At 47.2% G+C, this 60,948-nt stretch overlaps 1 protein-coding gene across 9 annotated transcripts; it reads right to left on the bottom strand.

The window, feature by feature from the left end:
* Nucleotides 1-7,315: 7,315 nt before the first annotated feature.
* Nucleotides 7,316-24,549, bottom strand: CCDC188 (coiled-coil domain containing 188). Of its 9 annotated transcripts, none has more exons than XM_074292505.1 (13): nt 24,463-24,549; nt 24,280-24,322; nt 21,538-21,706; nt 17,677-17,796; nt 17,359-17,457; nt 16,644-16,700; nt 13,050-13,139; nt 12,458-12,522; nt 12,082-12,139; nt 10,765-10,814; nt 9,740-9,862; nt 8,611-8,828; nt 7,316-7,464 (listed from the first exon to the last, which is right to left on the bottom strand). In XM_074292505.1, the coding sequence occupies exons 2-12, from the start codon at nt 24,315-24,317 to the stop codon at nt 8,633-8,635; spliced, it is 1,065 nt and encodes a 354-aa protein (XP_074148606.1). In that variant the 5' UTR covers nt 24,318-24,322; nt 24,463-24,549; the 3' UTR covers nt 7,316-7,464; nt 8,611-8,632. The 9 variants fall into 9 exon arrangements, with proteins under 9 accessions (XP_074148606.1, XP_074148635.1, XP_074148615.1 ...); XM_074292534.1 differs by having other exon boundaries at nt 13,050-13,109; XM_074292514.1 differs by having other exon boundaries at nt 24,280-24,325; nt 24,463-24,537.
* Nucleotides 24,550-60,948: the final 36,399 nt, after the last annotated feature.

Here is a 60,948-nt window from a genome sequence, read left to right as displayed (position 1 = left end):
GTTATTCATTGTGAACCATAATTGCCTCTTTTGGCCTAAATTGTACTTTTTTTGCTACTTTTTTTTTTTTTTTTGCTGCTTTTCCCATAATTATTTTTTATGTAGGCGTTCATTAAAAATAAAGCTTTGTTGCTTTTCTAGAACTACAAAATCTAATGTTTTGAAGGGAACCAAGAGGTCTCTGAGTCTAACAGACATCTGAATAAGAATCTCTGTGATATAATAGAGAAGTAATTATCCAACTTGGATTTTAAGATTTCTGGTGAAAAAGAACTTGCTGCCTTGTAGCCAGCCCCACTTTGGAGTAATATAAATTGTCTGGAAGCTTTTCCTGACATCTAGCCTTAATTTGCCTCCTGAAAGCTTCCATCTCTCTCAGTTCTCCCTCCAGGGCCAAGTAGAACAAGGCTAATCCTTTTTCCAGTTGCTTAAATATTTAAAGTCGCCTATCACATCCCTCCAGGTTAAATATCTTCTGAGTTTTATTTGGCATGAGCATCCTGGCTCTGTGGGCTCTCCAGCTTTTTAATAAACCGTCGTCCCTAAAACTGGACACAGTGTTCTTGATTCGGTCTGTCCAGGACAGAGGAAGGGGGGATCACACTTTCTGGATGCAGGCCAAGTAGTTAAGGGGTCTGTGACTTGGGGTATCAGCTCCTTCAAGGCTATTCTGTATTCTCTTTTCCCCCGTTTGTGATGATCATCCAGTCTGGAGTCTCACCTCTGACACTAATTAAATGTGTGGCCATCGATGAGCCATTTAACTGTTTTTGAACCAGGTTTCCTTCTCTATCTAGAACTTGGAGCAGATAATTTCTGTGGTTCAGCATATCTGGTTGGGGATGAGTCATTTGTCAGAACATTCACTCCTGCATTGAGCTGGATGTGGCGACTTTGTGATCTTCATCCATTTGTCCTGATTCTGTTCTTTATAGTGGCAGGGGATGACTGGTGCCGGGATTGGCGTTAACCCCTCTGGGAGTGAGGAAGACCTGGTTCAAGTCTCATCTCTGACCGATTCTGGCTGTAACTGCACGGGTCATTGAAGTCCTCAAGCCTTCCCCATCTTGACCTCTGTGCAGTATCTGACATCACTGACTGACCCTCTATTTGAGTAGTTTCTCCTTCCTGATCCCTCATCCTCTGTCTCCTTGAGTAAGTTTTTTCTTACAAAAACTTAACTAGTTTGAGCTTTGGGTTAGGATTATTTTCTCAAGGAATAGAAGAGTCAGGATAGGATTCTCAGAACAAACCCAGTGGATGTCATCGAGAATGATTCTATCCCATGGCTAACCCAGACTGATTAACCATGGGGTAAACAAAGGTATGAACTCATTTAAGACAAAGTCCAAAGCCTGGAAAAAACAATGGTAAACAATAATTGGGGCTATTGTTTCAGTGTCCTTTGGGAAACAAGGAGGAAGGAAGCCTGTGAGCATCATGATTGGGAAGGAAGGAGGGAGTACGTACAGTGTGTCCTATTCCTCAGCGCAAAGTCTTGAATTTCTAGGAGACTGGGAACTTTGATTTTTTTTGCCCCAAAGAATGTTGACCAGAACTCTGTGGGCCAATAAAGTCAACATACCCAGGTTCTCTTTGGCCACAAATGAAAGTGGTTTACAGAACAATGAATCTTAAAGCTTTCCAGGTCACCTTTAAGTGGGTAGCTCAGTATCTAGACTTTCCCGGCCATGTTACGTGGCTAGCCATCCCTCTTGGGGTAAATGACTGTTCACCATTTTTGTTGGAGGACTGGGGTAACAATAGTCTTTGAATTTCTAGAACTGGGCACAGTTCCTGTGTATAAGTACTTAAAATGCTTATGGAAGCGTCTTATTTCATAAATTAAAATTAAAATTTAAAAATTCTTATGGACTAATTATGTCAGTTTATGGTCACTATCACGACATTCCCCTCATTTTCTATGGTTCCCTTTCATCCACGACCCAAACCGGAGTGGGGAGCTGGGGAGTGGGGGTTGGTCTCCCAGCATGGAGTCCTTTCCTAGCTCTGGCCTCTTTAGAAGGGCCTGGGCTTTCTCAGTATTACTAATCCTGGCAGCTGGATGGAGAGATCCTCTGAGACCCTCTTTCCTCCCTGCCCCCATCCCCACCCCCGCAGTAGCCCCTGCACTTTGGAGCTTAGGAAACTGAGCTCATGATTGAGGAAATTAGATCCCCAGATGTTTATCCTTGATTGTCCAAGCCTGGTTCAGAGGACTTTCCTTCTGACTCTGGCCCAAAGCCTCTCAAACAAGTTCATTTTTCCTTAAAAAAAAAAGCCATGAGTTTAATCTAGAAACATGAAGATTTTAATATGTAAAGAAAAATATAAGGTTGTGTTTGAAATTATAAACTGTTAATATTCACATTTTAAAGTGCCCAGAGGGCAGGTCTAAAAGTAGAGATGGACTGGGTTCAAATTCTGTCTCTGACACATGCTTGCTGGATGACTGAGGATGTCCCAGGATCTTTTAGTGCCCCAGGAAGGAGTTTTCTCACCGACAAAATGACATTGGTGAGACCCTTGTCCAAGGACTCAGAAAGCCCGGGTGCTAGGACACTCCTAGCTGTATCCTACATCTACACTGCTCTTCCCCAGCTCTTGGTCTCAAGCTTCAAGACTCAGTTAAGTTCCTACCTTCAAGAAGTCAATCCATAAACATTTATGAAACACTTATGATACAAAGGCAAACCCCATCTCTGACCTTAAAGAACTCACACTCTACAATGAGCAAATGATAACTTCCAAATAGAATTGGAAATAATCTCAAAGAAATCACTAGCATGGAGGATGATGGGGAAAAGGCTTCTTGTAGGTGGTAAGATCTTGGCGGGGACTAAGGGAACTGGGGAAATCAGGAAGCTGAGATGAGGCAGAGGAGGCTGGCCTCTGTCCCAGGACATGGTTTTGTTGGAGGCTAGGCCCCTGTTTCTCAGGGTAAAAGGTGAGGCATCTGATGTAAATTTGGAAAGGCAAGAAAGGTTTGTAGGGCACCGGGCTGCTGAGTGCTTTAAAAGCCAAAGGACAGATTTGATATTTGGACCTGGAGGTGATAAGGAACCAAAGGAGTTTGATGGAGATTGCATGATGATCAAAGCTGCTCTTTGGGAGAATCACTCGGACCCTAGTGGAAGATAGGCTGGGGATGGGGAGAGCCAAGCCTGAGAACCAGCAGGGGCTATTCCAGTACTCCGGGCTTTGTGGTGAGGGTCTGCAGCAGTATAGGGAGAGATGTCCTAGAGCTTTGGCAATGGTCTGGATATGGGCAGTGAGACACAGGTTGGAGTGAGTGCGGGGAGGATGTTTGCCATGGGACTTGAATTGGAGCCATTGGAAAGGTTGGAAGATATTCAAGACTGAAAGTTGGGAGAGGGGTTGGGACTGGACAATCAATCTGTGAATGATGTTCAGAAGGAAGACAATTGAGTGCATGGGAGTAGAGATCAGCCAGTGAAATGGGGAGGAAGGAGGCAGAGGGCCCAGGACTGAGTCCAGTGGGACATTGGCCATTGCCTCCATTGCCTTTTGCAGGTTTTCTCCCTCAAGGAGTGGAAGCTCTTTGAGGAGGGCGATTTCCCCCCCCCCCTTTATATCCCCAGCACTTAGCTCAGTGCCTGGCTACATTGTTCATCCTGTACATTGTTAGTTGTTTGACTGTAACAGAGTTTGGGGTTTTCTTGGCAGAGATTTTGGACTGGTTTATTTCCTTTTGCAGCTCATTTTAGAGATGGAACTGAGGCAAGCAGTGTTAAATGATTTGTCCAGGGGTCCCCCAGCTAGTGTCTGAGGCTGAATTTGAACTCAATTCTTCCTCATTCCAGGGGGAGAAGTGTCTCTGCTCATCCACCCAACTGCCTCAAGCAGGTCTAAGCATCTGATCCACAGTAAATCTTAATACTTGTTGACTAACTCCCCCATCCCTCCCCAGCCATTCCACTCAAGTCCTCTTGTAACAAATACAATTAAGAATCAGTCCACATCTTGGCTACCTTGTTCATCTGGTACATTGTTCAGTTGTTTGACTGTAAGAGAGTTTGGGGTTTTCTTGGCAGAGATTTTGGACTGGTTTATTTCCTTTTGCAGCTCATTTTAGAGATGGAACTGAGGCAAGCAGTGTTAAATGATTTGTCCAGGGGTCCCCCAGCTAGTGTCTGAGGCTGAATTTGAACTCAATTCTTCCTCATTCCAGGGGGAGAAGTCTCTCTGCTCATCCACCCAACTGCCTCAAGCAGGTCTAAGCATCTGATCCACAGTAAATCTTAATACTTGTTGACTGAGTACTAACTCCCCCATCCCTCCCCAGCCATCCCACTCAAGTCCTCTTGTAGCAAATACAAGCAAGCAGAGTCAGTCCACATCTTGGCCATGTCTGAGAACCTGTGTCTACTCCCCTCCTTGAGAGCTGGGAGCAAGCCTGGTCCTCAAGCGTGAGCATCCCCTGAGCGGCCCCAGGGGCCCGCGTGGGGGTGGGGGCGGTGAAAGATCTCTAAATAACCTCTTTGACAGTGATGGCATCGCCAAGCCAGCAGCTGTGGCCCAGACCAGAGCGGAAATAGCTGGGGGCTGAGTTGGGAGAAGTCTGTCCCTTGGGGAGGGGCGGGGGGGAGCTGAGAGAGCCAAGGCAGCTGGCTTTGCTGAGGGATCTGAGGTTTCCAAGGGAGCTTTCCCAGAGATCCGGCCTCAGCAATGACAGCTAGAGGCAACAGCTGCACGAGCCGACGGGGGCCACCTCCCTATGTCCTGGCTGTATTGGCCTGGCCTTCCCCATCCCCCTCGTCCCCATTCAGAGACCCCAAATAGTGTCGGATTACAAGGTGGTCTGGGAAAGGGGGAAGGGCCCCTCCACTTTGGGCCAGACTGAGCAAATTCCGGGAGGCCCTCCCTTGCCCGGGACCGTTGCCTCCCTCCCCCAGCTCTCTCCACCCCCACACCAGGGGCCCATGCACATCCCTTTAATGCTCTTTCCAGCCCCTTTTGGCCGGACTCCTGTAGGTACAGCCCCAGGAGCCTTTGTAACTATAGTAAACCAACAGCTGGGGCCCAGGCAACATGCTGAGCCTGTGAGTGTAAGAGAGATGGGGGAGCTTTCTGGGGGCCAGACTGCAGCACCGAAGCCCTTAAGCTTCCTAGATCCTCCCCCCCTCCCCGTGCTGCTGTTATTATTCCCATTGGAAAAAAATTGCCTTCCTTTCTCACGCCAGTATGAACACTGTACAAGGTTTAATACTCTATAGATGCCTAGAGAAATAAAATTGTTTATCAACAGCAGAGCCCAGTAGGGAAGCTGGCCCCCCAGGAGAAGCTTGGTGGAGAGGGATGGGAACCCCAGGTGCTCCCGAGGAGGGAAAGGGGAGGGGATGAGAGCAGTGGCCCCTGGGAACTGAGGGGGGTCTGGAAGCCTTTTGTCAAGCCTGGAGGCTGGGAGGTCATCCTGTGTGTAAATATGCTTGCTTTGTTTATGGGTGTGACTACGAGTTTGTGTCCATGAGTGAGTGTGACATGCATGTATGTCTTTGAGAGTCAGTGTGTGAGATTGGGTGTATCTATGAGTGTGACTTTGGGAGAGTGTTTTGTGTAACTGAGCATGTGTATATGTATATGTGTGTGTGTGTGTGTGTGTGTGTGTGTGTGTGTGTGTGTGTGTGTGAGAGCGAGATTGTGTGTGTTCCCAAGAGCACCAGTGTAAGGAGACACCTTGGATTTAAAGAGCAGATTTTCCTGCCTTGAGAAAGAATGGGTGACAAATCGATTTCCTCTTTTCCCCTCGCCTAGGCCGCCATCTGTCAGACTGTGTAACCTCCGTGACATGTGCTCACACACGCACACACTCACGTATTATGGAGGCTGGGTTGAATTTCTCCTGGTTGATCTTAGCCAACCGAGCTCTGATGTCGTCCTCTACATGGGCCTTCTCCCCCTCTCTACATCTCTACAGAAATTTCCCTCATTTTAGCTTCACAGTCTCTGTTACTGTCTCTGAATGATCCCTCTACTCAAATCAAGGAAGCAAGATTTGCCCTCTGAAGATCTGGGTCAAACCCAAGATCCTTACTTGGAAACATCACAGTTCGGAGACTCTGGGAGTCACTTCTTTGTTTCCTCAACTATAAAATGGGTCTAATGATGGGAGCCCTGCTAACTTGGTCTTCTAAGAGGCTGCTTTGCTCCCTTCCTTTTATCCTCTGGGAGCAGTGAGGACCCAGGGACTCCTCTGTTCTTTTCACAATGTGTCCTTTCTGGCCCTGGGCAGAGATGGGGGGAATCAGTAAGCTTGGGATTGCTAGCACCAGGACCTTCGGGAAAATCAGTGCTTCTGGTCAGGGGCAGCAGAAATGAACTGATCTTAGCAGCCATCCCTTCCTGTCTCCAAGTACCCACAGGGGGGGAAGACAGCTGTGATGGGGCAGGTCCTGTTCCAGAGAGAAGTTCCATGTACCCCCTTTCCTTGAGCAGAAATTCTAGAGGAAAGTTCCATGCACCCCCTTTCCTTGAGCAGAAATTCTAGAGGAAAGTTCCATGCACCCCCTTTCCTTGAGCAGAAATTCTAGAGGAAAGTTCCATGCACCCCCTTTCCTTGAGCAGAAATTCTAGAGGAAAGTTCCATGCACCCCCTTTCCTTGAGCAGAAATTCTAGAGGAAAGTTCCATGCACCCCCTTTCCTTGAGTAAAAATTCTATTTCCAAGGTGGGTGGCTGGGTAGATCTTGGGCATGGAAGTCATATAGACCACAGGCCCAGGCCTCCAGAGGGAGAACAGTGTCCAGCTTCTAATCAGAAAGAGATGCTCATGTTCTAATATGAATTCTTTCGTCCCAAGGCCTTGTTCCCCCACTGTCTCTTTTCTCTAGCAGATTTCTGAAAAGCCCAGGCTTCCCCCACTCTCTACCCCGCATCCCCACTCTGACACCGATTCACTCTGGGACCCTCAGCGTCATTTCTGCATTTTGAGCCTCAGCCTCAATCTCTGTAAACAAGGAGACTGATCTCAACAATCCCCAAGACTTAGCACTTTTTTGAAACATGGAAACAAAGGCCCAGAAGGAGGATAGGGGCTTTTCTGGGCTCACACAACAAAGAGGAAGGCAGGTTTTGTGACTCCTAAAAACGTTTGAGATGGCTGCCTCTTTAAGCCACCTCCTCCCCTCTTCCCCCTACCCCTTTGGCCATTCACCTCACAGGCTTCTTTTTTCTGGGGTGACTCCTCTGGGGGATTGAGTCAGAAAGGAGGGGAGGGTCTGAGCACTTGAGGAGAAGTGGGGGAGGAACGGGGACTTGGTGGCTATTTCCAAGGAGAAACACAAACATACATCATCTCAAATATCAGAAATCTCTCCGTGATGCTTTCCAGGGCCCAGCCCTCCAAAAGAATAGGATGAATGGGGCTGGGAGTCCGCATCTGGTTCCCATCAATTGCAGAGAAAAAGAAGGCAGCCTGGAGAGTGGACTCGTGTTCTCTTCTTCCCTGGAAGAGTGAGTCAGCTTTGTATCCTCTCTGACCCAGGGCCATTTTTTTGCTCACCCCAGCCAATTCTGGCCCAGCCTGCCCCTCTCTGGACCTGGCCAGAGGCTAAAAGCCAGGTACCCCTTGAAAAATCATCTTATCTACTGCCCCTATTTTATTGAGGAGACTGAGGAAGAGCAGGGAAGGGGGACTAGGTGACCTTGTAGAAGGTGACCCAGAAAACAATGTTATTTGTCTTTCCATTAATAATAGTTTGATATCATTTGTACAAACTTACATTCTCTTCTTCCAGTTATTAAATACTTTCCTCAGAATTTCCCTAACTATGAGGCATGTAGTAGAGGAAACTGAGGCACAAAGGAGAAAGGGAGAGAAAGACACATAGAGAGAAACAAGAGACAGAAACAGACAAACACAGAGAAATACAGAGAGATGGAGGGAGGTAGGAAAGGAATAAGGGGGGAGAGAAAGATAAAGAGACAGAGGCAGACAGAGATGGGAGAGAGACAGAGACAAAGACAGAGACACACAGACAGAGACAGAGAAATGAGAAAGACAGAGACAAAGTGCTGAGAGACAGACACACAGTGAGACACAAGACACAGATTTTTTCCCATCTGGGTCTCAAGTTTTGCTGCCATTTCAGAGGAGAGTCTGGCTCCCACTTTGCCTCATTCACAGAGCTGTGGCAAGATAAAATGTCACCACAGAAAGTGGAGGATGGGTTAGAAATGATGTCCTTAGAAAACTTAGGGTTCTAGGGACTTGGGTGGGGGGAGGAGAATCTTGCAGGCAGTGTTTGCTATAGAAGGAACAGGGCTGAATTTAGACTTCTGTGAACTGGAATCGAACCCTAGATCTGACTTAATACCCATGTGGATCTTGGCAAATTTATTTGGCGCCTCTGTGCCTCAGTTTATGCATCTATAAAGTGAGGAGGTTAGACAAGAAGCCTCTTGAGTCTTACATGGCTCTAAATGAAGGATTTCATGGTTAAGATCCTGCTCAATCATGACAACCCTGAATTTCGGCCCTCAAGGGCAAGACTCAGAGGCCTGTTCCTGTTGGGACTTCTCTGGCAGGGCTGGTCAGATATGGGCATGCTCATGAGAAGCCATCAGCTTCATGTCTGGGGGCATAACTCACCTCCCTGCCTGAAGCTCTGGGCCTAAAATGGCAGGAAGTCGTCCACTTCCACCCTGAGGAAGGGGTTGAACCAGGTCCGGATTCGCCAGACAGTCCTCTGGCCAATGATTGGGGGAAGAAGGCACTCATAGGGGCTGGGGTTCACTATATACATATAAAACAGGACGCTGAAGATGAACAGGCATAAACCCGCCTTGCTGAAGATGGTCCAGGATTTCCTGAGGGGATAGGAGGGAAGAGGAGAAGAGATGAAGTCGGAGGGAGCGCCTCCCTGACACTGCTCTGCTGGGCAGGGTGCCCTACTCTGGGGCAGAAAGCACGGGATTTGGACAAGAATCTCAGCTCGGTCACTCCTTCCTTATGGGATCTTGGCCGAGCTGCTAAGCTCTCCAAGCTTTGGGTTCCTGGATGCTACCTAAAATGAGAGATGCCAACTAGACACCTGAGGTTTCTCCCAACTTTGACATATTATGTCTAGTGTTTACATTCCTTGTTCTAGGAGCTCTTTCAGCTCACATTATTTTTTGTTCTGAGATTTCTTCTAACATTCTGTGTTCTGAGGCTTCTCCCACCACTATTCTTCTTTTTTTTTTTTCCCCCTGCCTTGAGGCTGGGGTTAAGTGACTTGCCCAGGGTCACACAGCTAGGAAGTGTTAAGTGTCTGAGCCCAGATTTGAACTCGGGTCCTCCTGCTGAATTCAGGGCTGGTGCTCTATCCATTACACTCCCCCCCACTATTCTATGATCTTATTTATTTGAGGGGCTTGGGGGAAAACCAACTGAATTGCCAAAAAGTTAATTTCAACCCTCAGTCCTCAATGCTTCTAGGTACAGTAGAGATTTGAGCCAGGAGTTTTGGTCCTAAAGAGATCGAGAATTAGTCCACAGATTATGTTCCCAGAAGCCACCATCTACGGCTTACAATGCTTCCATCATTGAACATTTTAACTTTAGCATTTCAGAGAGCACCTGGCCCAGTCAAGGAATCCTTTCTGAAATGTTCATGGGGGTATAGGGGAGGTGGGAATCAAGCCTCTGCTTGAATCACTCCTGTGACAAGCAGCTCACTACTTCTAGAGACAGAAAACTCTATTTTATTATTGGAGAACTCTAATCATTAGTTTAATACCTTTTAACTTCCAGTTGGTGTTCTTGTTTCTGCCCTGTAGAGCCCAGCAGCAAAAGGCAAATCTTTTTTTCATTTAACAGTCTCTTAAATACAGGAAAGCAGCTACCAAGCCATCTCCTTGCGCTAAAATTGCCAAATTGCTTAAGTTGATTCTTATACAATGTGGTCTTTGGGCCCTTTACCCATTTCAGTTGCTCTTCTCTGTTCACTTTCCACTTTATCAATATCCTCCCTTAAAATGTGGTGCCCACAACTGTCAGAACCCATCTTAGTTGCTCTTTTCTGGACACTTTCCAGTTTATTAATATTCTCCCTAAAATGTGGCACCCAGAACTGCCTGAACTTCTCCAGAGACGACCTGACAGGGTAGAAGACCATAGGATCATCTCCTCTTTATTCCCGGACAGGGTAGAAGATCATAGGATCATCTCCTCTTTATTCCCGGACGCTGCCTCTTGCTACAACCTAAGATCTCATTGGCTTTCTTGGTTGCTATACTATATAACTTTGAAGTTCACTGAGACCATCAGATCTTTTTCAGGCAAACTTGTGAAGTTGATTTTTAAAAACCCTCAAACCCAAACCCTCAAAAGCATGATCATATTTTTATCCCTTTGAATGTCCTTTTATTAGATTTAACTCAATATCCTAGCCTGCCAGAATCTTTATTTGGCTCTTAATTTAGTACATTAACCATCCCCTACCCCCCCTAATATTCAGCAAATTTCATCTACTATCCTATCCAAGTCACTCATAAGAATGTTAAGCAACAGAGACCAAGGATAGATTCCACTGGTGACATTTACCCACCCACCCCCAATTGGGGTCCTGCTCTCCCCCACCCCTGCCATTGATAATTTGTGGGTCTCATTGAGCACAACTATGACCAATGAAGTCAAGGCTTGTTGTCTTTCTCCAGGGAATGGAAGGTGCCTTGATATGATGTGCTGACCCAAACCACCCTTGAATGTTCTTTTCCTTGGGAATGAGTTTCCCATGGAATATAATGGGAAAACTTCACCTACCTGGTCCAACAGTTGTCTTCTTCTTTTATACAGGGTGGTGGCTCCGGTGGCTAGGGCAGAAAGAGACATGGAGGAGCTTACTGGGAGCTGGGAAATGGAAGGGACCTCCAATTCCCCCTCCTCCATTGTAACATTAAGTGATGGAGGATCCCAGGATTATGTATTTAGAATTGGAAGGGCTTTATAGACCAAACTTATTTTATGGGAAACTTGGACTCAGAGAAATAATGGCCCTTTGGTTCTAACCTTGACTTCCCAGTTGACCATCGTGTCTGTGTGCATATAAAATGCTCCTTTACACACTGACAGCCCATGTGCTCATTACAAAGCACGCTTACAAAAATTGGTTCCCTATGGGGACAACATCCAAGTAGAAGAAGTATATTTCTCATTAAAAGCCAAGGTTGTGAAAGGACACTGAGCCCAAAGTCAGCTTCACTTCCTAACTTGGAAATTGACTTCAGTAACGGTCTTGGGCAGACGAGAGTTTAAAGGATTAGGGGATATTGGGCAAATCACTTAAGCAGTCTGGGACTCAGGGACCTCAGACCATAGACATAAAACACAGCAGAGCTTAGAGATCACCCAGCCTAGTGATGCTCAACTTGGATGAGTTGTGTGTGTGTGTGTGTGTGTGTGTGTGTGTGTGTGTGTGTGTGGAATCTGAGAAGCCATGTGTGAACCAAGCATTGTCATTTCAATTTTATCTAGAACCAACAAAACTTGTGCTATGAATTCAGCTGTGTGTGTGTGTGTGTGTGTGTGTGTGTGTGTGTGTGTGTGTGTGTGTGTGTGTGGTTCATGAAGCTTTCTGGCATTAAAATGGCCAGAAATTTCAGGATTTCCTACTTGAAAAGATTGGGAAGTAATGCCCAAACTTTTCCCCTTCTCCCAGCTTTTTTTTTTTGCTCAGTCATTTCATTCAAATTTAACTCTGTAAATTTTCTTGACAAAGATACTGAAGTGATATGTCATTTCCTTCTCCAGCTCATGCTATAGATGAGAAAACTGAGGCAGAGAAGGTTAAGTGACTTGCCCAGGATCACACAACTAGTGTCTGACGCTGGATTTGAATCCAAATCTTCCCGATTGCAGACCCATTGCTCTACCCATCAGAAAGCCACCTAGCTGCCCAGAATTTTACTGATGGAAAAAATGGAAGTCTAGAGGGAAACATTATCCAAGATCATGCAGTGAATTAGGGACAAGACAGGGCTGGTCTGCTCTTTTTCCTGAGCCCACCTGCCTCATGTGGAAAATATTTGGCTCCCACTGACTAACTTGATGGGAGCAGGAAGGAAAGGAAAATATGCTCACCTTCTTTTCTGGCATAGCCAAGCCTCTCCTGGTCACATTTTGGCCCTGGGCCTTGTCCCTGCGCAAATCCAAGATAGCAGAGACTGTTCCAGAAGCCCTGGGAAATCCAGTTTTCCATGGGCATAATTCTGCTCTCCCTGGATGTGTGATCGGGGGAGGGAGAGGGTGTCCTGGGATGAAGGTGGCAAGGATGTCTTTTTGGCTGGACCCTCCTTCCCACTTCCTCCACTCTCTGAATCTTATTGGGGTGGGGGTGGGGGGTTAGCTGAGACAGAGCAGCTCCTGCTCTGTGGGAGGGGGGCAGCAGGAGGGAAGGGGGCAGTTCTGGCAGGGCTCATGGCTACTCTCGGTCGGGGTCCTATTTGCCTATATTCACCGAAGAATTTCCATTCGAATGTCTTCTACCTCATCTAACACAGTTCGGATATCCTTTTTGAGATTCTGAAACCAGAACAGGGGAAAGAGCCTCTGTATTTTCTCAGTCTCCTCCTGCCCCACCCCTTCCCTGCTGCTGGGTGTGGACCCTCTCTACTTCTTCCCCCAGTCTATGTGTCCTCATCCACTCCTCCCAGGCCCATTCCCAGTCCTGCCTCTTTCTCCATTCTACTGCCCTCTGCTGGCTGGCTGCCCCATCTTTTGCATCCTCACATCCTCCCAGCTCAGTTTCCTCTTCCATTCCCTCAGCCCACTCTCATCTGGTCCCTCAGCACGTCCCTCTGCCCTAAACACTTGGGATATCTGGGTGGGGGGCGCTCTTCTGAGCTGCTGGGTCTCTGGGGAAATGAGCTTGGAATGAGCTGCCTCTTCTGGAAGGGGGAAGAGCTCTCCCGCTCCTTGGGTCTGAGCAGCCTCTTAGCCTTCTCTGCCTCTGCTTCTGCCCTAGCCTAGCTAGGGGGCTCCCCAGAGGTCTGGCTGTGACCAATAACCCCTCCTCTCCCACTTCCCACCCGGGAGACCCATCAGCCTACCAGAAGACCTTCAGCCTGGTCAGTCAAGGACATGTGAACTTCACTCATGCCATCCCACACCTGTGCAAGGAGGAACAGCAGACCTGGCTGCTGTCATGGAGTCATGGAGTTGATCCAATTCTTCATACTTTTTCCACCACCCACTCCACCCACCACGATGGGCTCTGCCCTGGGTCGTCACTTGTTTGTCCACAGAAAGCCTGCAGAAAAGGTGTCCTAGACACTCCTCCGGGAATCAGAAGGGCGAGGTATGACTTGGCTCTGACAAGGCAAAAGTCCCTTGACAGATATCGCCAAGTCTTAAAGTTGCCTCATCTATAAAATGGGGACGAATACCTACCTCACAGAGCTGTTCTACAATTGAATGTTATCCTCTCCATCACTAATACCAGCGGTTTCCTATTCTCTCGTTCTCAGAGAAATGACAAAAGGGCTCTCAACTTCAAATGAGCAATCGCTCAGTCATTTTTCTGTCACATCCAGCTCTTCATGACCTCATTTGGGGTTTTCTTGGCAAAGACCTTGAAGTGCTTTGCCATTTCCTTTTCCTTTTACAGATGAAGAAACTGAGGCAGATGGGATAAAGTGAGTTGCCCAGGGTCACACAGCTAGTAAGTGTTTGAAATTTTTTTTTTTTTACTAGGAAATGTTAAGTGTCTGAGGCCAGTTTTGAATGCAGGTCCTCCTGACTTCAGGGCAGGTGCTCTCCCGCTGAGCCACCCAGCTGCCCCATGTGACTCTTTTTCAACATCCTTTTCCTCATAGGTAAAAGGAGTACTAGTTGCTCTTTAAGGTTCCTTCCAGCCTCTGATATCCTGTGATTCTATAAGACTTCAAGACAAGGGGAACGGCGAATTTTCCTTGGGTGGGGATTAGGATGGCCCCAAGCTAGGGAATGGTGATACAGGATTCCACTTGGCCACAGTCTTAAGGAGCCCCCTCAGGCCAACAACTGCTTCCCTTTCTATCCATCACCACCATCGTCATCACCACCACCACCATCACATATGGATTATTTTGCATCCGATCTGTGGCAGAGCTCGTCAAGCTCTTATTGGTCTGATCATCAGCCACAGTCTGGCACACAGCAATTCGACTAACATAGTGATGCCATTTTGGTCCTCTTCAAGAATGAAGGACAATAATCATCTAACCAACCAACCAACCAATGAACTGCCTCCATCACCATGGTCACAGCACCACCACCATCATCATCATCATCATCATCACCACCACCATCATCCTCCTCCTCCATTCATGGAGTGCTTGTCACGCTGTTAATTTTTACAATTATTATCTCATTGAATCTTTACAATAACCATAGGAAGCAAGTGCTACTATTCTCAGTACGGTTAAGTGACATGCCCAAGGTCTCTCAGCTAGTAAGTATCTGAAGCTGCATTTGAACTTAGGTCTTCATGATTTCTATCCACTGTACCACTTAGCTGTCCCTTTGACAAAATACTTCCTCCATGAGAAGTGATGCAAGAGTTATTCTTCCAATTTTACAGATGAAGCAACTAAAGTCAAGAGAATCATAGGATCTCAGAGCTTCCCAGCAGTTCAGAGGTCAACAGGCCAATTGGTACCCAAACTAAAGGTCAAGTGACTTGATCAGGAAGATACTCCAATCAATGATGGAGACTGAACCAAGACTTTCTGACTACCCAGCCTCTGTTCAAATTCCCACTATGCTAAGGCTATCTTCTAGAAAGAATACACACATACATACTTACATCCATGCATACTATACATTTACAAATAGATAGAATTTGATCCTTATTGAAAGCTCAGGTCGTTTTTATATTATTCCCACTATACAGATAAGGAAACTGAGACTTGCTCAGAATCAACGCTGGTAGATGTCTGAAGCAGAATTTGAACTCAGGTCTTCTGACTCCAAACCCAGTCCCTGGTAATTTACCCTTTAACTACTCTGCTCTCTCACCAAATTGCTTAAAGGTATCTTAGAGTTTAATAAACAAAGTATCTTAGAATCCATGAAACAGTCTTTTAAAAAGCGTTTTAAATGATAGAAACAGTGTTTCTAATTCTTAGAAATGTACTTTTAAAGCCCAGGTGGTGTTTATATTATCCCCACTATACAGATAAGGAAACTGAGACTTGCTCAGAATCAAAGCTGGTCAGTGTCTGAAACAGAATTTGAACTCAGGTATTCTGACTCTAAGTCCAACTCCTGGTTGTTCATCCTTGAACCACTCTGCCCTCTCACCACATCCCATCAACAAACTGCTTAAAGCTATCCTAGAATTTAGCAAACAAAGTATCTTAGAATCCATGAAACAGTCTTTTAAAAGGGGTTTTAGATGATGGAAACAGTTTCTAATTCTTAGAAACATACTATCTAACTCTTAGAATCTTGCCATTAAACTTGACAATTTAGACACAAAATATCCACTATCCCTAGAAACAAAGTCTCTTAGAATTTGGCAACAAATTTGAATACTAATTTTAGAAATCAAGTCTTAGAAGTTTTATAACAAAGTGTCTTAAAGTACAAGCACATGCTGGTGGGCTTTGAGTTCCTGAGCTTTGTTAACATGTTATCTTATAGAACAATGTTTCTTAGAATTTTAGAAACATTAAAAATTCTAAGAAAAAGGTATCCGAATTTTAGAGACAAACTATTTTAGAAATAATTGCTGACTTTTCCAAAGGTTTCCCTCTTTAGAAATAAGAGTGTTAGATTCTCAGAATTATTCAGAGACTGAAACCTTTAGACACAGAGGAGTTGAATCTACCAGAACACTTTAAACTTTAGAAAGTGAATCTTAAATTGAGTTAGAAGACTCCGTTGTTGCTAGATGTTACTATAGAGGCAAATCACAGAAGACTCTGAGCTCAGTTTTCCCATCTGTAAATGGGGATAACAATAGCATAAGAGTTTTCACTGGATCATGGGTTGAGGACCTTTTAAAGAAATCTTGTCAGGAAATGCCATCTGCAACCAGAAAAAGAACTAGGGAGACTGAATGTAAATGAACACATGTTATGTTCATATCTTTTTTTCTGTTTTTTAAAAATCTCTCCCATGATTTTTCCTTTTTGCTCAGATTTTCCCCTTCCAAAATGATTCATAAAGCAATGTGTATCAAAAATAAAAAAGAGATCTTGTTAAACCATCATTTTTCTAGATGGGGAAGCTGAGGCTTGTGGAGGGGCTTGTTCAGACTCTCATGGCCCAGATTCAGTCTTAGATCTCCTGACCCCAGCCTGGGTGAGGCTCTTGGGACCCACTACTGCCTTGATCACTTTTGACAACTACAGAACTTGGCAAAGCTTGAAGCTCTTTAAAAAACAGCAGTGACTGTTGCTATTGTGGTGGTTGTTCTTATTTGGGGGGAATTCAGGAACAGGGTAGCAGGTAGCAGTAAGAATTTAGGCTCCAGTCGCCCCTGGCCCAAATCTTGTCACTGCTTTCCCCACATAGACCCAACGATGGGAACGTGGGGACTATGCCAAAGTCTGGGGGTGGAGCTGGGCCTTAGGCGGGGGTCAGTTTGGTTGGGAGATGGGGAAGGGATTAGATGACCCTTAAGAGATCCCACCCAGCTGAGGAGATTGGTGTTTTACCTCTGTGATGGACGTCTTCTTTCTCTCAAATGACAACCTCATCTGCTGCAGCTCTTTCTGAGGGCCAGAAAGGGGAGCCTTAGGAGGGCAGCTCAGCAGGCTGAGCTGTGGACTGCCCTCAGGTGGGGGCAGTGCCAGGGAAGATGGAGCCATCCAGGATGGAGCAAAGATTCCGAGGAGGGGAGGCCATGTCATTGGGCAATAAACCCCACCCTCTGCCAACCCCAGCCTGAGCTCGGTGCCCTTCCTTGCTGGCAGATGGGGGTGAGGTGCTGGGAGAATAAGGAGAATCAGGAAAAGTGGGGAAACATCTGGCAGGTGAGTGGGGTGGGGCCCTTCCTGCCCGGAATGGGCACAGAGAGCTGACAAGAACCTCTTCTCCTCCTCTCCCCAGAGGCGGCCAGTACCCAGAATTCCGAGCAGTAGTACTACCTCCCCAGGGTATCTCTCTGCAGGCGCCCTTAGGATTTTATAGGGCGGTGAGCTGGGGGAGACCGACTCTCAGGAAACTGGGGCTCCGATCCTTGAATAACATCATCCCCGTATGGCCAGACCCAAAGGACCTAGATCTGAAGCCCAGGGCTCTTTCTATCCCAGTCAGTGGCTTCTGCTGTCAGAGACTCCTCTGGGATCGGAGGCCAATGCACCAGCCACAGAGGTCAGCCTCCATTGGGACAAGTGGTCCCTCTAGACTTTGGGCTTCTCTTTGTCTTACCTGGGACTTTTCTGTGAAGGGGTCCTCACGAGGGCAGATTTTTTGTTTTAGCACCTGTACCGTCCTTGGGTCATCCATCATCTGGGGACATTCCTTGTCCTGGGACATTCCAGGGAGCCCCCAATAAAGTTATTTACCACAGCTGGGCCGGGGGAGGGGGGAGCCCTCCTACTCTGACCCACTGCCTCTCCTTCTCCTATCTCTGTCCCTTCCTCCAGGTTCTCCCCCCTCTCCCAGCCCAGCATCCTCCTTCAGGTTAAGCATCCTTGGCTCCCACTCCCTCCACCTCCATAGGCTGCTGGCCTCCCGGGCCCTCACCCAGGCCAGGATCTGTAACTGGCGCTGATGGTTGGGGCACACGGGAATAAAGTCCTGCCTTATCTCCCTCGGCTCCATGATGTCTTCAAGTCGTCCCCTCAGCTCCTGGTTCATATCTTTCTGTAAAGAGAGGTGGAGAGGATGCCAGGTGGAGGGGATCCAGGTTAACCTCCCTGTTCTGCTCCTTACTATCCACGAGATCTTAGAAGTAAGTCTCCTAAAGTCTCTGTGTTTCAGTGGCAAACGAATGAGTCAGGTTAGAGGACTTATAGTCCCTTTTAAGGGGCAGCTAGGGGGCGCAATGGATAGAGCACCAGCCCTGAAGTCAGGAGCACCTGAGTTTAAATGTGGTCTCAGACATTTAACACTTCCTGGCTGTGTGACCCTGGGCAAGTCACTTAACCCCAATTGCCTCAGGAAAAAAAAAAATAAAACAAAGTCCCTTTTATCTCTAAAGCCCATGAAATTGGAAGAAGCTCAATGGGCTCATTTTTTCTGATGGGAACACTGACCTTGGGCCCTGCCAACTCTGACAAAAAAAAAAATCCAACTCTGACATCTGCCCAAATTCTGGCTCTGAGCTCAATCCCTTCACCAGCCTCTGTCCTGTCCCTTACTTATTCCCGTCACAGCAGCCATTCTGTACTTCAGTGACCATTCCTTCTGAGAAGGGGGTGGGACATTGAGGAGAGGGGAGAGGGCAACAAGCTAGGAGAGAAAGGAGAAGGGGCCACTGAGCACCTGAAGCAGCTGTGTGTCTAGGAGGGAGTTAAGTTCTAGGAATAACCGGGTCTGGGAAAACTGGGATGGGATTAAGATCCTAAGGAACTAGCTTCTCAATCTAGCCTTCTTCACCTGCCAACATTATGAGTACAGGATCTGAAGCTGAGAGGACACTTGGAATGAAGAATCAGAGCTGGGAGGGGCCTTAAAACAAGGGATGTCAGAGCTGGGAGGGGCCTTAGAACAGGGGATGTCAGAGCTGGGAGGGGCCTTAGAACAGGGGATGTCAGAGCTGGGAGGGGCAAGGGATGTCAGAGCTGGGAGGGGCCTTAGAACAGGGGATGTCAGAGCTGGGAGGGGCAAGGGATGTCAGAGCTGGGAGGGGCCTTAGAACAGGGATGTCAGAGCTGGGAGGGACCTTAGAACAGGGGATGTCAGAGCTGGGAGGGGCCTGAGAACAGGGGGTCTTAGGGGTGGGAGGGACCTTAGAACAGGGGATGTTAGGAGTGGGAGGAGCTTTATAAATAGAAAATCTATGCCAATAAATCAATCAGCAACCATTTAATAATCACCTGTATGTCCCAGGTGCTGGGGATACAAATGCCAAAAACAAATCCTTCCTTGAAAGATAATTACATTTACATATGGGGGAATTGAAGTCAAAGAACTTAAAATGTCCCCAGGCATGCACCTAGTACATAGCCCCTGCCCACCTGGCTCTCCCACATGAGTGACACTGTGCGCAAGTCCCTAAACTTTCTTTCTTGTGCCTCAGTTTTCTCATTTAAAACAGGGACAAAGATGTTTGGCATCCTTCCCACAGAGCCATTGCAAAGCAGTAAAAAACAAAACAAAACCTTATGGTGCAGGAAGAATGAGTTATTATGGATATTAATATGAGCTCCCCCTTGCCTGTGCAGGGCCCTTCAATGACTCCTGTGGCCTAGAGAGCAATAGCAAGTCCTCAGCTATATCGCTGGGGGCTCCAGAATGTATCTCTACAACTTAGTGCTGTGTGACTTTATGCAGGTTAATTATCTTGCTCTTTAAGGCTGTTGGATCACATGAATTCTGAGGACTTTTGTGTAATGTCCAGGCTGGTTTTCTGGAGGTCCTTCGAATGGGCCTTGATAAACACCACGGGAATGGTCAGAAACAGAGTCGAGAGTCTTTATTCTGGCTCAATCTTGATCTTAGTGCAGGAGGCAGGAGAGCCACCAAGAGTATGGTCCAAGATGGAGTGTCTCTTTTCCAGTCCTTCTCAGCCCTTAAATACCCTAACACAATCATTACAACATATTGAACATGAACTAGAGAACCATGATATCACCACACTAAGTACTAAGTATAAATGGGAACTCCAGAACCATTATCTCATCAATTACACTGAATTAACACCTTGTTGTAAGTATCCTTGCTTCAAGTATACTTCTCTAGAGTTCTGGCCCTCTACACCTTTGCATTTATGAACTTTCAAAGTCAAGAAAGGCTCATTGAGATTGAGGAACTAGAGTCCCAAAGTCTTATCTTCAGAGTGTGTGTGTGTGTGTGTGTGTGTGTGTGTGTGTGTGTGTGTGTGTGATTCTTTGGACAGCACTGACAGGCATGTTTAAGGTCACCCCATCTCTAGAGTTGGAAGACATCTTGGAGTTCACCTACTGTATTATTTTACAGATAGGGAAACTGAGGCTCTGGGAGTCATCTGTCCACAGGTACTTATTATCTTCTTGATACTTCCACCTTTTTTGCTTTGGGGACACTGCTCTCTCCTGGTCCCCTTCTTTCCTGTCCTTCAGTTGACTTTGCTGTCATGTTCCCATGTCAGATTTCCTAACTGTGTGTGTTGCCCAAAGCTTTGCTCTTCTCCTTTCTCTTACCACTGTGCCATTTGGTGATATCAGTAGTTCCCAAAGGTTTAATAGACATCTCTGGGCCAATGACTCCCAGGTCCATCTGCTTTCCCCTCTACATGTAATCTCTTAACCTCAAGTTCTCCTCGCTTGTGAAATAGGGATATTAAAATTAATAACACCTACGTCACAGGGTTATTTTGAGGATCAAGTGAGATAACATGTAAAGGGCAGACTTGGAAGTGCTGTATCCATATGATGATGAATGGAGAGCCCTCCCCCCAATAACTCAGGCTGGTGACCTCTATGTCAGGCTCATTGTGTCTCACGCCAGCCACATCTTGCTGTTTCTACCTCCCCAGCATAGATGGTGTCTGCCCCCTGATTCAGTGGCTACCTACTTTAGACCTCATCCATTCTCTAATGGACTCATCTCCAAGCCTCGAATCTTATTCTTTCCTTCCTCTCTCCTACCAAAGTGAAGAACTGACTATCACCCCTTAATCGGCAAATGTCAGTGGTTCCTTATTGCCTCATGGCTTGAATAATTATTCGAAACTTAAAGCTCTTCCCATCCTGCACTTACCCTGTCTTTCCATGCATCGTTTTCCTTTAGGTGCCCTAAAGTTTAGACAAACTGTTCTTCTTGCTGTTCTTCCCATCAAATATTCATTTTCCCATCTCTGTGCATTTGCCCAGGCTGTGTCCCATGCCTGAATGCCCTCTCTTCTTCTCACTTTCTCTTTGAAAGTCTTGATTTCCTTCAAATAGGATCTTCCATATGAAGCCTTCCTTCCCTTGTTCCAGAGCTGCTAGCACACAACTCCTTCTCCACGTTACCTTTTGCAAAAATACATTCTGCCTCTACCCATATATCTACATGTTGCCTCCCCCACTAGAAAAGAAGTTCTTGAGGGCAGAATTGTTTCACTTTTGACTTTGTATCCTCACCAAGGGCACACTGTAAGTGCTTAAATAAATGCTTGTGGATTGATTGGCATTTTTCACCTTCCAGGCTAGAGTTTTTTGTTTGTTTGTTTGTTTTGTATTTTCACTTTTTTCACACCCCAGAGTCCTGACAAGATTCCAAATGACTAGTTTTAGAGATATAAGGAACCTTAAAAGCCCAATCCTCTCATTTTTCACATGGGGAAACTGAGGCATAAAGAGGCTAATTGACTTGCTGTGGGGAGTTTGAGCTCTTCCTGATTCTACTCTCTATCCATTACCCAGTATTGTTTAAGCCAGACACAGTTTAAAGGGTGCTTTGAGTTCATGAGGCCCCTACCAGTCTTTGGTTGGCCTCCTCTAGCTCCAGGATGGTGTTCCTCTCCTCACAGGGGGTCAGGTTCACCAGCGAGCAATGAAGAAGCCGGGGTTGGCCCATTACTGCGTGGGACTGCAAAGGTGGTGGTGGTGGGGGTGGAGGTGGTGGGTACCCGTGTAATCTCTCTCTGCTATTGTAGGAAGACAAAGAAACAGGCTAGTGAGCGCCATGGTCACCCTATGTTTGAGGTCATCTTATGAAGATGAAACATGCAGGAGTAGTGGGGTGTGAGGGGCGCAGGGAGACACAGTGGAAACCCAAGGACCTGGGGGGTGGGGAGTGTATGTGTGTGTGCCTATAGAGCATAGTGTGGGCTCAGGGACACAGAGAGAGTTAGGGACTTGGCGGGGTGTGGGGCGTGGAAGTGATAGATAGGGAGGTGTGTGTGTGTGTGTGTGTGTGTGTGTGTGTGTGTGTGTGTGTGTGTGTGTGTGAGAACTTCTGGAGAGTGATGGAGCAGGACAGGAGGTACGAGGTTTTCAGGCTTTGGGGGACAAGGTTTTCTCCCCCCAGAATCCTTCCTTTAACAAAACTCACTACCCACACCTATAAGTAATTTGGGGTCAGAGCTTTGCCTTTGGGTTCCTTAAAGGCAGCCCCTTTATTCATAAGACCAAGGCTGAGTGTTCTAGGCTAGAAAGGTCAGGGAACTGGCCTCTGATATCCTTGGGCTAGTGAGCAGGTGAGCCAGAGGGGAAAACCTGGGACAGGCTCTTCTGGAGCCTTCATTATTGGGCTGAGAAAGATCTGGGATTGGAATTCCCAGGAGCTTAAGTCTCCATAAAAGATCTGGAGTCTGTCTCCTCTCTCTCTCTTTCAGGACTAGTCCCCATCCCTCAGATCCACTACCTTCTTCCCTTGCCTGACCTGTCCCTCCCTTTCTCAATCTTTTCTACTCTTTGCTTCTCCCAGAGCCCCAGTTTTTGCCCTTCATATCTGTTCTCTCTTCCCCCCCCCTTTTTACCTCTTTGCCTCCATCTGTGGTTTTCTTTCTTCACTTATCTCTACCTGTTTTTTTTTTAATCTCTATCTTGGTACTACTTCCCTGACTGTTTCTACCTGCTCTCAACTCTATGTCTAAATCTCCGTACTCTGTATTTCTGTTATCTTCCTTCTTCCCTTTCTCTGTCTCTTTGTCACTGTCTTTGTCTCTCTCTGAATTTCTATCTGCTCTCTCTCCCTTTCTGTCTCTGTAACTAGAATCTCACAAGTTGTGGTTGTTTTTTTAAATACTCCATCCTTGAGGTGTGTGTGTGTGTGTGTGTGTGTGTGTGTGTGTGTGCTCGTGCACCTGACCTTGAGCTTCAGCCTAGATCTCCACAGTTTTAATGGCCTAAACTAGCCCCAAATGGCTTCCCTTAAATGTTCCTGAGACAAGGAAAGATAGAATCTTTGAACTAACAGCTAGAACTCTTTGTAAACAGATCTAAGTTGCAATGGCCCATAAAGATTATACTGTTCAATCCCTGCTGTTTTCCAAGGACTGGGAAACTGAGGTAAAGACTATGTATAGTACAACTCCCTACAGTATAAGGAAACTAGTCCAAGGTTATAGACTAGCAAGTAAAAGAATTGAATTTGAACACAGGCCTTTCAATTTTTAAAAAAATTAATTAACTTAATATTTCCCCCAGTTAACATTTAATTTTTTTACATTGGATTTTAAAACTTTTGAGTTTTAGATTCCATCCCTTATCCCACCCCCAGAGCCCATTAAAAACCACATGTGAAGTTATGTAAAACATTTTCATGTGAAAGAAAACAGATTTCCCACCCTAAAATAAACAACTCTCAAGAAAAATAAAAGAGAAAGGGAAGGAAACAGAGAGATAAAAAGAGAAATACATACAAAGAAATAAGAGAAACAGAGACACAGAAGAGATGGAAACGGAGACAGAGATAGACACAAAGACAAATACACACATACACACACACACCCTGAAAGATATAGACAGAGACAAAAAGAGACAGAGGCAAGAGAGAAATAGAGACAGAGAGACACAAAAAGAGAGAGAAATACACACACAGAAAGGGAGGGAGAGAGAGAAAGAGAGAGACACACAGAGACACAGAGAGAAAGAGAGAGAGAGAGAGAGAGAGAGAGAGAGAGAGAGAGAGAGAGAGAGAGAGAGAGAGAGAGAGAGGAGAGAGAAGAGAGAGAGAGAGAAAGAGAGAGAGAGATAGTGTGTGTGTGTGTGTGTGTGTGTGTGTGTGTGAGAGAGAGAGAGAGAGAGAGAGAGAGAGAGAGAGAGAGAGAGAGAGAGAGAGAGAGAGAGAGAGGAGAGAGAAGAGAGAGAGAGAGAAAGAGACAGAGACAGAGACAGAGAGAGACAGAGACAGAGAGAGCACTTCAATCTGTGTTCAGACACAATCAGCATGAGTCCGGATAGGATTTTTCACCACATATTCCTTCAGAGTAGCCATGACTCATTGTGCTGCTGGAACTCAGGCCTTTCGGACTACAAACAGAGTGCTTTTCCCTCACTCTCAGCTGGCTAAACATGACCTGAGGGGGACTGGCCTTTAGCTGGTCACTTCCTGCACCAAGCTGATGAGCAAGTTGAAGGTCTCCCTCTGTCTCTCTCCCCACTCACTCTGCCTATGAGTGAGTCCATGGTCTGGGTCCAGGTCCCCCTGAGTACTTGCTCCCCCCTGCCTAGGCCCGGGGATGGGGAGGTGGAGTCAGTGACTTAGTTTACTCACAATTCCCCATGTGGGTTAGTCCAGGAATCATCCATCATGGATCCTGCTGGGAGAGAGACAGAAGTGGGGCCTGAGAAGAGGGCTTCCAGCCCAGGGAGGGCTCAGTTTCCCCACTTTTCAGCCTCGATGCCCCAGTTTCTAGTGTTCCCCGCTCCCTTTCCCAGCGGGGCTTTGATGTCTGACCTCAGTCCTCCCCTCCTCTATAGACAATGCAGTCCAGCCCCACCTGCGGGCCGTCCACAGTCCATAGCTTGTCATAAAGGACTCTGGAGGCAGGGGCGGAGCCTAGGAAGGCTGCTGGAGGAGGGGAGTCACAATAGGCCCAGAGAACTGAGCAGGGGAGTCCAGCTCAGACCTTCTCTCAGTGTCTTCTCCCAGGTCTGCAGCCAACAATTCCACTGCTTAACCCCTTCTCTGGGACTTTAAAGCAATAGCATCTCCTAAGTTTCTAAAACCAACCTATCAGTCAGTCAGTCAGTCAGTCAACAAGCATCCGTAACCGCCTACTGTGTCCCAGCCATTGCCAAACCCTGGGATAGGCAGGAAAGGCAGAGGACGGTCCCCACTCTCATACAGCAAAGATAAGCATACAACAGCATACAAAAAAGCAGGTTCCTATGTGCACAATGAACACGCTAAGTTAGGGGCAGTCAACAGAGCGAAGCTCCTAGAATTAAGAGCTTTCCTGTGGAAAGTAGGGTTTCCATTGAGACTGGAAGGAAAAAGGAGGCAGCGAGGAGACTGTTCTGGGCATGGGGGACCCAAGCAGAGAAAAGGCCCAGAGTTGGAACATTGCTTTTGTTCGTGGGATGGCCGGGAGGTCAGCGAAGAGTCCACAGTGGGGAGTAAGGGGCGAGAAGGCTGGAAAAATAGGAAAGGGCTGGTTTCTGAAGAGCCTTGAATGACAAACAGAGCACTTTGGATTGGCTCCCGGAGGCGACAGGGAGCCACTGGAGTGTATCCAGTAGGGGATGAAATGATTGGACTTCCTCTTTAGGAAAATGACTGAATGGAGGTGGGCTGGAGGCTGAGGCGGGCAGAACCCCAGCGGCCACTGCAGTAGTGCAGCCATGGGATAAGGGCCTTCACAGGCTGGGGATGGAGTCAGAGGGGAGAACGGGGCGGATTCACGAGCTGGGCCCAAGGAGACATCGGGAGACTTCGGCAATGTGGGATTTGGGATATGGGGGTGAAGGTGAGAGATGGTGAGGAATCTGGGGGACTCTTAGGGGGCAAGTTTGAGGGATGGGGATATTTGTGTGTCCCCTACAGGGAGAAGGAAGGCAGGGAGTGAGGCAGGCTAAGGGGCAAAGAGAATGAGCTCTGTTTTGGAGCCATTGGATGCCAACTGGTCATCCATCGGGATGCCTAATGAGCATCTGGAGACTGGATGTTAGCAAAGACTGGGGCTGGACAAGCAGATCTCACTAGGGGTGAACGGGAGCTCAGAAGCTGAGTCCAAGCTTCCTTCCTTTTTACATAGGGGGAAACTGAGTCCCAGAGAAGAAAAATGACTTGTCCAAATTCACTCAGGTGATGAGAATCTCTAAATGTTTATTTCATTTCTTCTCCTCTACCCAGAGGAGACAGCTAGGCAGAGGATGGACAGGCACTGGGCCTCAAGTCAAGAAGATCTGAATTCAAATATGGCTTCAAACACTAGCTGTGTGACCCTGGGCAAGTCATATCACCTCTGCCTGACTCAGTTTCCTTAACTATAAAATTCTATAACTATAGACAATAATATATCTACCTTCCAGGATTCTTAGTACAGTGCTTGTCATTTCCTTTCCTTACCTTTCCTTCCTCTCTTCTTTCTTTCTTCCTTTGTTCCTTCCTCCTTCCCTCTCTCCCTCCCTCCTTTCTTTTTTCTTTCTTTCTTTCTCTCTCTTTCTTTCTTTCTTTCTTTCTTTCTCTCTTTCTTTCTCTCTCTTTCTTTCTTTCTTTCTTTCTTTCTTTCTTTCTTTCTTTCTTTCTTTCTTTCTTTCTTTCTTTCTTTCTTTCTTCCTTCCTTTCTTTCTCTCTTCCTTTCTCTCTTTCTTTCTTTCTTTCTTCCTTCCTTTCTTTCTCTCTTCCTTTCTCTCTTTCTTTCTTTTCTTTCTTTCTTTCTTTTTTTTCTTTCTTTCTCCTCCCTCCCTCCCTCCCTCCCTCCCTCCCTCCTTCCTTCCTTCCTTCCTTCCTTCCTTCCTTCCTTCCTTCCTTCCTTCCTTCCTTCCTTCCTTCCTTCCTTCCTTCCTTCCTTCCTTCCTTCCTTCCTTCCTTCCTTCCTTCCTTCTCCCCTCCCTCCCTTTTTTCCTACCTTGATAGTTCTGTTCCCCATAAGTGTGTGGATCTCTTGAGGACAGGGACTTGTTTTTTGCCTTCCTTTGTATTCTCGTGTTTAGCACAGTATCTGGAAGATATTAAGCCCTTGAAAAATCTTGTTAGATTTTGTATATGAGGAAACTGAGGCTCAAGGGATTTATTTAGGCCACACGCTTGAGACAAGTCCTGATTACAGAACTAGGGCTCTCCCTGTCACATATTCAGTTGACTCAGTTGCTTAGCGTCTGCTGATAAAGTCCTCAAGAAAACCCTGGTTTCCTACCCCCTTCCTACCCCTTTGGGCATTCGGTGAGCCATAGCGGAAGGTCTCTTCTGTAAGTAGGCGTGGTATGAAAGATGCCTTCAGCTGGGAGAAATCAGGATGAGACTCAAGGGACACTGGAGCCAGTTCCAAGCAGCTCGCAAAAGGCGATTGTCAAATTTTCAGTGGGAGAACTTCCAAGTTGGAAATTAGAAAACGCTAGAAATCAGAGCTTAATGTATGATTGTCTAGCCTTAAGAAAGTGATGGAGAAAATGTTAACAGTAAAAATTAAACTTAAAAATCAGTTGAGTACACATTTTCCTCCCCTGGGGAGCAAATTGTAAAACATTTACAAGCACACCATGGGTCCATCCTGGGAGGACCACATTCTGGAGGGGTGGATAGTGGTGAAAGCAGAGACCCCAGGCTGCAGCTAGAAGATCAGTTGAGAGAAAGGTAAAAAATATCTGGGAAGCACTAAGGGAGAGCAGCAACCAGGACTGCAAACATTTTCAATACCCTTTAGATCAAGCACCTGGTCAAAGCTCCTTTGTTCTACCCTAGTTCTGCTTTGATTTTTGTGAATGGATTATTTTTTTAAATTATTATAGCTTTTTGTTGACCCTTGCAAAGCCTTCTGTTCCAACTTTTCCCCTCCATCCCCCCATCCTCTCCCCTATATGGCAGGTATTCTCATACATGTTAAATATGTTAAAGTATATGTTAAATCATATATATACATATATGTGTGTATATATATGTATATATATATATATATATATATACACAGTTATCTTGCTGCATAAGAAAAATTGGATCTAGAAAGAAAGTAAAAAAAAAAACCTGAGAAGGAAAACAAGAACGTAAATGGACAACAACAGAAAGAGTGGAAATGCTGTGTTGTGGTCCTTACTCAGTTCCCATAGTTCCTCTCTCTGGATGTAGATGGCTCTCTTTATCACTGAACAAGTGGAACTGGTTTGAATCATCTCATTGTTGAAGAGCCACGGCCATCAGAATTAATTGTCATATAATCTTGTTGTTTCTGTGTACAACGATCTCCTGACTCTGCTCACTTCCCTCAGCATCAGTTCCTGTGAGTCTCTCCAGGCCTCTCTGTATTCATCCTGCTGCTGGTTTCTTACAGAACAAGAATATTCCATAACATTCATACACCATGATTCATTCAGCCCTTCCCCAGCTGATGGGCATCCGTGAACGGATTCTTTTTGTTTTCAGGGGGCATTTTTGATTTCCTTGATTTGGGGGAACTCTTGGGGGGAGGAACCTCACGCGTGCCAGGCTCCCCCATTTAGAATCTTAGATCAGTGTCTGGTCGGCTCACCTTCACTCAGCCCAAAAGGAGTCAGAGATGGGGCTTGAACCCAGGCCCCTGATGAGCCAAGTCTAACCCTCATTTGGACCAGAAGATCCGAGATCTAGAGCTGGAAGGCACTGGTGACTCCATGTGGTCCAATTCTCTCATTTTGAAGATGAAGCCAGTCCAGGAAAGGGAGGGCACGTGACCGAGGTTATCAAGGTAACAAAGTGGGGATTTGAAGCCAGATCTCGGAGTCCTCTCTCCACTGGATCCTGCTGCCTCAGTGGTCCAGTCCCTGCTCCTTTTCACCAGCCTCCAGACCTCTTCCAGCTCCTCACTGTTCCTCCTAAAATGTGGATCCCAGATCAAGACGCATCTAGATCAAAGTGGAGAATTCTGTCAATGACCACAAGATGGCAGTGAGTCCTCAGGGAATTGAGCCACACTTTGGGACGGGTGAAGGTGAGGAGGACCTGGAAGTGGAGAGGAGGTTCAGGTCTTCTGCCCCCGAGGCTAACCCAGAGGCTGGAAGCAAACCTGGGATCCATAGAGAGGAAGGGATGGGAGGTAGTCATGAAGCTGCAAAGTTCTAGAGGTGGGGGGTTTGAACAGGCTGTAAGATACATGGTAAGATAACGCCAGGATTCAGAAAGACCTGAGTTCAAATTCTATTTGAATATCGATTAACCGTGTGACCCTGGTCAAGTCACTTAACCTATCTTGTCTGTAAAATGGGGATAATAACAACACCTCACAGAGGTACAATGCGGACAAAGAGAGATAACATTTGCAAATGTTAAATGTAAGTAGCATTACAAGGCTCAGACAGGGGGCATTGAAGGGGACAGACACCGCAGGGGAGCAGAGGGAGAGAATGCAAGATTCAGCTTGGCCGGGTTCTGCAGGGGTCCGTCAAGGGATCCCTGTTCCCTGTTGGTGGAAAGACAATTTGGGAAGAGCCAAAACCGCTGGGGGAGGACCAGGGGGCAGGCCTTAAAGTACAATTGATCTGTGACTCGCCATTGAAATCATATGTAAAGCACTAGGAGGTTCCCATACATCCTGGGTCATTGTGGACTTGGGGCCCTTCTAAAGAAAACCACATCCATGGGGCAGCTGGGTGGTGCAGTGAATAGAGCACCAGCCCTGAATTCAGGAGGACCCGAGTTCAAATCTGGTCTCAGACACTTAATACTTCCTAGCTGTGTGACCCTGGGCAAGTCACTTAACCCCAGTTGTCTCAGCAGAAAAGAAAACAAAAATAAAAACAAAAACAAAAACAAAACAGGTTCTTTATCTCTACTGGGCATGGAGTGCAGTACAAGAGGGGCCTCCAAGCCCTCCTGTCCCCCAAATCAGCCTGTCTGGGCTTAAATCTCAGTTCTGCCACCTTGGACAAACCACTCCTCTTATAGGAGCCTCAGTTTCTCTAATCAAGTAATCAATCAAGTTTGTGCTCCCCTCATATCGCCAGAGCTTATTGTGGTGCATCTATAGTAAGTGATTAATAAATGCTTGTTGATTGAGTGGTCAATGATAAAGGCTAGACCAATCGACAGGTGGGCATGAAGCACTTACCATTTGAGCTAAATTTTGAGGATACAAAGAGAGGCAAGAACGCAGTCCTTGTCCACAAAGAGCTTACACTCTACTGGGGGGGGGGGGAGACACCCTATGTACATGGGCTGGTCCCATAGGCTGGATGTCAAGTGGAGCATTAGAGAGCAGAGGGAAGAATAATCATCCCTGCGATCTTTGGCTCACTCCGCTTTTGTGGAGAAAGTCTTGGCAAAGGCAGGAGGGACCAAGACCAGGGCTTTCCTCCATTTCTTCTCAGCCACTTATTAACTGCATGTTGCTTAGCTGTTACCCCCCATTGTCCATGTGACTCCGAGTAAGCCCATTCCACCTTCAGAGCTCAGCAAAATCAACCCATCAGCCAGCCCTGGCAATGTGCCGAGGCCCAGTGCTAGGGCTTGGGGATCCCAAGACAAAAGGGAAAATGAGATGGGACCTGCCTTTGAGGAGCTTCCAGCCTAAAATGGGAAGACTGAGCTTGAAGAAAAAGGAGATAAATAACCTACCCAGAATCACGTGGGTAGGAGCGGGGTTAGCATCGTGAAGAACTCCTGAGACATTTGTCACAGCCACAGAGGGACGTCATTTATTACGGGTAATGGCTCATGGGCTAAATCAAATATGACAAAGCAGGACTGGATCTTATGGATTAAACAAGGCCTTCTGAGAGAAGTCAAATTTTAGAGTTGGAGGGAAGAACAGTTAGGGAGGAGTTAGGGAGGGCCCTAGTTGACAACAAATTTGCAAGCACATCCATGTGGCCAGACACTCGCTGAGGCAAGAGGAAGTAGAGTATGTTTCCAAGAGGAAGTAGAGTATGTTCCCCCCCCCCTTTTTTTTTTTAAGTTTTCTTTTTTTTCCTGATCATATATTTACACTAATTTTTTTTAAATACACATTTTTAATGAATCATATTGGAAGAGAAAAATCAGAAAAAAAGGGAAAAACCATGAAAAAAAACAGAAGAAAATGGGGGGGGGGGGGGAAAGTGTACATAGCATGTGTTGATTTCTATTCAACCTCCATAGTTCTGTGCCTGGATGCGGATGGCATTTTCCAAAGGTTGTTGGGAGTGCCCTGGCTCACTGAACCGCGGATAAGAACCAAGTCTTTCATAGTTGATCACGGCACAATCTTGTTCCTGGGTACTAGTTCTGCTTGTTTCCCTCACTATCAGTTCCTGTAAATCTTTCCAGGCCTTTCTAAAATCAGCCCGTTCATCATTTTTTTTTTATAGAACAATAATATTCCATTACTTTCAGGTACCATAACTTACTCGGCCATTGGAGTACGCTTTTGAGATATGCTAACTAGACAGTCTAAGGGACTGACCTACCTTTGTATGCAACTGTGGGAACAGGATGGGGAGATTATAGTTCTGACAGGGGACTGCTTATAAAGTTCCTGTTCCACACCAGAGCCTCCCGTTCCCTCCCTCCCAGGGTCACTTTGAGGAAGGCGAATTTCAAAGGCAGCAGATGGAGAGCTTGCCTCAGAGTGGAAAAGCCCTGGGTTCAAGAGGAAGGGCTGCCTCAGACATATCCTGGTTGTGTGACCTTAAGCAAGTCATTGCAGTCCCCTCTCAGCGAATTCTTTAAATTGTAAGACAGGTGCAGATTTAGATACTCGCTGGGAGTCTCTACTGAAGGAATCCCAGATTCTACCTTTCTGCATCCCTGCAGAAGAGTGATTATAATGGCTCTATTAATTCCCAGGGAAACCTTGGAGAAGTTCCTTCCCCTGCCTGCGCCTCAGTTTCCCCAGTGAGTGAATGGAGAGGCCCCTGAGCTCCTCTGAGCTTTGGGTACTCTGATCTTATCTCTCTGCCTTCTCTCTTTTTTGCTTAGCTTCCTTCCCCAGTTCTGCGAAGTCCCAGTTGCTAAGCAGTACTCTCTGGACAGCCCGTTGCCATAGCAGCTGCTCCCCTGCCCCCTGGTTGCCATGACGCCCTGGGCGCACACCTGCCCATCTGGTAGATGGGGCTGGGAGCTTCTGTCTTCTCGAATCCCCTCCCGGCTTCCCTTGATGTGGAGAGGAGGGGGCCCACGCTTCTCTGGGCTGCTTTTCTCGCTTGTCTGGGAGGCTCCAGCCCAGGGCAGAGGGTGCTCAGATATTGCTGGCTCTTGGGTTCCTAGATCTTGCCTGTGGCTTAGAACATGCTCCATTTTCTGATACAGCTGAATGAGAGCTGGCTTGGAGCCAGGAGACTTGGCTCTGAATCCTCATTCTGCCACTCAGGAGCAGTGTGTTCTAGGGCAGAACTCTCCCACTCTCTCAGCCTCAGTTTCACTCATCTGTAAAATGGAACTAATTCTCCGCTGATGGGGAACATGCTTTGTAAATCTCAATTAGCAGGGAAATTAGCAGTGCGCTTTCCTCCTGATAATCCTGAGAAAGCAGGCAGTTTGGACAGGGAAAGAGCCCTCGCTCTGAACTCAGATGATCTGTATTCAAACCTCGCCTCTGATGTGACTGTGGGCGAATCATCTTAATCATTCTGGGCCCCAGAGTCCTCGTCGGCAGAGGGAGCGAGCTAAACTAGCTCGATGACCTCCAAGGTCCCTTTTAGCTGCAGAGCGTGACCCTCTGATGCTTTCTTGACCTGGAGGAAAGAAGCAGTGACAAAGGCTGTGCTTAATGCATTACAAACATGATCTTCTTGGAATGATCCTCACAGCCACCCTGCGGGGAGCGGCTGTTATCATTTTCGTTTTGCAGTAGAAGAAACGAGGCAGGTAGAAGGGCAGTGACTTTGTCAGGGTCACACAGTCAGGAGCGGGACGCAGACTCAGGTCTGCCCTTTAGTCCCTGTGTCACACTCCATCCCAGTTATTATTATTATTTAGGCCATTACTACGACTATTATTTTTATTTTCTTTTTACAGAGGAAGAAACTATTCCCACAGAGGGGATGAGAAGATCTCCGCGTCAGAGCCGGGATTCCAAGCCCTGGGACTCCAGGAACCGTCCTCTTCCCTGGCACCGAGGAGTCCTCCTTATTCCTGGGCGGGGCCCAAAGGGCTTCTGGGATGGGGCACCTAGAATCTTACAGCCCTTGCAGGAGGGAGGGAGGCCGCTCCGACTGTTCCCCTCTGAGGGAACATGGGCCCGAGAGAACCTTGGCGGCCATAAATGAAGGGGTCAAAGACTCCCCCGGAGGCCCGAAGGAGAATCCTCCTGCAGCATTCCCGACGAGGGGCACTCAGCCGCTTCGGGAAGGCCTGGGGGAGGGGCCCCTCACTCTCTGGACGCTGGAAAAGTGCTGACGTCATGGTCAGAGTCGGCGCCGGGCCAGAAGCCAGGACGCTTCAGCTCCTGAGTTCCAATCCCGTCTCTTCCCGCGGGACCCTGGACAAGTCACTTCACCCTTTTGCCTCAGTTTCCTCATCTCTAGAAAGGTCTAATCACTCGCACATCTTAGGGGAAAGCTCCAGACGGGCCGCGAGGAGCTGGACGGCGGGCCGGACTGAATGGCCTTTGACCCGCGGTGCCGCGCTCTGCGGCGGGCGGGAGAAGGCTGGCCCTCCCCCACATCCGTGAGCGCCCCCGGGGCGGCCCCCAGACAGGGGGCTTGGGGAGGACTCCGCTCGCAGACCCGGCCGCCCCGGCGTTTGTGGAGGAGGAGGCCGAGACCGAGCGGCCAACGCCAGCCAGGGCTCAGGACATCAAAGGGCCGTTCTGCCTCGGATTCCTACAAGGGCTCAGTCTCCTCATCTGACAAACGGGCGATCTGCCTCGCCCACGTCAGGGGAATCCCTGCCTACGGCCCAAAGGTTCGACGCTACGACGTGGGGCTGCTGGGTAAGGTCCCGGATACCGGGCGCTACACGGTGCTCCATTTGGGGCCGGCCCGAGGCGGGGCCCGCGTTACCCCCGAGCACCGCCAGGTGGCGCTCCAGGCCCAGTCTGCTCCGCGGGACCCTCCGTAGCGCAGGCTGAGCTCCCCGGGAGCTTTCGGGGCCCCAGCCCCGGGCGGGCTTTGTCTAGGCTGGGAAACGTCCGGAGCGCGGTCCGCAGTTGTGCTCGGCCACGCCCCCGACCCCCAGCAGCCTCTCCCCAGTCCTAGAGCCGCCCGCAGCGCTCCCTCGGTCCCTCCCGGCTCGCCTCGGGACGCGTCTACACCCGCCCGGCCTCCCGCGGGGAGGCGGACTGTGACCCCCCACGCTTCCGGCCGCCCCTCCCCCGCTCTCCGCCCGCGCCCCCGGCACGGAAGCAGCACTTAGCCGGCGCTTGCTGAGTGACTGATCGATTGACTGTCGGAGCGGCGGGTCGTGATCCCGGCCGAGTGCCGGACGGAGCAGGCGTCTGTGGAGTCAGTGGGCCGCCCGCCGGAGGCCGGGGCAGCGGCGGGACGGGCTCGCACTCCCTGGGCCGGAGGAGCCCCCTCCCCCCCTCGCCTCTTCCCCCTTCTCCCCTCCCCCCGTCCCGCTCCTCAGAGGTCTCCACGTCCCGCTGCGGCCGCTGGGAAACGACCTTAAGCAGCTTCTCCGTGTGCAGAGGCCCGGCCGGCCCAGTCCGGCCCGCTCCTCCTCCCTGTCCGGCAGCCGAGGGCCCAGGAACTCGCGGGGAGAGCGCCCGGGCCGTTTCACATCGCCCGGATACGGGGGCCGGCTGGAGGTCGCGGCCTCCCGGCCGGCCTTCCTCCCTCCCCGCGGGCCGGCCTGGGCTCACCTTCAGCCGACTTGCTGAGCAAATGTTTGCCCCACGCGCTCGCGCTGGGCGTGGGGAGGGCCTCCGGGCTCCCGGAGCTCGGCCTGGCGCTAAAGGCCCTCCCGGCTTTCACACCCAGTTCTAGGTTCTAAGGCCCCGGTCAGTGGCCGCCGCCCGCGCCCTGAGCTCTCCGGTCCCTCCCAGCTCTGAGAGCCCAGGCTCTCTGTCCTAAAATCCCTTCCAGCTCTGACTTCTGCTTTCTATTCTTAGGATGCTCTCAATTCTGCTCTCTCCTTCTCCTCCGGCCTGTTCCTCTTCTAGACCCTCAGCATTTAGTATACAGTAATCACTTAATAAATGCTCCCTCTCTTTCTCTCATTTCCAAATCTAATATTCCCTGATCTGAGGCCCTTCTAAATTCTCAGCATTTAGTATACAGTAATCACTTAATAAATGCTCCCTCTCTTTCTCTCACTTTCCAGATCTAATGTTCCCTGATCTGAGGCCCTTCTAGACCCTCAGCTTTTAGTATACAGTAATCACTTAATAAATGCTCCCTCTCTTTCTCTCACTTTCCAGATCTACTATTCCCTGATCTGAGGCCCTTCTAAATTCTCAGCATTTAGTATACAGTAATCACTTAATAAATGCTCCCTCTCTTTCTCTCACTTTCCAGATCTAATATTCCCTGATCTGAGGCCCTTCTAAATTCTCAGCATTTAGTATACAGTAATCACTTAATAAATGCTCCCTCTCTTTCTCTCACTTTCCAGATCTAATATTCCCTAATCTGAGGCCCTTCTAAATTCTCAGCATTTAGTATACAGTAATCACTTAATAAATAAATGCTCCCTCTCTTTCTCTCACTTTCCAGATCTAATGTTCCCTGATCTGAGGCCCTTCTAGAACCTCAGCATTTAGTATACAGTAATCACTTAATAAATGCTCCCTCTCTTTCTCTCACTTTCCAGATCTACTATTCCCTGATCTGAGGCCCTTCCAGACCCTCAGCTTTTAGTATACAGTAATCACTTAATAAATGCTCCCTCTCTTTCTCTCACTTTCCAGATCTAATATTCCCTGATCTGAGGCCCTTCTAAATTCTCAGCATTTAGTATACAGTAATCACTTAATAAATGCTCCCTCTCTTTCTCTCACTTTCCAGATCTACTATTCCCTGATCTGAGGCCCTTCCCAACTCAGACATTTTTTTGGTTGTTGTTGGAAGGAAGCACCGAATAGCAGGAAAGAATGCTGAACTGAGTTTGAACCTGTTTTTAACACTTGTTATTGTTCGGTCATTTTTCAGTCATGTCTAGCTCTTCATGATCCCCATTTGGGGTTTCCGTGGCAGAGATCCCGGAGCTCTTTGCCATTACTTTCTCTAACTCATTTTACAGATGAGGAAACTGAGGCAACCAGTAGCTTGCCCAGGGTCACGCAGAGAAAGTGTCTGAGACTGTATTTGAATTCAGGAAAATGAGACTTCCTGTCTCCAGGCCTGGCACTCTCCCCACTGCCCTTGCTTTGACACTAATTTTATAGCCCCAGGCAAAGGACTCTGGGCCTCAGTTTTCCCATCCGCATAATAGCAATAGAATGGCAGCAATGCTCACTTTACAGGATTGTGGTGACTCAAATAAATGCTCTCTCTCTCTCTCATTTTCCAAGTAGACTGCCTTGAACACCTTAAAGCCCTCTAATGATTATAAAAGCTAATTACCGGAGTTTGTTAGCAGTCTCTTCCAGTCCTTATAGGCAATGTAGTAAAAACAGTAGGAAGTGGGTTGATTGCACTGGGAATATAAGTAAGAGCCCTGGATTCTCATCCAAGCTTTGCCTTTGGTTCCCAGCAAAACCCTGTCCAAGTCCTGCCATGACTCTGCTATTCAGTTTTCTCATCTGTGAAATGGGAACAGTAACTTTGTCCTATAGAAAGCAAATGGTGAAGCAGTCTAAGAATGGGGATTGTTTTCATTGAGAGAGATTCCCAGGTGTATTTGAGCAAGGTGGGTCCAGGAGAGGGAGACCCCGCTAATAAAGAGGGGCTGTGGGGCAAAGATGGGAATGCAGAGCTTATGGAAAGACTTGCCAGGCCAAATAGGAAGCTCCCTGATTTTTCTTTGGGGTGCAAGGATGAGACAATGCCTCCAACTCTCCCTGATCCCATTCTACCCATGTGTAGGCCGAGGCATCCCCCAGAATGGTTGGCCCCTCTTGCCCCCCCCCTTCTTTCTTGGAGGCTCACTCCTTACTTGGGTTGATTCCCTGGTTGGGAACAGCTCACATTTTTTATTTAAGAAATGAGAGAGATAATAAGAATGTCAAGGAAAATTGATTTGGGGATATTTCAGCCCCTAATAAATTATAGTAATATGTTTATCAGGTAATCCTTTCTCCAAAGGCTCTGGCAGGAAGGGCTCTGTGCGGCATCGGGCACACATCCTTCCTAGCAGCCCCGCCATGGGCCGCTGGAGCGGCTTGGATCTGGGGTGACCCGGCAATCATCTGCCCACGGCCCAACACCTTGGGAGAGGAAGCAATCTGCTGGGTGCTGATCCCTGCAGGGGGCACTGGGAGAAGCCGGAGATACAGACCCTGAGAACTGCGACATTACATAGTCGGGCAAATTCCGGCTTTGGGAGAGGGGAGCAAGGGTCTTGGGACTGTGGCTATCATACATGGAGAACTGTGTGAGAAGTCAGGAAGGCCTGAGTTCAAATCCTGATACTAGCTGTGTAACTCCGGGCAAAGCCCCTCACTTCCGTGTGCCTCAGTTTCTGTCTTTAAGATGGAGATAAACTATCTACCTCATGCGTATGTTGTAAAAATCAAATGAAATAATATATGTAATGTGATTTGCAAACCATAAAGGGTATATTATTTCTCCTCCTCCTCTTCTTCCCTTCATTTTCTTCCTTATTCTCCTCCTTTTTTCTTTCTTTTCTTCTTCTTCTTCTTCTTCCTCCTCCTTCTCTTCTTCCTCCTCCTTCTCCTCCTTCTTCTTCTTCCTCCTCTTTCTTTTTCTTCTTTCTCCTCTTCTTTCCTCCTCCTCCTCCTGCTCCTCCTCCACCACCACCACTTTATTTCTATTATTCTTTTCTACTTCTTTGCTCAGTGGACTGTTGCAAAGGGGGTTAAAATAACTGCCTTGGGCTATTGAATAAGAGCTTTGAAACCTAGGTGCTCTGGAGGTGTCTTTGGCACAAGTCCCAGAGCAGACAGGGTGATAGGCGAGACATGCACCCAGCTTGTTCCTCCATATCTCTTCCAGATCTTGGGATTTTAGACTTTCTATTCCCTATCAATTAGAGAGGACTCATCCCATCTGGGCTGGTGACATCCGCTCAAGGTGCTCTTAGGGTTGTATATGTCTAGGTTATGTCCAAGCAATTGTGGGCAACCCTTGGGTCAGATGTGATCCTCTGATCCTGGTGCCGTTGATTGAATGATTTTTCAAGCCCTTTTGGAATCTGCACAGATAGGAGGAGGATTTGACATCTGCTAATTTATGAAGGATAGGAAGCTGGGGGTATAGGATTTGGGTCACCTAATTGTGCCTTTTTTTTTTTTTTTGGCAGATATGAGCTTTGTTGCTCATATCACTGAATGAAAAAGTCTGCCTCAGTCAATAAGTCTGGGCTCGTTGGGAATTACTGTAATTTTTAGTAATACTGACCTGGAATCATAGTCAATAAACATTTATTAAGCACCTAGTGTGTGTCAAGCATTATGTTAACCAATGAGGATTAAAAAAGGTAAGACAATGCCCGTTCTCAAGGAGCAAATTAGGATCATAGATTTAAAGCAGAAAGTGTCTTTAAGGTCCATTGAATTCACCACTCTCCCTCCCCATTTTACAGATGAAGAAATTGAGACTCAGAAAGGTCAAGTGGTTTGCCCAAAATCAAACAGGTAGGGGTGTTTGAGGCATAACTTGGACCCAGATTGTCCTTACTTCAAGTTCACTATGTACTCTACTGGTAATGTTCCATCTTTCTTGTGGTTTTTATGATTATTATTTATTGCCACCATGTAGGCAGGTCCAGGAAAATTTCCTGGAGAAGGCAGAATTTAATTTGAGTTTTAAAGGATGTATAAAAATCAGTCAAGTAAGGAGGGCCAGGAAAGAAATTCTAAGGAAAATAAAACTGTCCTTAAAAATCCAAAGGCAAGAGAGCCATTATATGTTAGGAGGGAGTGAGAAGCAAGGAGATAGTTATTCACTGAACAGGAGGAACTAGTACACAGAGGAGATAAGCCTGGAAAAGACAAGTGGGATCATATTGAGGAAGGTCTTGAATGCCAGGCAAAGAAATTTGAACTTTACTAGGCAATAGGGAGTCCCCAAAGATTACTGAAGGGAGGAGAAACATGATCAGTTTTCCTCATAGCAAAGGTGATTCTGGCAGTATAGGGAGTAGATTAGAGTTTGGCGACACATGGAAGCTCAAGGGCTTGACTCGGAGGAGAGTGTCAAGGAGTTAATGGGGCTTACAGGAACCCCAGGATCCTTCTTTGTCTAGACATGCTGCCCTAGAGAAGGTAACTGGTCTTGTTAATATAATAGACTTATTTAGTCAAGTGTCTGATTGGGGGGGGGCTTTAAGGGTATGGCCTCAGGGATTATATAGATGCATCTGGATTTGAGGAGGAGTCCAACTCTGTGCCCTGGGCCATGGAGTAGCAGTTGTACCCAGAGGACACTAGTTTTGCATCTGAGACATCTCCAAAGCACCAACGTGGTCCCTGGGTCTCTCCTTCCTATTTGGGTTCTCTCTGTGCCTCTGATTTTGGGAGTTCTGCTGCTGGGTTCTTCCTTGGTCTTTTGGCAAGGGGAGCTGCTAATGCCAGGCATTTCCAATATTAGCCCTTGGCCCAGATGTAATGCTTGGCCAGCTTTGCAGTGTAGCTTCAGGCTCCATCGGCAGGGCCAAAGGTTCCTCCTATCATCTTCCATCCTTAAGGGAGGGTCTGCTCCAAGACAGAGGACTACTCCCTTACTGGTCCAGGAGCTATGATGATGTGGGGGCTGGGAGGGAGAAGAGAGAAAGTCTCTCCCCTCTCCCACCTCGCTGCCCTCCAGTACGTCACCTCCAGGAAGCAGTGCTCCTGAGGAGTCTCCCCTGCTCAATGGTCTGGCTCTTACATAGAGTCCTGATTCTCTTGTCCAATCACAGGATATTTTGCGTCTGATATTAAGCCTCAATCCAGTGGCCAAGGTTCTGTAATCTTCTCAAGAACTTGTTGCTTAATGGGATTTTAGGGAAGCTCCTTGTAACAGCTTCTTGTGATTTTCAGCCTTCCCTGACCACAGCAAAGGAGGTAGCCTGGGAACTCCTTTCTTCCCCACCCCAGCATTGAGCCTGGCTGCCCAGGTGGGACTTTCCCTTCCTTCTGTCAGGAAAAAAAAAATTCTCTCAATTAGAATTGTTCAATGGCAGTATGGCTTCCTGGAAGGTAGTGAGTTGCCCCCTCACTGAAGAATGCAAGTGGAGGCTGAATGTCGAGGTCATAGAAAAATTCTTGGGGCAATATAACGGCTGAATGTGGGTTTGAAGACAGGATGACATGAGTTCAAATCCAGTCTCACATACTTACTAGCTTTGTGATCCTGCACAAGTCACTCCACCCTGTTTGCCGCAGTTTCCTCATCTGTAAAATGAGCTAGAGAAGGAAATAGAAAATCACTTTAGTCTTTGCCAGAAAAACCCCAAATAATGTTATGGAGAGTCAGACATGACTCAAAACAACAGACTTCCATAGCCTCTCCAGCCCTCAGTTTCTTTCTTTGTAAAATGGGAATAATACTAATGAAGTTAGTAATACTTGAAGTCCCTATCTTACAGGCCGTTGTGAGGCTCAAGTGAGATTGAATACCCAGAGTCCTTTGCAAATGTTCTTAAGCAGGTGGGGATGGGGTGGGTGGGATTGGATGATCCTCGTGGTGACTTCTTGTTCTATGTCTCTGGGAGACCTGGAAGGGCCCTTAATGCAGAGAATAAAGGGAAAGCTTGAAGGAACTGCCCATCGTGTAAGCAGGAGATCCCCTGAGTAGAGCTTTGGAGGTTGGGGAAGGGGGAGTGAGGGAGAAGGGAAGGGTTCTAGGGAGAGAGGGAAGCTGCTTTCCCTGAGGTGGCCACAAGAGGGAGGAGCACGCAGTTCCCAACCAGAAAGAGGAACTCCCTAGTTGGGGTTGAGCCCAAGTATCCCTAGGAGGTGCTCACAGGTCACTTCCGATGAGGGTCTGAGAGGCCCCCTAGCTGGCCTTCCACATGCACCACCTCATGGGATGCTCCCAACAGTCCTGGCGGGATCCTCGGAGGGCAAGGATTCTGGACTGTACTTCACATGGGGGAAGCTGAGGGTAAATGACTCTTCCCACAGAGCCAGAGCCTCTCCTGCCTGTGAGAGCAGAGCACTATCTGCTCATCCACACAGCTCAGCTTCTAGAGGTACAAATCCCTCAGGCCTTGGGATTCCTAGACCTAGAAGGGAGCCTAGGGACCAAGTAGGCCCCCATTTTACAGATAAGGACAATTAGGAAAACAGGGTTAAATGACTTGTCCAAGGTCACACAACTCAGACGTATCTGAAGCCAGATTTGAAGTCAGGCAGATGAGGCCTCCTGACTCCAGGCCCAGAACTCTGTGCACTGTGTCCTATGCAAGATGCTGTAAGGGTCACAAACTGCCTTCTCCACTTTTCAGGAGAGGGGGGATTATTGTCTCTATTTTACAGATGAGAAAACTAAAGGAGGAAAGGACTTGCCTAGGACCATGCAGCCCGTAGATGCCAGAGCCCCCATTCAAATCCCCACATCTCCTCATTCTGTGCTTTTGAGGCAATTTTTCAGGGAGGCCCACTGAGGCACTCAGGCTGCCTGGTCTGTGGTGAGATGGAGACTTTATTGGCCCTGGAAAGGAAGAGCTTGAGTGTGGGGGGGACCAAGGAAGCATTCATTTGGGCATCAGAAATGCGAATATGCTGGCATCGGAGGCTCAAGGCTCAACTCCAAACTCTGATGCTTATTATCTTGATGTGGTTATTTATCACCGGGGCCTGCCAGAGTCTCTTTCGGCTCCAAAAGGGAGGCATTTGAGGCCCAGAGAGGGGCCTCCAGGAGGACCTAAGTGATTGCCATATAAATCCCACCCCATTTTTATAGCAGAGGTTCCTAAGGAGATGAAGCCATGAGGCTGAGGAGAGCCTGGTCTGAGGAGGAAGTGGGGAGCTCCCATGCTTTAGCAAGGATCCCTTCTGGATGCTGCGGCAGGCCGGGGCTCAGTGCCAAGGGTAGATTGAGGCTGCCGTGGGAGGGACAGGGTTGCTGCTCAGAGGCCCAGGGAGGTCTGAGTTGTTCAAAGAGTACCTAGACTGCACACGGGAGACCTCAGAGAATCTGGCACAAGGCGGATTGTGTTACCCCAGATCCCTCTCCTCTCACCCGAATATATTTGCTGCCATTGGGCAGGTTTCTAGATTTAGAACAGGAAGGAACCTTATTCAGTCATTTTCAGTTGTGCTTGACTCTGCGTGACCCCATTTGGTGTTTTCTTGGCAAAGATACTGGCGTGGTTTGCCCTTTTTCTAGCTCATTTTACAAATAAAGAAACTGAGGCAAACAGGGTGAAGTGACTTGAAGTGGTTAGCCAATTCCTTTTTCAGCTCATTTGACAGCAGAGGAACCCGAGGCAAATAGGGTGAAGTGACTTGCCCAGGGTCACACAGCTAGTGAGTGTCTGAGGTCAGATTTGAATTTAGGAACATGGATCTTCCTGATTCGAAGCCCAGTGCTCTAGCCACTGCCCCACCTGGGAACATTAGTGATCATTGAATGCAGTTCCATAATTTTATAGAGGAGTCAAAGCCAGAGAGATGGGAAAGGACTTCCCAAGATCACACAACTCAGAGCAGACAGACTCTGGATTCAAAACAAGCCTCCCGACTCCAGGGCTTTTCCCACTGTGTTGGAAGTGCCTTTAGCCAATTGTATGTAATCCCTACAGTGTATGGATGGAGAAACTGAGCCCCAGGAAGGACAAGGTTTTTTCCATGACCATGTGAAACTGGCTGCTTTGAGATCATAGTATTTTAGAACTGGGCGTGTGGTTTATACAAGGCTGGTACCTTAACGATCATCCAGTTCAATTCCTTCCTTTTACAGATAAGTAAACTGAGCCCAGTCAAGTAGATTTCCTCAAGATTACACAAGAAGCACTGGCTGAGCAGGGATTTGCTCTCCTCCCCCATCTCTAATGGAGCCCAATCTCCTGTACCTCTTCCTCTATTCTTTCAACCCCAGTGGGTTCTTTTCCTTTTGTTTCTTGACCCCCTCTAGCCCCTCATCTTTGTTCTCCCCTCAGCTTTCCTCTCTTTGTCATCCTGACCTTGTCTCTTATTGGGCATTTCAAGGAAATCCTTCCCTCTTCTCAGGGATCTCTTACTCACGTCCTCATCCTTGTCCCACTGTTTTCATCTTCAGCCTCAGTTACCTCCACCATCCACTTCTCTTCCCTTCCTCCTGAGAGTTTGCATGAACCTGTCACAAAACCATGGCAGTTCCCAAGCACTTTCTCCTACTTGACCTCAACTGGGTGGCCACTGATGCTTGGCAGTCCTGATTAACTTCCTATCAAACTCTCCCCAGCTGCCATTACAAATTGTCCCAGGTCGGAGCCGGGATGGCGACCTTAGCTTCCCGGGAAATAAGGTTCTCCCACCAAATTACCCAGGGTGGGTAACGGAGAGGGAAATGTGCTTCAGAGATCCAGCTTGGAGTCCCAGCTCCTTCCTTGTTCACCGTGGGATCTTAGGAAGGGGATTTCACGTCCCTCCTCTCCATATGGGGATGCTAATATGTATACATAGAAGGGCTATTGTGAGAAAATTGTTTTCTAAACTTTTAAGTGGTTAGAGAAGTGGGAGCAATTATCTGGTGGAAAGCTATCTCATATTATAAGTGAAATTTGCTGATCTCTGCTTCTTGGCTTGGGGTAGGGAGCCTCACCCTTTCTTAGTCACTTAGTTGATTGGTTCCCCATGTTCTGAGACCTGTGATACACAATCCCTTATTACCTGGCTCACCACTTTTACTGATGCTCCAGTCCCGGGCCTCCCTGGCATATTTGGCCCCAGCCTCTCTTCAAAGACTGTGAAGTGTCTCCCCTCACCTCAAAGGGCCTGATGAGTAGATTTTCAGGGGGAACATTTACTCCCCAGAAATTAGCAACTGCTCCAAATCAGAGCTTAACGTATTATTTTGCTGATTGCCTCGGCTTAAGAAAATGAGGGAGAAAATGTTAGTAATACAGATTAAACTTAAAATTGTGTCAGGCTCACATTTCCCCCACTCCCAAGAGATGGTTGTTAAACATCTACCAACATACCCTTGTTTCTCTTTCTAAGTCAACAAAACATAAACGCTCAGCATACCTTTTTTAGCCTTTTATTTTCAAAATATATGCATAGATAGTTTTCAACATTCACCCTTGAAAAATTATGTTCCATTTTTTTCTCCCTCCCTTTTTTTACCCCCTCCATTAGACTGTAAGTAATCCAATATATGTTAAACGTTTTAAGGGCCTTATATGCTGATTTGTGTTGTCCTTCATTGAAAAATCAGACTATTGAAAGATCTCCATCTAGACATTAGTTAAGAACACTGTATTTGAATTGTTGTTCATCCTTCATTTTCAAAGAGGACCAATGACATCATGGCCTGACTTGTGCATGGATTGATTTGAAGTGAGGTGGAGCTGTCCAAGGTCATCAACCTCACTCTCAGTCTTTGAAGGACAGAAGTCAAGGTTCACAGCTATGGCTTCGGATGTAGTGGATGACCAAGCTGTAAACATTATAGAGAGCCTGCTTCAGCCATCTTCATGGCCATTGGAACAAATTGTTCTCGCCCATCTATTCTGCTGGGGGAAATCTTTACAAATTTGGGGTAGACAACCCCCCCAACTCACCAATGGGTTTGAGGCTGTTTAGCCTCAATCTGACCGAGCCTGTAAGCCAAGATAATTTACAGGAGCATGGCTGCTGTACTTGCCACAGCTTCCTGGAACCACAGGTGAGACCCTTTGACAAGTGGACACCAAATAGATCAGTCGGCTATCTCCTACAGCAAGGAAGGTCTTTGTCAAAGCTAGTCAGTCTGTGGAGTCTCCTGCCCCTTCTCCAGCACTGCCTTAGCTCAATGTATGAAAACCTCTTTCTAGTGCAGCTACAGGGAAAAGAACTACAAAAGTCTTTTTTGCAGTTCAGATTCTCCAGCTTCTGCTCGGTCCAACATCTGTTGAGTTCTTATGAACTCATAACTATTCTAAGCCTTGTAAAAGCTACAAAAGAAATTTAAAGGTATGATTTCTTTTTTAAGAAACGTGTGCTTTTATTGGGAAGATAAGACTAACACATGGAGTAATGGTGAGTAATAAAAGACAATCTATAAATGGTAAATTGTGTAATAGAGAGAAGAAAGAAATCAGTGAGAGCTGTGGGAGTAGCTGAGGAGGGCTTCACAGAAAATGGAAAAGGATACTTGTAAATAGAAGAATGGTTCACTCTTGGAGATAGTAGGAGCTTTGGACTCAGAGGGCCTGACTATAAATTCTGACTCAGGCAACTGCATAATCCGGAACAAGTCATTTAGCTCTTCTCCATCTTAGTTATTCCACTGGTGAAATGAGAAGTTGGTCAAGACAACTGCTAAATTTCCTTCAAGTTCTAAATCTATGACACCATGATCCTAGTATATTAATAGGATATGTGATAAAGGGTGAAATCAAAGATATATAGAAAGTTAAGAGACAAAAGGATGTCTAACTCACTGATTTAAAAGAATTTTTTGGTTTCATTTTAAGTTCTGAGTTAAGTCTTTCTTCCTACCATACCCACATTAGAGAAGACCAACATTTGATATAGATATGTGTGTGGAATTATATAATACATACCTCCATAGTTTAAGTCTTTCTTAAAAGATGATCTCCAAGCTCTTTTCTTTTATCATGACTTTCAGGTAGACCAATAATTTTAAAATTATCTCTCCTGGATCTATTTTCCAGGTCAGTTGTTTTTCCAATGAGATACTTCACATTTTTTCCTACCTTTTCATTTTTTTGCCTTTGCTTTATTGTATCTTGATTTCTCATAAAGTCATTAGTTTCCATTTGTTCAGTTCTATTTCTTTTTCTTGCTGAGGCAATTGGGATTAAGTGACTTGCCCAGGGTCACACAGCTAGGAAGTTTTAAGTGTCTAAGGCGAGATTTGAACAAAGGTCCTCCTGCCTTCAGGGCTGGTGCTCTATCCACTGGGCCACCTCAATTCTAATTTTTAAGGAATTATTTTCCTCAGTGAGCTTTTGTACCTCCTTTCCCAATGGGACAAGTTTGCTTTTTAAGGTATTATTCTCCTCATTAGCTTTTTGTATTTCCTTATGTACTTTTCCTTAATTCTTTCCCAATTTCCCCTCTATCTCTTTTACTTGATTTTCAAAGTCCCTTTTGAGCTCTTCCATGGCATGAGCCCAATTCTTTTTTTTTTTTTTTTTTTTTTTTTTTTTTTTTTTTGGAGGCTTTGGATGTAGGAATTTTGACTTTGTTATCTTCTTTTTGAGTATGTGCTTTGGTCTTTCTGGTTACCATAGTAACTTTCTATGGTCAGAAACTTTTTTTGTTTTTTGGTCATTTTCCTAGCTTATTACTTGAGTTTTAACTCTTTGTTAAAGTAGGGCTCTGTTCCCAAGATGGAGGGTTTTGTGCAGCTGTTTTCAGAGATCCTTCAAGAAACCTGATCATAAGCACTCTTAGAAGTGTTCCTGCTCCACTGTAGCAGTAAGATCTAGTGTACCAAATAACTTAGCTCTGCTTTGCTGATGCTCAGGCCCAGGGATTACAGCCAGGGCTGTGCTTGCATGGACTACACACCAGATTCTCAGCCTGTTGTCACAGACCCTCTCCACTGACCTTCTGAGTCCTCCCTGGTGTTCCAGGCTGAGAGGTCCAGAAGCCTCTAGTATTACTGATGATTCAGAAGTCCCCCCTCTCACTGATGCTGGGTCTAGCTGAGGGCCAAGTTCCAGCTGGGCTGGTGCCAGGGCTGCACTGGTGCAGTCTGTGCTGGGATTTCATGCTAGGCTCCCACCCTTGTTCCACAGACCTTTTCTGCTGACCATCCAGGTCCTTTTTGGTGTCTCTGGGCTGAGAGGTCTGGAAGCCAACAGCACTACAGTAGATTCAGAGACTGAGCTGGGGCTAGAGCCGGGGCTGGATGGTCTGCACTGGGACTGTAGTGTCATAGACCTTTTCTATTGACCTTCTAAATGCTTTTCAGCTGGAAAATATTCTAGCCCATCTTTTGGAGTATTGTGGTGCTCTAAAATTTGTTTAGAGTCATTATTTAAAGGTGTTTGGAGCAGTTTGGGGAGAGGTTGGACAAGTTCCTACCTTTACTCCTCCATCTTAGCCCTAGGTTACATCAGTTCTTTCTTTAGAGGTTAATTCATAGCTGATTCAAGTTATCATTCACGTAATCATTCACAGTTACTCTTCAAACAATGTTGCTGTTACTGTATACACTGTTTTCTTAGTGCTGCTTGTTTTGTTCTGCATTGTTTTATGCAAGTCTTTCCAGGTTATCCCGAAAGCATCCTGCTCATCGTTTCTTATTGCACAACCAGAGCTTGTTTAGCCTGAGCCCAATGGTGGACATCCCATTTTCTGATTCTTTGCTACCACAAAGAGAGCTGCTATAAACATTTTAGAATATATAATAGAATATATAAATAATAGAACATATAAGTTCTTTCCTCTTTTTCTTGATCATTTTGGGAAACAGATCCACTTGTTTTACTGGATTAAATTTATAACTCTTTGGGCATAATTCCAGATTGCTTTCCAAAATGGTTGCATTGGTTCACATTTCCATCAGCAGGATATTAGAGTCTCAATCTTTCCACATCTTTCCAGTGTTTGTTATTTCTCCTTTCTATCATTTTAGTCAATCTGATAGGTGTGAGGTGGTACCCCAGAGGAGCTTTTTAATGTGCATTTCTCTAATCAATAGTGACTTAGAGCATTTTTCATAGACTATAGTTAGCTTTGATTTCTTATTTCAAAAAGTGCTTTTTCATAGTTGTTTGATCATTTATCCATTGGGGAATGACTCATATTCTTGTAAATTTGACAAAGTTTTCTCTCTATTTGAGATGAGAAGCCTTTATTTGAGAAACTGGCTATAAAATTTCTCTTGCCCCAATTTTCTGCTTTCCTTCTAATCTTGACTACGTTGTTTTTATTTGTAAGAAAAATTTAAAATTTTAATATCATCCAAATTATTCATTTTACATTCCACAATGCTCTCTATCCCTTGTTTATTCACACATTCTTCTACCCATAAATTTGGTAGGTAATATGTTGCATATTTTTCCAATTTGCTTATTATATCTCTACGATACATATCTTTATGTATCCATTTTGACCTCATCTTGGCAAATGGCATAAGATATTGGTCTATATTTAGTTTCTGCTAGACTGCTTTCCAGTTTTCCCAGCAATTTAAAACCAAATAGTGAATTGATATACCCAAAGCTTAGAGCTTAATGTTTCTCAAACACACGGTTACTATAATAATTTATTACTGTGTATTGTATATGTAATCTATTCTATCCTTCCAAGACTCTGTTTCTCAGCCAGTACAAGATTGTTTTCATAATGACTGGCTTATTATATAGCTTAAAGTTTAGTACTGCCAGATCTCTTTCCTTTATATTATTTCACTAATTCCTTTGTTAATATTGATTTTTTGTTCTTCCAAATGAATTTTGTTAAATTTTTCTCGCTCAAAAAAATAATTTTTGGTGTTTTAATTGGGCCAACACTGAATAGGTAAATTAATTTAGGTAGAATTGCCATTTTTATTATATTGTCTAGGCCCACCCATGAACAATTAATATTCCCCCAGTTATTTAAATATGATTTTACTTGCATTTAAAATGGTTCATAATGATGTTCACGTTGTTCCTGGGTTTGTCTGGGCAGGAATACTCCCAGGTATTTTACATTGTCTGGGGCAGCTAAGTGGAGCAATGTATAGAGTGCTGGGCTTGGAAACAGGAAATCTCATCATCAGGAAGTCCCTTACTAGCTGTGTGATTCAGGGAAAGCCTCAATTTCCTCATCTGTAAAATGAGTTGGAGAAGATATCTCTACCAAGAAAACCCCAAATAGGATCATGAAGAGTCGACAGGACTAAACCAAATGAATGACAACAAAATTTTATATTATTTACAGTTATTTTAAATGGCTCAATTTAAATTCACTCATTAATTTTCTATCAACATGAACCTAACTTCAGCTTCTCAGTCCTCCCAGCCTTGAGAGGGAACAGATTCCCAAATCATTAAGCATCTTTATTAAAAAACAACAACAACAACACGTCTCCAGATCAGGGAGACCAGTTAAGAGGAGGCTATTAAACAATCATTCTTTTCTCCCTCCTTCCCCTCCCCGTAATGGAAAAAAAAAAAAAAAAGAAACTCATAACTAATAATCAGTCAAGATGGAATTGGTTTTCCTTTGTTGTGCTTATTTATCACAAGTTTTCTTTTTCTTCTTTTTTGGGGGGTAGGAGATAGAAAATAAACACTTGATAATTGAAAAAATTAATTTTAAAAACAGCAGCTATTTTAATAGTTTGGGCAAAACATGGGTGGTCTCGAATTAGGGTGGGGGGCTTATAGGTGAGAAAGGGGGGCAAATACCTGTGGAGGGGGCCCCTCAGACCTGGGGAGCTGATTTATGCAGGGGGGTGGTTCAGTAACTGTACTAGGCAGCCTCTGAGGCTTTATCCAATTCTGAGACTTGATAATACTCATGAAGAGTTTTTGATGGGGGGAAAGAGGAGGTGAAATCTGGAAACAATATAGCAGGAGAAGGGTAATTCTATTTTTAAAAATGAATTTTCTATCCCTGGCGAGTGGCTCTCTAGCCACTGCGCTATCCTCGGCTTGCTTGAGCACCCAGCACCCTCCCGCGCAGTAGTCTGCATGTGGTTGGGCGGCTGCAGGGTTAGAAGCAGGAATGGCTCATTGGTCTGGCCTGGCCAGTCAGGCCCGCTCTCTCTGGCCGAGAAAGTGGGAGAAGAGTCTGGAGCAAGGAGTGATGGTCCTAACTAGGCTGGGCCTGAGGCCAGGGGCATCTCTGATACCCTGGAACCAGATCTTTGCCTTTTGAACCTGATTCATTCATCCTCCTCAGTTTACACATCAATAAACCTGGGCTCTGACATCATCTCTTGAAGGTCCCCCCTTGCACTAACTGAATAACCCCATCCTGTCCCAGCTACCTCAGGCCACTCAGGCGAGGGCCAAAGCCCTCCTTCTGTAGCATGGTAGGCCCCACCCTGGGCTAGTCTCGAGAAGGATTTGGGGTCCAGAGCCGCAGTTAGACCCCGAAAATGACAAGGGTAGAACCTAGAACACCAGGGTGGGGAAGGGCCTGAGAACAGGGGATGTCAGGGCTGCGAGGGAGCTTAGAACAGGGGCCTAGAATAGGTCATCTGTTCCAAAGTCCTCCTCCATCTTATTTTACAAAGGAGGAGACTGAGGTAAAGTGACTCGCCATGTGACAGGTGATTGTGGTGGGATCCCAGCCCCAATTTCAGCCTCCAGGGGCAGCGGTCCTGCCCTTCCCCCCATGTCTGGGACCCCCCACGTGCGGCCAGGGGCGATGCGGGCTGGCAGGGGGGCTCACGGGGAGGAGGCGGAGCCACGTCACTGTGCCCGGCTCTGCGTGTGTCAGGGGGCGATTTCTTCGCCCTCCCCCACCCCGAGGATTCGGATCCTGGGCCACGGCGGGGGCGGGGCGCGCTAGCAGTGCTCGCTCCTCTATCAGAAGCTGTTCATCGATCCTCTCGTTTCCCGGGGTGAGGGATTCAGCCGCAGAGACGAGTGTGTCTGGGCGGGGCCGGGGCTGGGGGGGGGGGGCAGCGCGAGCAAGGGGGGGAGGGGCTGGAGCCTAAAACTCTGTGGCGGGAGCGGGAGGAGGGAGCTGGGGGCGGCCTCGTCCTGGGGCAAAGTGATGAACGTTCTTTCCGGGAGGACGGCCGCATCTCCGCCCACAGCTAACAAGCACTTAGTGAGTGCCTGCTGTATTCCAAGCTCTGTGCTAGGGGCCGCCGGGAGACGCGTTCAGGGGGCAGGAAACAGCAGCAAGCGAGGAGGGTGGGGGGGCGCAGACAGCTCAGAGCCAGGAGGTGTGAGTTCAGAACCTCCCTTTCACCGAAGCTCCCAACCCGCCCACAGAGAGCTGTGCATTAAAGGCCCCTCCCTGGGGGGGGGGGGAGGGTGCCTTGCACCCCTGACACTCTGGGTCTGGGCCCCGGCCCTGCCCGTCAGCAGGAGGCGGGGAGAGGGGCGACGGGGGGAGGGGCGGAGGGCTGACTCTCCCGGGCTTGGGGATGACCAGCAGAGGGGGGAGGGCCGCGGCAGGTGGGGTTGTGGGGGGGGGGGGGTCAGGGACACGCCCAGAGGATGCGGGCCAGGGGGTCGCCCACGGCTTCCCCCTCGAGCCCTCGGCTCCCCTACCGCCGCCGCTGAAGCCGGGCGCCGGGGCCCAGGACGTTTAAGGAGACCTGGCCCATCCCCGCTGTGACCAGGCCCTCAAAGGCTCCCTCAGGGGAGCCCAAGACTGGCAGGGCTTGTGAGGTGGGCCAGCCTGGCTCCCCATCCCCGCCCCCACACGGCTGGGCCAGCCTTGGATGGCAGGGAAACACGCGCATGCCCGAAAGTCTTTCCCCGTGGATCCGAGGCCACAGGGATAATGGGAAAAGACTTGTCCAGAGTCACGGATCCCAGGCCTACAGCCTGAAGGGATCTTGGAGGCCATTCAGTCCCTAAAGCTCATTTTACAGAGAGGGAAACTGAGGTACAGGGACATCAAGTGAGGTTCCTCAGCCAGCCAGGTGGGAGGCAGGACTCAAACTCAGTGCCCCGTCTGCTGTCTCAGGCCGACCTTTCTAACTCCTTTCTGTTACAGATGGAGAAACTGAGGCTCAAAGAGAAGAGATTGCTCAAAGACATAACATACATACACATAAGGTTGTATACATGCAATGTGAACACGTGCATCTGTATATACATGTGTCATACAATGCACACAATGTATATGTGTGCACATATGCACATACACAAGCACACACACACGGGCAACAAGGGGGCACCACAGTGCATGGAGGGGGCCTGGAGTCAGGGAGCCCTGAGTGCAAATCCAGCCTCACACACTTACTAGCTATATGACCCTGGGTAAGTCACTGTACTCCATTTGTGTCAGTTTCTTCATCTGTAAAATGAGCTGGGAAAGGAAATGATAAACTAACTCTCTTCAGTATAAATATAGAGAGAGACAGAGACAGAGAGATATTCAGAGAGAGACAGAAAGAAACAGAGAGAGAGAGAGACAGAGAGACACAGACAGAGAGAGAGACAGACAGACAGACAGAGACAGACAGAGACAGAGAGAGACAGAGACACAGAGACACAGAGACACAGAGAGACAGAGAGAGACAGAGACAGATAGAGACAGAGAGAGACAGAGACAGACAAAGAGAGAGAGAGAGACACACACACACAGAGACAGAGACAGAGAGAGACACACAGAGAGACAGAGACAGAGAGAGAGAGAAAGTGATGGAGACAAAAAGATAGAAATGGTCATAAAGATAGAGACAAACACAGAGACAGAGAGACAAAGAAAGACAGAGAGACAGGGAGAGACAGAGTAGAAGCCGGTGGTGCAGTGGATAGAACCCTAGAACTGGACTCAGAAGTCTTGAGTTCAAAAAGACAATTTCTAGCTGTCTAATCCTGGGCAAATCATTTAGTTTCTGTTTCAATCAATCAACAGACATTCATTAAGCGCCTACTATGTGCCAGACACCTTGCTAAGCACTGGGTGTACTCATTGCTGTTTCTTCAGGGGGATGATTCCAGCACCTGCCTCAAAGTGTTGTGAAGGTCAAATGAGATGATGTTTGCAGAGCGCTTCTCACAGCACCTGGCACATAGTTGGCGCTACATAAATGTTTATTCTCTTCCCATATTCACATATGTATATATATTCACACTTACATGCACACACACGTAGAAAGACACAGAAAAGCATCTCACACAGACATATAGAGAACATTATATGTCTGTACATCTGTGTACATGTATGTCTCTTTCTATTTCCAGAAATCTATGGGAATATGTATGAAATGGATATTTATAGTCCCCGTACCTGTATCTCTGATTCTCTCTGCACAGCCTATGTGATGGGAAGGGCCGCCGGGTGCCTTCTGGCCTGGCCTCGGACCCCAGACTCGGGGCCTTTCCCCGGCCCTCCATGGGAGCTGCCTGGGGCCCTCGGGGGCACGTGCTCCATTGGCAGCCCCCCCAGCCCGTGCCCGTCTCCTCGCTCTGATGAGCTGTCAGGGAGAGATGTCTGCAGAAGACAGCGATTGTAAACAAGCCGCTTAATTTTTTTAAAAAGCACTTGGCTTAGAAATCCAAACATATGTGACACCCCAGTGTAAATGTCAGCCTGGCGAGAGCATCCAGGAGCTCCCCGGGGCTGGCAGCCCTCCGCCGGGATGGCTGCAGACGTGCCTGGAAACTGTACCAGCCCCAGCGAGGCAGCGAGGCGGCAAGGCAGGTGTGTGGGTGGGTTAGTGGGAGGCAGAGCCTGCCAGGTCCCAAATTTGTTTTTATGGGGTTGGTTTGGAAGAAAAACAAAAAAACATTTATGTAGCTCCTACTGTATACCAGGCATTCTACTAAGCAAATATGATTTATAAATATGATCTCTCAACAACCCTGGGAGGGAGGTGCTGTTATTATCCACATTTTACAGACAAGGAAACTGAGGCAACAGAGGTGGATCTACCTTATACTGCTAGTGTCTGAAACTGGATTTGATCTCCCTTTGGAATCTACATGATTCCAGGCCTGGTACTCTAAAGTAGAACAAAATAAAACATTAGAGAGCACTCGGGGCGCCATAGGGCACTAGAGTCAGGAAGACTTGTTATCCTGAGTTCAAATCCAGCTTCAGACACCCACTAGCTGTGTGACCCTGGGCAAGTCACCTAACCCCGTTTGCTCGGCTTCCTCATCTGTTGTTGCTGTTTGTCCCTTGTTCTTGAAGAGGATCCCGAATCCCTCTCAGGTGATGACATGATACACAATGAGTTAGAGTTAGCGAGGGAGGGCCGGGCACTCTCTCTTCTGGAGCCAGTTGGGTCCAGGAACAAGACATCTCCGAAGCTGGGGGGCCCTGATGCAGTGGGAGACCTTGATGTGACTGAGGCAACACCCACTCAGTGACATTGTCAGGCGTGTCTGAGTCTTTGTGACCCTTTTGGGGTTTTTTTGGCAGTGAGATGGTTTGCCAGTTCCTTCTCCAGCTCATTTTACAAATGAGGGAATGGAGGCAAAGAGAATTAAAATGACTCGCCAAAGGGCATGTGTTTAGCAAGGCTGAATTTGAATTCAGGGCTTCCTAACTTCAGGCCAGAGTCTCTATCCACTGTAGCGCCACCTAGCTGTCCCAACATAGAGCAGATAGAAAGGAAAAGGAATATACTGATGATACAAGCTGGAGAGTTACCCAGGATCTTCCCCGAAGCCTCTCTGGAGAGTGACCCTGGGGGGAGGTCCTGCTCCCCCTCAGCCCTTGCCCTCCCATCCCTCCCATCCACAGGGGGTCCATCTGGTGCAGATGAAATTTAAGATGATGAGCTTATGCGATGGAGAGTTAACTTCCTGTGGAATTCCCCATTTGAGCTACTGTTTCCACCCTATCCAATTAAACATGTTTTGTGTTTACTCTGAATTTTTTTGCGTTTGCTTGTCTGTCCACACTGGTCTTTCTGGTAGAATGGAGGCTCTTTGAGGGCAGAAAGTGTTTTCCATCATCAGGCAGGCTCTCGAATAAATCTTGCCTTGGGTCGAATTGGACGTATTGCTCTCTTGAGATTTTTGTCCAAATCATGGATACAAATATCAAATCACTGAAGAACAAAGGGCAGATCCCTGGGACCCTCTTTTACAGACTTCCCTGCATGCCGGCCATTGGCCCAGATAGACAGTTGTTGGGTCTATTCTGTCAAGTGGTTCCAAATCCCCCTAACTGGGCTATCGCGCAGTGTTCAGAGCCCTGGGTTTGGATAGGGGCTCGATTCAGAGCTTAGCTCTGCTACCTGTGTAACTTTGGGAAAATCAGTAAACCTACCTGGGCCTCAGTTTCTCCATCTGTAAGATAAGGGTTTGATAAAAATTGGATGAGCTCAGAGATCTCCTTCCTTCTCTAAATCTATGATCCTGGGGGCCTTGGTGGAGTGTATTTGTGTGTGTGTGTGTGTGTGTGTGTGTGTGTGTGTGTGTGTGAGAGATGTTTGTCCCTCTTAGAGTAAGGTCACATATAAAGGAACAATGGATTTGTAGTCGGACTTTCATAGGTGACATTTACTCCCATTATATAGGTTTAGATTTATGTGTTGAGTTTCTAACAAAAATAAAAATAGAATTGTTTAGGATGACCGCTCTTCACTGCCACCCTCCTCTGACACCTCCTCAGAGCTTGGAGGTGGGCATTGGTTTCCAGAGGCAATGTTGTCAGACTTGGATCAAGCCTAGTTGTGTGGGCCTGGCAAATCACTTTGCCACTGTCTGCCTCAAACATGGGGGTCAGAATAGCACCTACCCTGATTATTGTGAGTGTCGAATGAGGTAGTCATTGTAAAGCGCTCACAGCACCTGGCACATAGTAGGCACTTAGAAAATCCTTCCTTCCTTCCTTCCTTCCTTCCTTCCTTCCTTCCTTCCTTCCTTCCTTCCTTCCTTCCTTCCTTCCTTCCTTCCTTCCTTCCTTCCTTCCTTCCTTCCTCCCTTCCCCTCCCTTCCTTCCTTCCTTCCTTCCTTCCTTCCTTCCTTCCTTCCTTCCTTCCTTCCTTCCTTCCTTCCTTCCTTCCTTCCTTCCTTCCTTCCTTCCTTCCTTCCTTCCTTCCTTCCTTCCTTCCTTCCTTCCTTCCTTCCTTCCTTCCTTCCTTCCTCCCTTCCCCTCCCTTCCTTCCTTCCTTCCTTCCTTCCTTCCTTCCTTCCTTCCTTCCTTCCTTCCTTCCTTCCTTCCTTCCTTCCTTCCTTCCTTCCTTCCTTCCTTCCTGCCTTCCTGCCTTCCTTCCTGCCTTCCTTTCTTCCTTCCCCATTACCCAAATATACAAAATATAAATATTTATTTATTTATTTTCAATTTGTCTTGTGGTGGCTACTTTATTTCCTGTTTGAAATCCTGACTTTGCTACTTACGGCAGTCTGTGTGATTTTGAATCCACTGATTAATCTCTGGGCCTCAGTTCCCTCACCTGTAAAATGAGAGCGCTGGACTAGATGTCCTTGAAGGCTCTTTCTAGCTCTAATTCTGTGATCCAGTCAAGCCCACAGTCTCCTGGACTTTCCTGGCTGCCGCCATCTTGAAAAGCCCACCTGTCCTGCTTGCCGTTTGGTCACTTACCATCAGGGAAAGAACCCCAAGTGGAAGAGGCTGCCAAAGTTTGGACTTGCCTACGGAGCAATGCTCTGTGGGAGAAGTAGCCATTTTAGATGGGGGAAGGGAAAGGAGGAAATGGGAGGGGGAGGGAAGATTCTCTCTCCTCTCATTACCTGCTCATGTGTGAAGTCCAAGGGAAAGAGTTAGAGAAGAAAAGAGAATGACTGAGGCTGTTCCCTCTCAGGACGGAGTCACTCCTGTTGGTGGGCAGCTCTAGGACCACTTCCTGTCGCCAGTTTCAGGACAAGCCAATGGGACACGTGGAGACCACCTAGGGGACCCTGAAAGTATACATTCTTTATTGGGTGAAAGAGACCTTTCCCCACAAATACTTTGTGGAATGGCCACTGTTAGAAGCCTATGGTCCTGGCAACTGGGTGGCCCAGTGGATAGAACACCAGCCCTGAAGTCAAATCTGACCTCAGGCACTTAACACTTCCTGGCTGGGTGACCCTGGGCAAGTCACTTAACCCCAACTGCCTCAGCAAAAACAAACAAACAAACAAACAAACAAACAAAAAAACAAAAAAAACCCCTAAGCCTATGGTTATCCTGTCTCTATTTCTCTATCATGTCCAGGAAGATACTGCAAGTGACCTTGTCAAGCAAATTCCCCCTGAGAACAGAGAAGGCAGACTTCCCTTCTTACCCCACTCTGGGATGATAGCAGGGCCTCCCTTTAGCTTGTGGTGAAGCTCTGGGGCCTCAGAAATAGCTCTGGGATGCATAAAATAATAGAAGGGATGACCCCGATCTCTTTCCCCCAATGTTATCACTTTCCATTTGATTTGAAGCATTTACCAAGTATCTACTATGGGCCAGGCCCTGGGGATAAAAAGACAAAGTGAAAATGTCACCTTCATTTTCTCGGAGAAAGGAACCTGTACCTACTTAAGTTAAAATAGGATACAGAGTAAGTATGAAGCGGGGCAGGTAGATGGGGCAGTGAAGAGAGGGCTGGGCTTGGAATAATAAGGAAGACCTACTGAGTTCAAATCTGGACTCAGACATTTACGAGCGGTGAGATTCTGGGCAAATCTGCCCAGTAGGCTGTTGTCTGCCTCAGTTTCCCCATCTGCAAAATAAACCACTCCATGATCTCTTCCAAAGAAAATCCCAAATTCGATCACATAGAATCAGGTATGACCGAACAAGTACCACAAAGCACAACGTGTTCCAGGTGGGAGGATTACACCCAGCTAGCTAGCAGAGGAGGCAGCATCTGGCACCGACCGAGACCTTCGCTCACCACGTTTCTGGAGGTGGGTAGTCTGAAGATAATCATTCATATTTCGTAGAAGAGGAAACAGAGGAGGGTTGGTCAGTAGCAGGCTCAGACTTAAGCTTAGACCCCCACTGAGGGGGTTCTTTTCCTCCTAGAGGGGCTCTCTGGAGCCCCATCATCCAATGAATTTCCTTTGCTTCCCCCATCAGAAGACCTGGGTCCAAGCTTTTTATAGAATCCAGGAAAATTCCGACCTTGTAGCCGGCCCCAAGACCTCCTCTCTCCATTCTCCCTGGTTGTGCCGGGAGCCGGGGATCCTTGAAAAGGGAGAACTGAGAAATTCTTCATAAAAGGCCTTGAATCAATGATCAAGGACAATATTAATTCCATCCTGACACGTTTTGAGTAGAGTCAAGCAATATAAGGGAGAAATTTGATTTATCTCTTTGGGAGTGGGCGCAAGTTATAAAAATGGTAATTTTTTCCAAGAGATTCAATTATGGCGTATTCATTGTTATCCCTTGGTAATCACTAGGATGGTTTTTAAAGACCAGTTGCTGGAGGATTGGGAGCAAAGTGTCAGCAGGAGGGACCAAGAGAGGCCACAGACACCCCAAGCTCTATCTGTGTGGGAAAGAAATGTTCTCTGGTAGCACTCTGGCCTTGCCTTTAGGCAATTTAAATGACATTTATTAAATACCTTCTCTATGAGAGCCCTGTGGTGGATCCTGAGGAGGGGGGGATCCCTTTCCTCATGGAGCTCCTGGTCTAAGAGGTCTAATAGACATTTATACAGATCTCTCACTCTTTAGGATGACCCCAAAATCTTAGCTTTAAAGCTTCAGTAGTTTAAAGTGACGTAAGACTTTTGGGACACTCTGTGCATGTGTGTGTGTGTGTGTGTGTGTGTGTGTGTGTGTGTGTGTGTGTGTGTGTAAGACAGCATCTATGTAGAGACTTCAGGTTTGTAAAACACTTAACAATTATCTCATTGGATCCCCTGGGAACCAGGTACTATTGTGACCCCTATTTTACAAATGGGAAATCTGAGGCATGTAAGGGCCCTTTAAATGGGCTGCGCCACAGCGCATCATTGAGGCCCGGAAGTAATTTCTATGGATATTAGGACTTCCTTGTAGGTGGGATCCTGTCCATTTTGAGATAGCTTCGTAATGGGTGACTCTCTCGCTGATTGGCTGTGTGTGTGACCTCACAGGCCCTATGTAAGCCCACTGCAGGCAGTGGTCGCTCTCTTTAACCTGGCGCTCTTCACCCTGGCTCCCTAGCCTGTGTGGCCAAGCCAAGATGGGTAGCCAAAAGAGGTAAGGAGTTTGGTAGTGAACACGTGGGTCTTCTGACCAGATGTTCACTCGGGAACCAAGTCAGGGCATCAGTCAGGGCATTATGTGAGTAGGTATAATAAAGGCTTTTAAGATTACACGTGGCTGTTCTTGAGTGCGCTACCGGTTATTAAGCTATAGATTCAAGAGATTGTGGCCAGAGACCTTAGAAGGCCTCAGAGGAGGCGAGCCGGGTAGAGTTCACACTGCTAAGCACAGTGGTCAAAGGTGCTCTGGTGGGTCTAGGACAGACTAGTAATTGTAACTGCCGAGAGAGCACGTTACAGAGGGAGATAGAGGGGATCCTAGAGCTGGTGCAGGATCTTAGAGCTAGTAAGAGGGCTTTATCCCCTGCAGCACCACCTAGCGGTCTACAAGGGAAATGATCACTGTCTTTTCACTTGGAAGAAGGGTATCGGCCCCACAGGGCAGAACCAGGAGCTGTGGGGGGAAGATGCAAAGAGGCCCATTGGTCCTGGATGTTGGGAAAGGCTTCTCTGCAGGAAGAGCTCTCCCTGGAAGGATAGGTTGCCTCTCCCTCCCTGTCTCTACCATCACTTCTTATTCACATGGCAAATTTCAGCTGCCCAATTTCAGGCTGGATTGATGCAAGAGAAAGTGTATGCCGGAGGACATGACGGTGGAAGACCGAGGTGTCCTCCTGGCTGGCTTATAGGACATAGAATATTTTTTGGGGGGAGGAGTCTGAGAATGGCGATTGCCAACCCTGAAAGAGACCTTTGAACCTAAAATGGGATACCGGAGAGGGTCCCAAGAGGCTATAGTCCAAGCCCCATGTTTTATGGCTGTAGAAATGGAGGCTGTGCAAGAGCAGACAGTGCCTGAGTCCCGGCTACCTCCAGACTCTCTGACTCCCAGCTCAATCCTCTCGGCTCTGTCCTGAGCTGGCCCAACCTGTTTATCTGTTTGTTTCTCGGAGCTGCTTGGAGTGGAGCTGATTGGATCTGCCCTGATTATTTCTGGGACCAGATGGAATGACTCCACATAAAGTCCCCGAGATTAATCAAGAATGTAAGGAAACCAGCACCTGATGATTGGAAAACGGGCTTTATGGCCCACGGGTGAAATTGAACTTGCATCTGATACACGTTTTTAAAATAGAATTTTTTAAAAATAGATTGCCTACAATTTCTGTTTGGCACTAATTGTGTTATCAGTGGGAAATTCATTGGAAGCCATGTTTCCCTCTGTACCCCGGCAGACTTGGCTTTTCAAAACTGTCTGCGTCTGAGTGGCGGCTGAGGGGTCCGAGCCAGAGGTCGCAGATATCGGGGTTATCGTCCATTGGTCCCCGGGGGGGGGTCCACTGCAGTGTGACTCAGACTGACTGGCCGGAGGAAGCTTGATCAGCTCTAAGCTTCTAGAACTCCCCAGGAACTGCTCATCCTGCCTCCTCAGGAGGAGGTACTGGTGCAAAGTCCCCTTGTCTACAGTCCCCAGGAAGTGTGGCTACCACCAGGACGTGCTTCCCATTCTCAACCAGTCCTTACCCCCAAGTAATTTCCTTCGATCTGCTTGTAGTAAATACTCTCCCACGCCTGCCTCTTTCCGATAATTGAACTTATTTATTCTTAACGAAGATTAAATGCTCCCCAGGAGGCCAAGAGCCATAGAATCTCTTTCGGGAGTTAGGACAAATCTCCCTGACTCTCAATATGGCTCGGTTTCTGACCTCTGTCTGAGTCTCCGTTTCTCTATCTGTAAAGTGGGAATAATGGGCCCTACATTCCCGACCTCATGGGTTTGTTGGGTTTTTCCCGGGGCAAGCAATTTACAAAACTGGAAGCCCCAGAGAAACGGGACATGTATTATTGTTAATATGATTACCCTCAAAGCAGAATGCATCTGTGATCTCATTCGGGCCCGTCTGGCGAATGGGATCTGGAATCAGGAAGAAATCGCTCAATGGATCAGCCAGCATTGCTTATTGCACCTCCTCTGTGAAAGATCCCAGGGACAGCAGGGATAAATGATCCCTGTGGAGCTCTTGTTCACATCTCCTCACAACCTGACATGAATCTTCAGTCCCCTTGCACGCCTCTCTCCTGTCTCTACCATCCAGATGTTGTGTTTCCAGACATATCAACCCTGTTTCCCTTAATATCCCATCTCCATACCTTTGCCCATGCTGTCCCTCCTGCCTGGAATGCACTTCCTCTTCACCTCTGACTCGTGGAGTGCCCCCTTTTCCTGAGGATGGATTCTGTTTCACTTCTGACATAGAAGTCACTTTTGATCCCTTCTCTCTACACCCTACCCAGCTGTTAATGTCCTTCCCCTCAACGTTTCCCTCTATTGATTTTGTCCTGAATAAACCTGCCTGGGTCTGGATATGTTGTTTCCCCCACTAGAGTGCGAGTGCCTGAGAACAGAGATCCTGT

This window comes from Sminthopsis crassicaudata, chromosome 1 (assembly GCF_048593235.1).
Source record: "Sminthopsis crassicaudata isolate SCR6 chromosome 1, ASM4859323v1, whole genome shotgun sequence".
NCBI lineage: Eukaryota > Metazoa > Chordata > Mammalia > Dasyuromorphia > Dasyuridae > Sminthopsis > Sminthopsis crassicaudata.
This window is presented reverse-complemented; position numbering and strand designations above follow the sequence as displayed.

What these genes read in the sequence shown, in the direction of transcription:
- CCDC188 (XM_074292505.1), bottom strand. Translation starts at nt 24,317, where the DNA reads ATGATGGATGATTCCTGGACTAACCCACATGGGGAATT. An exon ending in AGGAGGCCAACCAAAGACTG is followed by an intron (nt 17,797 to 21,537) that starts GTAGGGGCCTCA and finishes CTCTCTTTACAG; the next exon opens with AAAGATATGAACCAGGAGCT. An exon ending in CACCAACTGGAAGTTAAAAG is followed by an intron (nt 8,829 to 9,739) that starts GTATTAAACTAA and finishes CTATCCCCTCAG; the next exon opens with GAAATCCTGGACCATCTTCA.